The 62,602-nt window shown below is 52.9% G+C and overlaps 3 protein-coding genes across 4 annotated transcripts in view; 1 reads left to right on the forward strand and 2 right to left on the reverse strand.

The window, feature by feature from the left end:
* Positions 1-19,985: 19,985 nt before the first annotated feature.
* On the forward strand, positions 19,986-26,007 carry DNAJC5 (DnaJ heat shock protein family (Hsp40) member C5; the record flags this gene model as incomplete). The annotated part of the gene is made up of 4 exons (XM_084271377.1): positions 19,986-20,092; positions 23,107-23,320; positions 25,002-25,173; positions 25,669-26,007. The coding sequence occupies 4 exons, from the start codon at positions 19,986-19,988 to the stop codon at positions 25,770-25,772; spliced, it is 597 nt and encodes a 198-aa protein (XP_084127503.1). The 3' UTR covers positions 25,773-26,007.
* Positions 26,008-35,845: 9,838 nt separating this feature from the next.
* LOC311197697 (corticoliberin-like) lies at positions 35,846-36,238 on the reverse strand (the record flags this gene model as incomplete). The annotated part of the gene is made up of 1 exon (XM_084271490.1): positions 35,846-36,238. One exon carries the CDS (start codon positions 36,236-36,238, stop codon positions 35,846-35,848), a length of 393 nt encoding a protein of 130 aa, XP_084127616.1.
* Positions 36,239-49,585: 13,347 nt separating this feature from the next.
* Positions 49,586-62,602, reverse strand: part of UCKL1 (uridine-cytidine kinase 1 like 1) — a 19,331-nt gene continuing 6,314 nt past the window's right edge. The window contains exons 6-15 of one of the 2 annotated variants that reach the window (XM_084271648.1): positions 61,527-61,716; positions 60,984-61,045; positions 59,272-59,288; positions 52,966-53,064; positions 52,518-52,611; positions 52,128-52,190; positions 51,632-51,754; positions 51,178-51,285; positions 50,676-50,832; positions 49,586-49,967 (exon numbers count right to left, since the gene is read on the reverse strand). In XM_084271648.1, the coding sequence (XP_084127774.1) occupies positions 49,891-49,967; positions 50,676-50,832; positions 51,178-51,285; positions 51,632-51,754; positions 52,128-52,190; positions 52,518-52,611; positions 52,966-53,064; positions 59,272-59,288; positions 60,984-61,045; positions 61,527-61,716 (990 nt within the window). In that variant the 3' untranslated portion in view covers positions 49,586-49,890. Of the gene's footprint in view, positions 49,968-50,675; positions 50,833-51,177; positions 51,286-51,631; positions 51,755-52,127; positions 52,191-52,517; positions 52,612-52,965; positions 53,065-55,440; positions 55,461-59,271; positions 59,289-60,983; positions 61,046-61,526; positions 61,717-62,602 lie in introns of both variants that reach the window. The other variant, XM_084271647.1, reaches the window with a different exon arrangement.

Here is a 62,602-nt window from a genome sequence, read left to right on the forward strand (position 1 = left end):
TCTCCTTGGGTGCAGACTCCGTGCAAGGTCAGTGCTGAGGAACCCTGCATGTAGCCCGTGTCTTGGAGGAGCTCTGGAGCATCAGTGCCAAAGCTGGGCTGGGGACAGGGCTTTGGCAGCAGCTGGGGGAAGCTGGAGCGAGGTGAGGATGTGTGATTATCAGCAATGACTCCCTTGGCAAACAGGACTCCTCACCCTTCGTTTCTTTAAATCGTGACTCAGGCAGGAGATGGGAAAGGCCCTCAGAGCCAAGCGGGAGGGACAGCTGGGGCGAGCTGGGCTGTCTGGGCAGCGTTCCCACACCGGGGTCACTCCGTGTGGGACACGCTGGATGGGGGAAGCGGAGTGAAACCCTGCCAGTGGGAAACAGCAGCATCACCCAGGGAGTGGCCAGGAAGCTTGAGCAACTGGGGAAAACACTGAGACTCTTTGAGTTTAAACAAACCAAACCCTGTTTCCTTCCAATGGCAAGTACTTGACTGTTCATTACAAGGAGGCGGCTCGGCACCGTGCTCGGGGGGCAGCCGGGGTGGGGACGGGCAGGTGGCAGGCCGGGCCCAAGGTGTGGGTGGTGATGGTTGGGGCACAAACCTCACAGACCGGAGGGTCAACGTGCCACCAGCACTGGGGCTGAGCACCTCGGGTGCCGCCTGGGAAAGGGGCAAACGACTGGGGAGGTTTGGGTTGGATATCAGAAGAGGTTCTGTGCTGAGAGTGGGGTCAGGCGCTGGCACAGGCTGCCCAGGGAAGGGGTCCCAGCCCTGAGCTGGGCTGAGGTCACAGAGCGTCTGGGTGATGGATTCAGTGCCAGCTCTGACTGGGCTGGGCCTGTGTGGGGCCGGGAGGGGAACTCCATGATCCTGACGGGTCCTTTCCAACTCTGGAGAGTCTGGGATTCTGGGGAGTCCCGCGCTTGCAGCCGGGAGGAGCTGTCCTGGCCCCTGTCCCTGCCCCTGTCCTTGCCCCGCCTCACACTCAGCTCCCGCCATAGCGGCCGAGCACGGGCACACAGGCGCTGCTCTCACAGCTCCCTGGTGGTCTAGTGGTTAGGATTCGGCGCTCTCACCGCCGCGGCCCGGGTTCGATTCCCGGTCAGGGAAGTTTCGTTTTACCTCATGCTCTGCCCACTCTTTTCCCCGCCCCTTCCCCGTCCCCCCGCCGCGCACCCGCGCACACTGCGGGCTCGTGCCCGCGCCCGGGGTGGGGGCTGCGCGCTGCGTGCCGGCCGTGCGCAGGCGCGGTGCGCGCTGCGCCGGCCCCTCCTCCGCCCGCCGTCGGCGTCGCCGGGTCCCGCTCGGTGTCTGGCGGCGGCGCTTGAGGTGGAGCCGCTGCCACCGGGGGAGCCGCTCCAGGCCGGGAAGGAGCCGCCCGCACCGTGGGGGCCGCCCCCCCCCCACCGCCCGGGGCTGCCCGGCCCCCGCGTCAGCCCGCGGGGCTGCAGGTGAGCGCGGCGGCGGGGAAGGGCCTCTCCGGGCCCGGCCCGCGGGCGGAGGCCAAGATGGAGCTGGTGCGGCCGGGGGAGGGGTGGGGGGGGATGGTGAGGGAACGGGGGTGCGGGGGCGGCGGGAGGGAGGGGGATGGGGGCAGAGGGAGAGGGGCGAGGCGTGCCCCGGGGGAGGCGGGATGCTCTGCCTGCGTCTGCCCGCTGCCCTCCTGCCCCCGGGGGGCTGTGGGCGGCTCAGGGCGGGCCCTGCCTGGCCGGGGGGTGCCCTGCCCGGTGTGGGGGGCTCTGCCTGGCTGGGGATGGGGGCCGTGTCCGCCCTCCCCGGGAACCTCCTGCCCTGGGGTGGGGGGGGTTGGAAATCCCTGCTGGCCTCCTTCCCCTAACCCCCTCCCTCCCTTAGGCGCCTTCCTGCGGGGCGGGTCAGGGGCCTGGGAACCGGTGGGGGGGGTGGGGGGAATGAGGGAAAAGCCCCAGACAAAAGGCCTGGGAAAGGTGAATTCTCAATGAAAGTCATTTGCCTGGTGGGTGAGCCGTGATTCACCATGGCTGGCTTCTCATGGCTGGCTCCTGGCTGGAGGGAGCTGGGTGATTTCTGCTTCCCCTTTTCCTTACGCTCTTCTGCTCGATTTATAAAAAAAAAAAAAATAAAAAGAGAGAGAAAAGAAAGCCCAGGAACTGCTCAGCTGGTGATGTGCCTGACGGATGACGTGTGAGCACGGGGAAGGAAACCCGGCTGCTCTAATGAACAACTTGCCAAGGCAGCATAATCCTGGTTTATTTGTGCAGCGTCTCCTGGTTCCTGAATTAAGAATTCCAGTCAGGTAAATCCAGTGGTACAGAATGCAAGGGGATGGAGCAGAGGCAGCGAATTCCCTGATAACACCTCCTGCCCTCACGCTTTATCAGTACCTGGCTGTTGCACCATAGCGACAGCAGCACCGTTGGCTTTATTACCTGAGTGTATTGCACCAACGGAGGCATCTCTGCCTTGGAGAGCAAGGTGAAAGCTGTCTGTGTGACACAGAGAGGAAAGCCAAACCTTTCTACCTTCCTTTTTTAGGTTTGTCTTTACCAGGGGGGTTAATTTTCCCCTGCTGTAGAGCTGTGTGTGCCTTACTTCTCTCTCTTGTGTGGTAAAGCTTAAAATAAATTAAAAATGGCATGAATTTGGTACGTCACCTTCCAGCCTTGTGAAATAATAGAATTCTCCTGAGTGATGTCTGTGTCCCCGTGCTGGTTTTATCTGAAGGAAAGGCTGTGCCTGTGGTTAGATGCCCTATTAGTTTGCTGCTGTGGAAGCAAAAACTTGCAGGCCACGCTCACCCAGTGGCTGACTGGGGGTGTTTCACCCGGGGCACTGGGTGAATTCAGCTGCCAGGAGCCTGGCTGCAAGGGGCTCCTTTTGAGGTGCGTTAGGATCCTACCTGCCTGAAGCCTTGAACAGCAGCAGTAACCTCTGGAGTTTATTCTCCTGACAGCGGTTTCAGGAGAGGTGTTTATCAGGTCCTAAGGTGCCTCTTGGTTTCGGGCTGCTTTAGGATCAGTGTTGACATTTCTGCTTGCTTTGGGTAGAAAATGGGAGAGTCCTAATCTGATTAAAGAGGTCCTGAGAAATAGATGCCAAATTCACTTGTGTTAATGAATTAGCTTGAGCGATTCGAGTACACTGTGAGCTGGGGAGGGGAAGCAAAAGCTGGAGTCAAAGAGAAATTTGCTTTAATGTAGGATGAGAAGTAGTTTGTTTTTGTTGAGCAGCTTCCTGGGGTTTTCTCACGGTGCTCTAAGGGTTTTGGATAAATTTGTCATGATGCTGGCCATGCAGCATCTGCTTTGTGGATAACCCTGAGCTCAGAGGGGAGATTTTCAGTCAAACAGCTATTTATAAGCATAAATAAACGCTGCTTCCCCTCCCTCCTTCGTTTCATCTCGGTGATTGTCCACAGCATTAAAATTAAAGGGGAGATGCTGCCACGTGGTCGTTTTCTCCCTAATTTTTTCATGTATTGTGTTGATAAACTGCAGGCTGAAGGTTCAAAGTGCTGGTGGAACCAAAGTAGAGATTTCCCAGCTTTGCAGGGGAGCTGTGTGCTATATTTAACCATCTTTTATCAGGGAGTCTTGAGAAAAGTAACGGCTTCCCAGCATGTTTTGTCTCCTAGCGTAGACCTGGTATCTGTGTTGATTATTCCCATGAAATATAAACACTTTCTGGTCCGTCCTCAATGCCACACAGTCCTCCCCCCTGGTCAGCTCCATGTCCCCTGTTGTGCAGCTGGGTTTGTTGCTGATGTGGCACAGCCTGGCCCCAGTTGTGAGGTTCCCTGGGATGGTTGGAGCCTGCCAGAGACTCGTTTGGCAGCGGATCCTCAGAGCAGGGGTTGGAATTCAGCTGTGATGCAGACAGGCTTTACTCATCGTGCCATGTGAAGCATCCATTGGGTCAGCAGTGTTCCCTGGATCTTTGTAATTGGGAATAAATTGGGTGGTACTGGAATACGACTTTGGGACCGACCAGGATGGATGCTGATCTTGAGGCTTAAGGCCTGATTTGCAGGCCATGCTCCTAGGGGACTTGTCAGCAGTGATAATCTTAATTCTCATATTTCTTCTCTTTGCAAACACCAGCAAGGGCTTTTTTTCCACAGAATCACAGGGTTTGGAAGGGACCTCCAGAGATCATCGAGTCCAAGCCCCTGCCAAAGCAGCTCCCTAGGACAGGTCACCTGTGTTTAAGCCTTTTGGTAGTGAAAACTAATGGAAGCCCAACTGGATTGCTTAAGAAATTGTGTTGTAGGTTAAATATAAGAAGTTATGACTCTTTGATTTTTATGATTTCAGTTGTCAGAGTATCCTCTCTGGGGAAGTGGCCACAGTTTGAGAAGGGGAGGTAGTTCTGCAAATCCTCTCTGCTGCAGTTGGAAGTAAAGTCACACAACTGGCTTGTGGGAATCACCATATTTCCCTCCTTTGCTCAGACATCTCCCACTTGCCACAAGTCTGAGGATGAGAGGTTTTCAGGGAGCAGGTGGGTGCAGTGTGGTGAGGCACTTGCTTTCCCTGAGGTGGACCCCAGCTTGTAAGCAGATGGCACGGAGGGCTGGGGTGGCCAGTCCCCACACTCTAGGAAGTAGCCGTGTGGCTACCTGTGCCATGAGACAGGTGGGTCATGGCCAAACACAGAGGGATGTAGAATGTGGTTCTCAGCACCAAAGCAAAGTGTTGTGCTATTACTTTTTAAAACGAAAAAGTTTCTTTCCCAGTGCTCCCATAATTGAAGTAATTTGAATTAAGCAAGATTGTCCTGCCATTATTTACCCCTTTAAAAAGCTGATTCCCCTCCTGTTTCTCTGCTCCCTTCAGGGACTGGGAGGCTGCAACGAGGTCCCCCCACAGCCTTCTCTTCTCCAGGCTGAACCAGCCCAGCTCCCTCAGCCTTTCTCCATAGGGGAGCTGCTCCAGCCCTCTGAGCATCTTCATGGCTCCTCTGACCCCTCTCCAGCAGTTCTACATCTTCCTCTTGAACGCTGACTTACACCATCCTGCGCTTTGTTCGTTACATGGGACCCTACAACCCGTGTTTGGTTTCCTCCCTGTCTTCCTGAAGTTGCATAAGGTGGCAGTGCTGGAACACTGGTGGGTTTTACAGGGCAGTCTCTAGAGAAAGGGAATACACAGAACTTGTGTGTCAGTGCTGTTCTGCAGTGTGGATGGGAAAAGCCCAGCCTTTACAGGTGTCATTAGGGTTGCACAGTTAGAACTTGCACTGTTTTTCTGTTTGCTTTTTCCCTTTAAGTTGTAAGTTTTTGGCTGGATTTTGAATGAGAAATCTCCTTTTCCCTTCCATCTGTCATTAGGTATTTTGGTGTCTTCAGGGGATTTGCTGGTACCACTGTGGGAATGTCTCAGGGATTTTGTATCTGCTCAGAAATAGTTTGTCATGTTGTGTCACAGTTCCAGCCTGGGTGGGTATCGTGGGCTTCTGCCTACACTGGGTCAGTCCTTAAAGCATTTTCCTTAGGAATCAGCCTCTTGTGGCAGGAAGACTTGTGGACACAAAAAGAGAACTGGGTTTAAAGCTCCTCATAGAGAGGAGTGGGGCTGGGGAGCCTAACTCCAGCCATTTCTGGGGGCAGTTAACCAGCAATGATGTCAGCAGTAATCAAGATACCCTGTTCAGGAGGTTCATTCTGTTAAGACAAGGTTGTACCAACTGAGATACACCCATGAAATGATGAGTAAGGCATTAAAGATGATGAGAAACCTCTTAATTTTTCTCCTCTGCAGTCGTGATGTCAACATGAAAGTTGGCACTTCTGCTTCTGGTGTTTAAAAGTACGGGAAGGAGGATCAGCAGACAAAATAGGATGTGTTAAGGTCTTGTTTGGATGCTGGAGCCTGGCAGTGTGTCTCTGGGAGGCACGTGATGCTGCGATTCCAGGGAGTAGAAGGGCAATGCAGTTAATGAGTGTTCGTGTGCTTTTGCAGAGGGCATTACGGGAGCCTTGTGAAGTCATCTGCTGCCTGCACAGGGAATTGAAGCAGTGCTTTCCTTCTTTTCTTACAAGTTCTGCTCTAGCTCAGGGCCATCAGGGACTGCAGTTACTCCCATATAGCTCCAGGTTGGCTGATACCCAGTATCTTGCTGAATGCTTTGGGTAACAGAGGCAACACTCAACATGACTTCATTTTTATTACTGGTCCAGAAATGGGATGGAAGTTTGGATGAAAAACCTTGGATGATGAGAACCCAGTGACATTGTGCTACGATGTCTGTTGCAATTCCTTACCCTGGTTTCCTGCATCTTATCTTAACCCCACGTTTCCTCCAGTGACTTGTTCTGCTGACGCCCAGTTAGTCCCTTTTGCCTGTGAAAGATTATCTTTCGGTGATGACTCTCGCTCTTCCTTCCTTGCTGGTTTGAGGCTGTTTGAATATGTAGATCTCTAAGTTTTTTTTAAAAATAACCCTAAATGAGGTGAGGTGGTATTTTTCAACTAATTATGTTCCTTTTAAGGATCTTTGGGAAGATGTACCCTTGGTTTGGGGAATGTATATGAGGATAACACTGGTTTAACATCGCATTGCGTGCGCAGGCAGACTGAAGACATCCCTCATGCTCTGGTGTTAGTGGGGGAATAAAAGAGGGAGGAACAAAAGCATCACAGTCACAAAACCTGTAGAGTTTTCTGGCTTTGTTCTCAGGTATTACTTTAGGAGGGAAAAGAAGACTAAATGTGATAATTCTATACTTGAGACTGAAACTAAAAGGGCTGTGCTTTGAGAAGGGCACTGATTACATGATGCATCAGTGTAATTTGTGCTCTATGTCCTCTTTAGTGCAATTCCAGCCTGAAAACCTGGTTTATAAAATCTGTATTTGTTTAGGTGTTCATTTGTTATCCCAATTACCATGTTAGAAAACTCAGGTATAATTAAAGTCAAGGAAAAAACAGGTTCTAAAGTGCCAGGTTTGCAACCTAACCCTGCAGTCTGAAATTCAAGCTGGGTGTTTTCTTGTTAATCACTAGGGAATTAGTGGGGAAATAGTAGGACAAGTACCATTCTCAGTTGGTTTATTATTTCTAAATTACGGGCTGGCTTTTTTTAAGCAGCCCTGAAATACTGTTGCCAGACTGAGTGGTGGAACTGAGGATGTGCTTCAGCACACAGTTTGCAGATTGAATATGTGCAGGGTGAGACAACAGTGGAAATAAACAGCAGTGTGGCTTCTGTAGGAGTAGTATAGGATACATCTTTTTGTTGGTGAAGCCATGCTGTATAGTTAGAAATACCAAAGATTTTATTTCCCTTAAGAAAATGTTTTAAATTAAAACAGGTTTTAACCCAAACTTGTGATTTGTTTGGATATTTCCAGCCAAGTGATGTTTACCTTCTGCTTGGGTTTGTATTTCCCCCCACACACACACACAGTGTTCAGAGGGTTTTTATCTTACAGCCTGTACCCTGTTTGGGATCAGGGGACCTCTTGTTCCTGGTGATGTTTTGTTGTGTCTTTGGGTTTTTTTTCATTTGGGGTTTTTGGGGTGGCTGTGAGGTGTTTTTGAGGCTTGGCTGGATAGTGCAGCTGGGTGGCAGGCAGTACTTGGGTCAGGATTGCAGCTTGCTCCCAGCTCCTCGTGCTGGGGTGGCAAAGAACGTGCAATTCCAAGCATGTTATTGGGGTGACTTTAAATGTTGTTCATGAGGTGGATTGCTCCATCCTGCCACGTTTTCCTCAGCTGCAGGACTGTGGGAGCGACTTCACATTGTCTTTGTGACGAGTGACTAATGGGGATGGGGCCCACAGTACAGGAAAGATGTGGGGCTGTTGGAGAGGGGTCAGAGGAGCCACAGAGATGCTCAGAGGGCTGGAGCAGCTGCCCTACGGAGAGAGGCTGAGGGAGCTGGGCTGGTTCAGCCTGGAGAAGAGAAGGCTGTGGGGGGAACTCACTGCAGCCTTCCAGTCCCTGAAGGGAGCAGAGGAACAGGAGGGAATCAGCTTGTTGAAGGGCAGAGACTGGCAGGACAAGGGGGAATGGATTAAAGCTGAAGGAAGGAAGGGTTAAATTGGATATTAGGGGGAAGTTCTTTGCAGAGAGAGTGGTGAGGGGCTGGAACAGGCTGCCCAGAGAGGGGGTGGGTGCCCCATCCCTGAGGGTGTCCAAGGCCAGGTTGGATGGGGCCCTGGGCAACCCAGCCCAGTCTGGGATTCTATGGTGTCAATTGATGCTTTTATGCTAGGGTCCTGTCACCAAAGGTGCTGTACCTCTGCTGACCTGGATTCCTGAGCTCTTGTCGTGTCTTGGAGTGCCTTAACCTTCAGCTCTGCCTGCAGATTGCCAGAGCTGCCTCAAAGTTATGTCAGCCTGTACCTCTTGAAGGGAACGGGTCGTTGTTAAAGCACACCTTTGTTGGTGTGTGGATGTCCTTGCTGGGCACAGCGGTTAATCACCAGTAGAGATCTCATCCTTGGGTGCTCTGCTGGCTTTTCTGACTGGAGCTTGTGGTGTTGGGTGCAGTTTGGAAAGGGGGAGTGGTGGTTTGGGTTTAATCTCTCTTTAACACTTGTCAGAGTATTTGTCTTACCTGTAAAGAAAACACATCTGTTGTGCTGGGCTTGCCTTTGTTTCTCTATCATCTAATAAAGAAGCCTTTGAATGGATGTTAGAAGAGATGAGTTTTGGGGTTTTCACATGAGGAAATTCAAATATTCTCAGGCAACTTTCTGTGAGGAAGTGAAATAACGAATCCCTGAAGTCTCCTCCCACAATCCACAAAAACTGGGGAAATGCAGTTGAGCAATTAGGAGGAGGAAGGACTTTCAGGCTTCGTTTTTAAACTTTGCAAAAGAAAAACCAACATTCTTTGGAACTGAAATCTTCACAACTTAACTGAGCAGATGCTGCTGAAATAATTATGTATCTAAACCTAAATTACTAAAACTGAAGTCACTACTTAACTAAAACCTAATTGCCCTGTGAAATGGAAAGCAGGACTCTGATGTGACAGAGGAAATCACTGGGATTCCTGGGGTGGTATGAAGGCAGCTACGTGACTGGGGTGGCTGCTTCTGGTCACTTGGCTCTAGTAAATTCTGCTCTTCTGCTTGTTTTGGTTTCTTTATTCGTGGCTCTAAGTGGAAGATTGGTGTGTTTGGTGGGGGAAGAGATAACTATTAAGGAGAACTGATGGCAGCAATTAATAACCTGAAAACAGAGGTAGAGCACCAGACCTGCTCATTTTAGGTCACATAAATTGCCTTCTGCTGTTGGTACAACCTGGTGGCCAGTTTTTGCTTTTTTCCCCATTAAAATAAACTATTCATGTCAGAGTCATTAACAAAGGCTGTTTGAAACCTGCCAAGAGTGTTTATTTGTCAACAGAGCAATTTCAGTAATAAATTACTTGTGGAATAACTTTAGTCCATGTTGTGCAAACTGTAAAGCCATGTTGGTACATTATTTAATTGGTGAAGGGGGAAAACCCCTTATTCACCTTCTCATCTGCCTCCACAGTTGCTAGCAAAAGAAGATGGGAACTTTCTGCTTTCTGGCTTTTCTAGCTGTCCTCTGTAACCTCACTCTGTTCCTTCTTTTGGAGGAGGCAGAAACTGCCTGTGCTGTGAAAAGGTGCCTCTCAGACTGGGGTTATCTCCTCCACTTGTTGATAAAGTTGGTTTTCCTTTCCTGTGTGTCTGTTGTGCAGCTGCTGTTTCATGCCAGAGAGATCCTAGCCCAGCCTGCCCAGAGCTGGCAGTGTCTGGAGCAGGCTGCCCAGAGGTCAGTGATCGTGTTTTAGCAATTGATCCAGTTGCTGACCATTTTGTCACTGCTTTTTCTTTAATTACTGTTTAAAAGTAAGATAGCCTTTGCTTGCCTCACCTAGAGGGATGACATGGTAGTATACATCCCATTTTTAAGTGGGGTAAACCTTTCTGTGCCAAGACTTCTCCTGTGTTTCACAGGTTTAATGCTTTGATGACTACATTGCTGGAGTCATCAGCAGGATGGGTTTTGGTTTTGATGCCATTTATTCAGCTCACCAAGCACAAATGGAGCTGAATGTCTGTGTAGAAGCTGTTGGGGAAGTTTAAGATAATTTGCCAGAAGAAATAAGTGGCATCAGTATCTCCACTCAAAGTAGTGAATGTTCTGGTTGAGGATAGAAAATGTGAATCTAATAGTTCAGGGGGGTTCTCCCCCTCCAATACGTAAGATCTTCTTTAGGAGGTTTGAATCTTCCTCTTGTATAGAGTGCAAGGTCACAAGTATTTTATAACAGGTTGGGCAATCAGACTTAAATGACTAAATTTTAATCTGCTAAGCTCATTAGAGAACCAGTGCTTCTGTCACTAGAGAAGTTTGTCACAAGTTTCAGGGTAACATCTCTCTCAGTTGATAATGACGGATGTGGCATCAATTTAGACTTAAGTCTAGAGGAGAAGCTGTGTTTTCCCAGGGTTCATTTATTTAAAAGCTCTGTGTGTAGAGGGTTTTGTTTTGTTTTTCTTTTTTTTAACTGATATTTAAGAGAATTCCATGAAGATTTTAGTGTCACAGGCTTGCTGTATCTTCTGTTCCAAAGGCAAATGACTTTGGCCATAGTAAGATGGTAGGGTTTTTGTGGGACAAAGATGTATGCATTTGAAACTAATTCTCTGGACACAGGGTTAGCTCTGCATCAGGATTTACATGTCAAAACAATGTTTTTATGGACTGGAGAGTTATCAACAGGACCTTCAGTGAAAGGCTGCGAACTGAGTAGCAAAATTGAGCTAAAAGCTGTGATATAAAAATATAAGCAACACCAAAGCCCTCACTCTTGGGTCCCTTAATGAAATAGTAGATGTTAGTGCTTCAATTAATAGCTTAAAAATTGCTGTTTCAAGACAGCTAGAGGAGTGTTTGGGAAGAGTACTTCAGAATAGCACTTCTGAGTGCACTTTAGCCAGTTGGCTTTGCCTTCAGCCTTTTCACATCACTTTCCACTGCTCACTCATTCTGCAAGTGGTGTGAGGAAGTGAGGATGAGACAAGAAAGACGTGGGAGGTTTTGTTGATTATTTACTTCTTTTAATTTCGTTTGCCTTAATTGCAGCATCAGTTCTTTAAATACTTGATGATATAGCTCACATCCATGAAGGAGATGGGTTATGAAGGAAGGTGTCCTAAGAGTACTTTGTTAAGAACCTACAGAACGGGGTGATGATGTTTCTGTTAATAGATCTGTTCAATACATCTCTGCATCTGTTGGTCCTCCTGCATCTGTCAGAGGAGGTTGGGGCAGACAGAGGGAACAGATATGTTTGCTGTCAAAAAGAATAGGTCTGAGAACGTGCCTCAGCTTTCCATGGAAAAGGTAGTTGGTATCTCTTGATTAGAGAAGCACTATTTATGGTCACAGTACATGGAAAAAAATGAATATTAGATGAATTGGATTCAAATTTGCAGGAGGACTGAGGCTAGAAGAGCTGGGAGTGAGGTGATTGAAAGAACAGGCAAACTTCCTAAACCTGCTCTTCATTTGTGTTACAAAGCTTACCAGGGATGCTGTGTTGCTCAGTTTACTTTGCATTTGTGTAGCACTGATTGCTTTTGTTATCTTCAGTGTTCTTTAACCTTGCTTAGATCTGAATTCTCTGCCCCTTAAACAATTGCTTATTCCCCCCTCCCTTTTTTTTAAAAGAATCTCGATTTTAAACACTTCTTTTCCAGCATCTCTCCTTTCATTTGCTCTCCTTTTGTTTTGCATGTTGTGTATCATGTAATAAGGAGGGGGGATATTGACAAGTAATTACAAGCAGGGTATTATGTAGAGCTCTGGGTCAGTAGATCTGGCCTGCTGAATAATGAGATTGGGTGGGTAGATCAAACCACTCCTGAGTCACTAAATTAGAAGTGCTGCTTGCAACAGAGACCGAGTGAGCCAAAGCCCAGAGAGGTGCTGGAACAGGCTGCCCAGAGAGGGGGTGGGTGCCCCGTCCCTGGGGGTGTTCAGGTCCAGGTTGGCTGGGGCCCTGGGCAACCTTGTGTAGCTCCAGGCCTGGAGGTTGGTGTCCCTGCCTGTGGCAGGGGGTTGGAGCTCTGTGATCCTTGGGGTCCCTTCCTCAAGTTGGAGCACAGGGAGTTCCACCCCAATAAGGGGAAAAACTTCTTCCCAGTGAGGGTGAGGAAGCCCTGGGACAGGCTGCCCAGGGTGTGTGGAGTCTCCTTTTCTGGAGAGATTCCAGCCCCGTCTGGACACTGACCTGTGTGCCCTGTCCTAGGGACCCTGCGTTGGCAGGGGGTTGGACTCATTGAGCTCTGGAGGTCCCTTCCAATCCCTACAATTCTGTGTTTCTGTGTGTGTGTTTCTGTTGTTGATGAAACTATTGGCACAGCTGAGACACTGAAGAAAACCTTCCTGCTTGCATCCATGTAAAGATAAAAACATGCCCCTTTTCTGAGGTGTGTATGTGGCTACTTGTTTTGGGTGCTAGAAAAAACTAAGAGTTTTCTGGTGGAGTTTTGGCAAGACCTGGGATGGAATCTTGTATTTGAACTACTTAAAGCTTCTATCTACACATTGGTGTGTTTTCATTTACTTCATTTTATGCTAAACACAGACTTGAGCAGGATAGCTGCTTTTGTCAAAGGCAAACAAGTATAATCCAGTCTCTAAAGTACATTGGACTTTGCATCTGCTGTTTCATTTACAGGTTTCCAGCTGTGTACGTCTGTAAACTGAGCACACTGTAGCTGGTTTTCAGTTTGTCATCATTTCTGAAGCTTAGGTTGCTGCCTGAAACAGAATCAGTGGAATATTTAAAGATGGTCTTCATCGAGCTATGAAGGCAGAGCTTATTTAGGGAAATAAATAGACAAATTACTGTGTGTCTCCTAGCTAGAGATTGAAGGAAAAGATTTACAGTGACCAGAGGCAAAACTGGTGGATTTGTCTGTCTGACTAAGCCTGTTCTACACTCCTGGGCTGTTATTCTGGTTGGGAACCCCGTTAGCCACCCACAGCTTTCCAGAGTTCACTCTGAAAATGTTCCTCTTGTTGATTACTTTGTAGTGAAGGAAGAGGTGGGCAGGGAACCCAGTGCTTGTGGAGGTACACAAATAAGGCCACCTGCATCTGAGAGGTGGTCCCTTTAATATTGCACACACTCTGAGTGGGAAAGTTTAAATTCTGCCTGGAGCTTGTGCACTCCTTGCCTTCCATTTTCCCAGGTAAAGTCCTTGTTGGTATCTTATCAAATGAACTGAACGGATCCACTGACATTAAGCTGATTATTTACTTGGTTTTTCATATGCTGCTGAGATCAAGAAGCTTCTTAAACATTGCATAAAGCAAATTCTGTGGTCAGTAATGTCTACAGCTTACCAGTTGTGCTCCCATCACCTGTTTGCCACTCCAAAACCTTGATGTTGGTGGAAGGCATCCTTTTTAATTGAACAGGGAGGTTATTTCTCAAGCACCTTCAGAGCTTGTACTTTGGAAACTGTTGAAAAGGTTTTAGATGGTGATTAAGCCATGACTTGGCAGGTAAAACCTGCTCTGAAGTCCCACTTGCATGAAGTTTATTGTTCAGTAATGTGACACATAAGTGACTCTGTGATTAATGACTTGAATTAGATGCATCCTGTACCTGCTTAATTGGGAAGATATTTTAATCCCTTGCAGTGTTTTTTCCCCTTAAGTTTTTCCGTAGCATCATCCAGCATTTCCTGGGCTCTTCTTGTCCATTCACTTTCTTCTTTTCCCATGGTCTGTGCTCTGCAGCAACCTGCCTGACTTTGCTGGGCCCCTGAAGGAAGGGGTTTGTGTTGCTGGCTCACCTCAGGTTCTGTTACACTCAAGTGAGATTTGTTTCTTCTTTCAGTAATCTGCTTCAAGAGGAGGGAATGTGAATAGGATCAAGCTGTGGGTGTCTGGATGGCGGTTTGTCCTAGCAGAATGTGCTGATGGTGCAGTTCAAGCACATGGACCGATTTTGATGCCAGGTAGAGCAGCAGTAGAAACAGACCAGTGACATTCAGCTGCTCCACACGCTTCCCACCTCCATCTCGGTGCCAGTGCTGTGAATAACCTGTGCAGGGAGCTGCTGCACAGACTATACTGGATTTCTCTTGACATTTTTTTTAAATGTTATGTTTGTCCTGAGGTCCTGTGGGATCTGACCACCCCTAAACCTCTGAGTCTTCCTCTGCCATGGGTCGTTGTGCCTGGCAGGGTGGCAGAGCAGGCAGTGTGCCCGCATCTCGTGTGCCGGGGCTGGCAGTCTGCTGCGTTAGCTAAGCTGCTTTAGCAGGCTCTAACAGCATCACAGATTATCAAGGCTTGAAAAACATACTTCTCTTGGTCTAAATGCAGATATTTCACAAATGCCTAGGTTGAAAAAGTCCCAAGTCTTAAACAGATAACGGTTATTGGAGTTTCTGTGCGACTGGTGTCTTTATTTTAGATAAGTGTGGTGTTTTTCATGTGTTTAAAGGTTTGGGAAAAGAGGCTGAAGCTACAGATAGAAGCATAGAGCCTTTGACTCTACCCTTGAAAATATTTGTAACTGACTTTGGCAGCTGATCAGTTCTAAAGACAGGCATTGACATTGTGGAGATTTACTGTAGGATAAATTGGTTTGGACAGTAAAAGCACTTGTGTTTTATTCTGGACTTTCCCATCAAGGTGGTGTCTGAGTGAAAGTGTAATGAAAATACTTCAGTGCAGGCTGTAAAATGTGTTCTGTGATGCCAGCTGGCTGTGCTGGAGGAAGGTGTGTGCCTGTGCATCGCATCCGGATGCCTCTGTGCTCCTGGGGGATCAGCACCTACCTGCTTCCAGTGAAAGTTCTATTTAAAGGTAGCAGGTCACACTCTAGTATTTCACTTCTATCTTACCTTTAGCATATTAATGAAGGTGGTTATAATAAAGTGATGGGATGATAACTTTGCCATTAGCCCTCAACATGCAAGTTGGTGAACAATTGATTTGCTTTTGTCTTTAGGAGATTGAGTTTGAGTGGTGTGTGGAGGCTGGTACCACTTCCCAGAGAATATTCAAACTAGATACCAGGTAAGTACTTTATTTTATTGATTTCTTGTAGTTTAAAAAAACCCCAGCAACCCTCACTTAAATGCAAAATAATGCTGAGGAAAAAAAGTTCAGTTTCTCACAGAAATCTTGTAATAGCTCATGAAGCCAAGGTTATAACACCTCATCCTTTTCTTGATAACACAATCCTCTGTGTGTTCCTCTCCTCCCCTTTAAGTATGAGGATTTTTTTTTTCACCCTGGAAAGATACCAGATTGTGAGAGTGATTCTGAATGGATTGGAGCCAGATGGACAGGATGCTGAGGCCAGTGGTGCTATTTGTTTTTTGTGATAAATCAATATTTACTGAAGTGTTTTCTGGCTTGTTTATTTTATTTAGCCTTTCACTAGTAAATACTGGGTGAGCTAGAATAATTTAGTTTAAGATTAACACCTGTAGCTAGTCTCCTGCACTGGAAATCCCTGAAAAGTTAGTAAACTTAAATTTAACCAACATTATATTTTACCACTGAGTAACCAGAAATGATTTATAGACTACAAACGTTCCCTAAAATACTCTAGTGCTTCCTGGAGAAGCTGTGTAATAAAACATCAAGCAGACATAACTTCTGTAAGAGCTGGTAAAACTTCATTTTTAGGCTGTGCTCGTTAGTCATCTGCCAATATGCTCTTGAACTGCAGTTGCAGAGGCTTGGCAGCCTTACAGAGAGTTTGCATTAAAGACACTTGAGGGGCTGGTGTCTCGATGGTGTTGGGCTGTGCTAGGACAGCAGCCTGCCTCCTCTCCTCCAGCCCAGCACAGTAGTTTTGTCAGTGAGGCTCTGGGAGTGAGTTGAGTGGCATATGGGGCTGAACCATCACACTTAGGCTTATGACTATCAGATGTTAAGGAGACTGAAATTCTGGTGAAGGTTATACCCCAGTGTATTGGGGTATTATTTTTAAGGTTAACATTTGGTTTCCTCTGCTGCTTCTGATTGTTACGAGTGGGGCTGAAGAGCCACGACTCCTCCAGAAGGCAGCCTTTCCTCCAGTGAAGACACCCAGTGAGTGGCTCTGCTTTTGTCTTGCTTACATGGGAAAATACTCAGAATAAATTGGATAGCTGGTCTTTCAAGCAACTTGGTACTTGACAGTTTCCATAGATTTGTTAATGAATAAATGCTTAATGGTTCAGCCTTGAAGTGAAATGAGAAGTGCTGCTGTGAGGCTCCTCTGGGTGCTAACAACACTGAGATCTCATTGATACTCTCCATTGAAGGAGCCCTACAAGGCAGCTCTTTCTAGCAGGGATGTGACTGCTGCTTTTCAGTGCTGCTACAAGCATCTGTTCCCTGTGTGAGCAGTGGCATAACCTCCATCCTTGTCCTGCCATGCAGCTAAGCACGTTTTCTTGGAAAACTCGATCCCACCTCGTTACTCCCTTCCAGTTAAATCTTTGCAGCAGCTTGTGGCAGGGCCAGATGAAGTTTTAGTCCTCCCTCCCTGCTTCTGGCTGCCTGCTCTGTTGTCACCTTTCTGTGGTGCTCAGTATTTAATTCCCTAGGCTGGCAGAGAGCTATTCACTTTTCCTGGCTGTAAGAATAGTTTGCCATTTAAATGAGTTACATGCAATTTATAAGAGGGTCAGCAGACCTGGCAGAAACTAAAGTATCACCAGTCTCATAAACCTTGATAGGATTCTTTTGGGAAGCTCAGAAGAACATTAGTCTTTCTAAGGTTCAGTTTACTGTCTGTATATTTGAAGTTAAAGGCTCCTGTAGAACCTGTCAGGTTTAATCCAAGTCTTTTCTGCAAGGTGATACCAATTCTGTTGACCTGGTTGTGCTGAAAGCAGTGATGTTTTCTGACTGATGTGGGATATTCTGGGACACAGATGGTTAAAAACTCTACTGTTTAATCCAGGGGATTACCTTTCTTTGGAGCCTTCTGAGAGAAACCTCTTCAGGGCATCCTCCTGGGTTAGAATCCTCAGCAGATGGCTTGTTGCTGCTGAATACAACACTTTTTTATAAAAACAGAGCAGCTTTCAGTACTGTGAATTACAGCCACTTGTAAAAACAGTAGGATAGACAGTGCAAGTTACTTCAGTTTCTGAAATACTCTGAAACTGAAGTAACTTGCACTTTTATTGCCTGTTTCATATTTGAAAAGCCAAAGGTTGCATTCCTAGTAATAATACTTTTCTGTTCACTTAAATAACAAGCTTTCCAGGGGAATTCCCATTACCACCTTGTCCTCTGCTCTTCTGACAATGCCCACATATCCCATAATTTTCACTTATTTGGAAAAATAAATGCCAACACCCAATTATGCCCAACTGCAGGTACCTGCACTGTTCCAGTTGGGGTGATTAAGGATTGCAGCACTCTGGAACTTCATTCCTATGCCTGTCTTTATTCTTGACAGGCAGCTTGCAGACAGACAGACTGACAGACAGACATTGCCTGGATCAGGTTGAATTCAGGTTTATTCAACAAACTGGCCCTGATATATGTGGAGATTTTGTTAAGGAGAACACAGACCTGTGATCCACAGCATCTGAGCATCAGAGGCATGTTGGATTGATAGGAAAGGAAGTTTGTGATGCCTCAATAAAGCCACATACCTTTAAATGCCCCCAGAGACAGAGTTTGAAGCAGCACCTTTGGAAGAGCTAAATTAGAATGTAAAAGCTTAACTAGATCACTTGGGGGTTCCTCCCTCTGACTTTAGGTGAGTCCCACAGATCCCTGGCAGTGACAGTGACAGGGCTGGATGCTGCCCAGGGCTGAGTGACGTGTCCCCGGGAGGCTGCGAGGGATCACAGAACACAACCTGGTCTGGGCTGGGAGGGACCCCAAGGGTCACAGAGCTCCAACCCCCTGCCACAGGCAGGGACACCAACCTCCAGGCCTGGAGCTACACAAGGTTGCCCAGGACCCAATCCAACCTGGCCTTGAACACCCCCAGGGATGGGGCATCCACCCCCTCTCTGGACAGCCCCTTCCAGCCCCTCACCACTCTCTCTGGAAAGATCTTCCCCCTAATATCTAATTTAACCCTTCCTTCCTTTAGCTTAATCCACCCCCCTTGTCCTGCCATTCTCTGCCCTTTAACAAGCTGATTCCCCTCCTGTGTCTCTGCTTCCTGCTTACAGGAAGCAGTGCTGGTGGTGGGAGAGCAGCAGGAGCTGCCTGGGGAGCAGTGGTGGGAGCAGCCCCTGTGATTAGCTAGATTACCAGATAGACGTCAGGATCATCAGTCTTTGACCTCAGCACTGGGTGGAGGGGGCTGGGAGCCTGTGGCCAGGCTGACCTGTAGCTGCAGATGGGAACAGGCTGTCACAGAGTGCTCTGCCTGCTGCAGTTCTTCTCCAAAATACGTGTTTTGGTTTGTTGTTTGGGTTTTTTCTTCCTTCCACTCAATCAGATTGTGCCCAAATAACTTAGCTGTATTGTGTCTCACAGCACTCAGTGATTTCCTCTCAAACAGAAACCTTGTGGTAGCTGCACAATATATCTGAAAATAAACAGTTTTTCTCTTCCCACACGTTCACCTTCCAGATCTGGGGTGTATTTTGAATCCTTACACAAAGCATTAGGGTTTAGACTTTTTAATTATTCTTTAACATAATGTGTAGCTTCCTTATCAGGTAGCCTTTAATAAAACTTCCCCAAGCTGCCGAAGAGGGAAGGTAGATAGATGAGAGTTTGTTAGTTTAGCTGCTGGTGTATTCCAGTCAAAGAAAGTGGTTGTAGTGCCCAGTCTCCAGCTTGTAGAGTTGGACAGTTTAACAGCCACCTCTGAGATGATCAAGGAGGTTGTACTGTCTCTAGCCACATCCTTGCCACTTAGTCACACAAGCATGACCATACCCACATGTTGCTTTTTTGTGAAGAATATCAACACTGTGAGGTCATACCAAGAACCAGCCAGGGCAAGATGTGGTCTCTGAGAGTGTTTCTTTCAGGTAGGCTTTTAAAAGTTGCAGTTATTAATTTTGTTAGATAAGATAAAGGGTTAAACTAGAAAAGTCTGGTGCTTTAAATATCTTTTTCAGGGACTACATAATCTGGTGTAGGCTAGCTGTAATGACATAATCCCAAAATAGCCAATAGTCCTGTCAATGCTCATCCTTGCTGCAGTTCTGCAGCTAAGGAATGGCAAATGTTAATCTCCTCAGGATGGTAGAGGACGTCACCATACCTGTCTGTGGCAAGGCACAAGGGGAGACCTCAAAATTCACATTGGAATTTGGAGCAGGAGGTTAATTCATGTTCAAGTAACATGATTTTCACTAGGATGCTCTTAAAAAGTTTGATCCATGGCTTTAAATTATGAAGTGGGGGGAGAATCTCCTCTCTCAGTAGGCAGGCATTCCCACCTTGATAGTGGGATGCCTGTGCCTGGTCAAACTGGGTTTTTTCTAAACAATTCTGCTCAACCTGGTGCTGGTGTTAAGATGGGGGGCTGGGCTTTTGGGGAGCACTTGGAGGTTTAGGTTTGGTTCTTTTAACATAACAGTGTTCAAAAAAACTGGCTGATGCAAGTGTGGGGCAAAAGGGCAGCCTCAGGGTAACAGCAACCTGTGTGTTGTCAAGTGGATTTTATAGGTATTATCACAAAGAAATTATCTTAACACTGAGAAAGAAGATAGTAGCTTTCTGTGTACATACTATATGTAGTACTTACCTATAGCTGCACACTGTACCTCAGCTGGTGATACTGGGCTTTGGGAAAGGAGAGTTGGGTGTATATATGTAAAGCAGTGATTTTAGGGTGCCTGGTGCTGGGCTGAAAGTGTACCAATTGTCACTGATAATCCACTGAGGTTTGTCATTTCCTTGTATATTAAGAGCCTTTTGTTTTCAAAGCACATCTAAACCTTATAAAAGATGAACCTGCATGTGGAAGCTCTTGTTTACAAGGCTGATGGTAGTAATGAGGTCTGTGTTTTTCTTTTAAGTGTTTTTTTAATCTCCCTTTTGGCAGGGACCAGTTCTCTCTCTGGGATAGTTCGAGATGGCAGACCAGAGGCAACGCTCCCTCTCTACCTCTGGAGAATCGTTGTACCATGTGCTGGGCTTGGACAAGAATGCCACTTCAGATGATATCAAAAAGTCATACAGGTAAAGGCACAAGCTGGATGTGTGTTGCCCAACACCACAAGTAGCTTTGATTAAGTGTTCCAACAGGTGGCATGTTTATATATAGGGTCCAGTGGGTTTGTGTAAACCTTTTGTAAGAGATCCAGGTGAAAACATGGTTGGTTCTTGCTAAAATTGGTGTGAAAACATGCCTAGGCTGTGCATACATGTGCTGTTAATTGTTTACATCTCTTCTCTTGGAAGTTAAATCCTCAGTATCATTCTGTAAGCCTTTCTCTGAAGTTGCACAGAGTGTGAAGACAGTGTGATCAGAGTTTAATTCTTCATGTTACGTAGCCTTGGGTCTGGCTTGGAGACCAGGGATGTGCAGTGTTGCCCTTCTGTTCATCATTTCCACTTCTGGCAGAGTGAGGTAGGGGTGAAAGCTGCAAATAAAGATGGAAACTGAGTATCAACAATGGGTTTTTTTCTAAAAAATAAATTAAAAAAAAATCCATGTCAGATTTCTATGTGGAGTTACTATTTTTACAAGAGGATTTTTTACTTTATTTTGTTTCTTGGAGTTAGACACATGAAACAGCTTCACATTAACCAAAGAAAACCGACCAAAGGAGAGTCCTGTCACACTTTCCCTTTCCCCATTTCCCCAAAATCCGCTTAAATGCAACTGCACTTTCACCTCCAGATCGATCTGTGGGCTTGTTTTAGACCACTTGACAAGTGGCAATATATTTCACATTACACTAGGGGTCAGTAGTAACCTTTATATGAGGATCCTTCATTCAAAGTTGTTTCTTTTTGTCTTTAACACATACCCAATGTTTTCCCTTTCAAAGTTATATTTGTAGTATTGATGGCAGCTATGAGGTGAAATGTCTGAATAAACTGGGTCCACAGACTCTCCAAAATTTGCTGAGTCTTCCTAAGACCCTTGGGGGGAGTTGGAATTGATCATCTTCAAGTCTTTGCAACTGGAAAATAATTTTACCTTCTTGGGAGGAACACCCTGACTAAGTTTCTAGGGGGGAAGTGTCACTGCTTCTTACCTACGTGAATCTTCATCAAACCTTGTTTCCTCTGCAGCCCTTTTCCAAAAGGAGGACTGATACCCCCTGTTTTCAGTGTATAGGCTGAACATGGGGAGATACTTGCAACTCATTCAGCTGTGGCACAGACCTTTGTGTTTATCTCAGTGTTTTCTTACTGCAGAGTTGTCTTGGAAATGTCTGCAGGCTGCTTCTGTGTTTCTCAAATACAGAATCATGGAACCAGCTGGGCTGGAAGAGCCCCTTCAGAGCATGGAGTCCCACCACAGCCTCACCCTGCCCAGCCCACCTCCAGACCATGTCCCCAAGCGCTTCATCCACACGCCTTCTAAACCCCTCCAGGGATGGGGACTCCACCACCCCCCTGGGCAGCCTGTCCCAGTGCCTGACAGCCCTTCCAGTACAGAAACTCTTCCTGATCTCCAACCTGCATCTCCCCTGGGGCAATTTCAAGCCATTCCCTTTCCTCCTGTCACTGGTCACCCCAGAGAAGAGACCGACCCCGACACCTCTGCAGCCGCCTCGCAGGGAGCTGTAGAGAGCGATGAGGTCTCCCCTCAGCCTCCTTCTCTCAAGACTACAAAGCCCCAGTTCCCTCAGCTGCTCCTCACAGGACTCGTGCTCCAGACCCTTCCCCAGCTCCCTCTCTCTCCTCTGGACGTGCTCCAGCATCTCAACGTCCTTCCTGTAGTGAGGGGCCCAGAGCTGGACACAGCACTGGAGGTGCAGCCTCACCAGAGCTGAGCACAACGGAACTGTCCTGCCCTGCTGCTGCTCACACTGTCCTGACACAGCCCAGGATGCCCTTGGCCTCTGCTGCTGCTCACACTGTCCTGACACAGCCCAGGATGCCCTTGGCCTCTTGGCCACCCGGGCACGCTGCCGGCTCGTGTCCAGCCGCTGTCAGCCAACACCCCCAGGTCCTTCTCCCCCAGGCAGCTCTCCAGCTCTGCCCCCAGCCTGCAGCACTCTCTGGGCTTATTGTGACCAACGTGCAGGACCCAGTACTTGGCCTTGCTGAACCCCATAAAGTTGGCTTCTGCCCATGGATCCAGCCTGTCCAGGTCCCTCTGCAGAGCCTTCCTGCTCTCCAGCAGATCAATACTCCCACACAGTTCTGTGTCGTCTGCAAATGGGGTTTTGTGGTGACTTTCTGTAGGAGGATAAACACCTTTTTTGGTGGGGAGGAAATGTCACCATAGAATTCTGTATAATTTTTCTACGTGGAAGCACTCTGGTTGTGTTTGTAAGGAGGTATTTGACCATTTATTTCTACTAATCTCTATAAATAGCCTGAGCTGTGTCAGAATGAGCAAACTTATCAGTGTTCAATCTGATTTTCTGTGCCATCTATGGGTCTGTAACTGCTGTCATTTAGTTGTAAGAGATCTAGCACGATTAGGGGGAGGTACGTTGTGATTTCCTGATGTCTTGAAACTCTTTCTATTCTAGCAAGCCTTGAACTGAAAAGTACTTTGTTCCTGTACAGGAATTGGTGAATTAACCACAAGTGATTGTCTGGTCTATTTTTGTGTTCAGACCCTGCAGTTTAGCTGTGGCAGCTTGCTTTTATTTAGGCTTTGGTACTCTTAGACTTGTGGTGTGTCTTTTTTTCTGCTAGCTTAGTGTTTGCTTTAGCAGAAATAAAATTCACTGGTGGAAATTGCTGGAGCTGAGGGGTAGAAAAAAAAGAGGACTACTTTTTCTTCAGTGTCTATTTTTCTCCACTGAAATTTTTTGAGGGCCAAATCCAACAGTCTGAAGTCAGTCCTGTGAACTAAGCTGGACACCTCTGCAGCCTTTTGTTATCATCTAAGGAAGAATCATCAGGGAAGTTGAATCAGAGATGAAGGAAACCATCTGAAACTTGAAAGTCTCTCTTGAGTGACAGGCTGTGCAATGAAAGAAACCAAAACCAAACAGGAACCCAAATCCTGTTTTTTAATCTATAACAATCTCTCTCTCTTATTTTTTTCTTTTTTTCTGCAGGAAACTTGCATTGAAATATCATCCTGATAAAAACCCTGATAATCCAGAGGCAGCAGAAAAATTTAAAGAGATCAATAATGCACATGCCATATTAACTGATGCCACAAAGAGAAACATTTATGACAAGTATGGCTCTCTGGGTCTGTACGTGGCAGAGCAGTTTGGGGAAGAAAATGTGAACACATACTTTGTGCTATCCAGCTGGTGGGCAAAGGTAAATAAAAGGGCAAAGGGAGCTTATTCCAGATTGGTATTTACAACTCTTAGAGCTCCATTTGATAATTGTGTTTGGGGTGGGTCTTTTTGCTTTTGGGAATTGCTGGGTTTCTGGTGGCTGGGAACTCACCTTCTCTCTGTGTTGCAGTCTCTGGTTTGGAAGTATTTTTCTGTTAATCTTTCAGTGATACAAGCCTACTGAGCAAGACACAGGTTACTAAGAGAAGCCCAGAGCCTTGTAGTGGGTTTAAAAACGATGAGGGTTTGGGGGGTGTTCTCCTTGGTAACACCTGCTAAATGATTTTGCAAAAATGACTCCTGACCATAAACCTGAGTTCACACAGGACATCCTGATGAGCAGTATGCTTGCAGACTTACCCAGGGGCTGCCCCAAACACGTCACTTGTCTCATTTGAGAGACTCCAGGTTATTTGGTCACTTGCCCATCCTTGTTCTTGTGCAGCAGAGTGTCCCCACTATACCAAGATCACACAGCGAGCTTAGGTGTCCTCACAGATGGATGCAGAAAGCTGTCTGAACATTGTGTGCATGCAGCAGATGGAACAACTACTGTATAGATGCCTTCTAGGAGTCCTCTGCCACCATCAAGGAGTTACTGCATTTTACTGAACTTATTTTTAATTGAAGCATAAGATGCTTCTGTCTTGTTAAGTAACACGTTGTAAAATCACCTCACTTACCCAAAAGCACCAAAACTTGCATGCTGCATGTCATACCTTCCTCATACTGAGCTGGGCTGGGGTTTTGTGTTTCACAGTTCACATGACAGCAGTCTGCTTGCTCAGAAAATAGTAAGTGAGGACGCTATGAAACCGTAACTGCACCAACTGACTCAGTGACATGATGCTGCTCACAGTGCTTTGTGGCTAAAAACCTTTTCCTAGTTTCACTGGTTCCTTTGTCTCCCCGTTGCCAGCATTGCCTCCATCTCCTGTTCCCCCTGCAGTGAGGGAATAGCAGCATCACTGTGCTGGTTTCCTATCTTTACATTATTTTTTGTTCCCAAACAATGGCCCAGCAACCGATCTGAATGTTTTAACTCTGCCCGTTGCTGCTGTGATCCAGAACCTGGCAGAGCTGGCTAGCTTTGAGCTGTGAGTTGCTTCACGTGTTGGTAGCATCTAACCTCAGCTCCCCCAGCTTCATGCAGTGTGGGGAGCTTTGCAGCCATGCCTACAGCCTTGGGCAGGTCCAAGTTCCTGCTGTAAGGACATCGCGACCTGTGCGTCAACTGGCTAATGTAAGTCTTTTCCAGGGTTATTTATGCAGGCTACAGTCTGTCCTGATCTATTGTACATCTAGATTTTAATACAGATAGACTTCTTCCACCTGTATCTTCTATGGGATGTAGCAGAACAGTCTGCTTAAACCTAAATTACAGGAATTCTTTGAGTAAACCCTGTTCACCTCAGTGTGACACATTGAGAGCCATGGCCAGTTTTGCACCTATTTTTTAATCTTAGTGATGATGTATGAAACGATAGCTGGTAAGTTCTGTCTCTGCACTGTGATGATGTATGAAACCATAGCTGGTAGGTTCTGTCTCTGCACTGCTGGATTTTTGGCCTCTGGTTTCCATCTCTGAGTCTCACAAGCTCAGTGGTCACGGCACAGTAGGCTCAGGTTATGAATATTTCTTCATCTTTTGTCCTCCCCAGGCCTTGTTTGTGTTCTGTGGGCTCATCACAGGCTGCTACTGCTGTTGCTGTCTGTGCTGCTGCTGTAATTGTTGCTGTGGGAAGTGTAAACCTAAACCTCCCGAAGGCGAAGAGCAGGAATACTACGTCTCGCCAGAGGACTTGGAGGCACAGTTGCAGTCAGATGAAAGGGGTAGGTAAAAAACCACCATGAGATTTCTAGAATGGTCTCCAGTCTCTGACTGAGTGCTGGTTGAGGAGCAGAGCCTGCTTCCCTGAGATCAGCAGGGGTCTCTGAGTGATGGTCAGGGAATAATGTGAACGCTGGAGATAAACCTGCTGAAAACTCCCTGGATGGTCTTCGCTGTGCCCCTGTGATTCTGTGATCATTCAAGAAGTTGCAGAGCTGTGTGGATGCTCTGATCCTGTTTTTAGTGGGCATGGCTGCGTGGGTGTGAGGGTCAGCTGCTCTTAGAGGAAGAAGGCAATGTAATACATGTTCCACGTGTAGACTGGGGTCAGATGATGGTGTGTGCAGACCGACAACCAGTAAACGACCAGCGTGCTCTTTGGGGAGTGTCAAACTGTGTTATCAGAGTGTTGCAGGGAGATGTAAGTTCTGTCTGCCAAAGCATAAGGTGCTGGGTTTTGCCCTTGGGTGTGCTAAACCTTTTGTCTCCCTTTCCAGAGGCCTCAGACGCACCTATTGTGATACAGCCAGCATCTGCCACAGAGACGACCCAGCTGACAGCTGACTCTCACCCCAGCTACCACACCGACGGATTTAATTAAGTTAAGGAAACGCTATCATTAGGATGGATTAAAACCAACCCAACCCAAACCATGGCCAACACTAGAATCATGAACATTAGAAGTAGAGAACGGGGAGGGGGAATAACTCTGCCACAGTAAGAGGGCAGCTTTCCAACCTGCCAGAGATATTTTGTAATCCCTTCAGCCTTTTGTCACCTTTCAGTGTCGTATCTGGACGATACGTGAAGTGCTGTAGCATGCAGTATTTAAAGCAGTTTAGCTACGGTCTTATTTGTTTCTTATTTTCTTTTTTTCTTGGTTTTTTTTCTTCCTTTTCTTGTTTTTTTTTTTTTTTTATAGCATGTATGGAGTTATGTTAAATGTCTGTGGTGTAACGTATTGAGTTGTCACAATGTAAGTGTGATGGAGACATTCTGCATTTTAAGCAGTGGTACTGGCCTAAAAATGAGGTTTGAAAAGTTTCACAGAAGCCACCGTTCTTCTGCACAGCTGAGCTGTGGAGGGACCTTTAAAAGTTCACCCTTTTCATTGGAGTGCACCAAACCAGTTCCTTTATTCCTCCTTCTATTCCTGCGTTGGGATCTGAGCAAGTTTACAAAGCCAAGAACCAAAAGAAATGCCAGTCCCACAGAGCTGGAAGCCTCTCTGATGCTGGTTTTCAGCTTAAAGAAATCCATCTTGGAAAATAAAAAGGGAGAGGTTCCAGTCTTTGAATGGTGAATCGATGAACAGCTCTTTGCCTGTGAGGTGACGGTGTAACTGCAAACTGTAGTTTGCCACAAAACCGACTGTGACCAGGGCTTATTTGGTGGTGGTGGTGGTGGTATTTTAACATCAAGCACAAGTCTGGTTTGGTTTGAGTTCAGTTGTTTTCCTGAAATGCTGGAGACCAGATAGTGCAGCTTTTTTTGAATGCGTGAGAATCTTAAAGTGAAACCAGTCGGTGGGTTTTCACTGAGCACATGAGTGAAATGCAGCTGGGCAACAGCATAAATGTGTTAAAAAAAGATGGGTTTTTACCAATCTGTTCTAAAACCCTTTGGGATTCTGATAGACAAATGGGGTATGTAAGTGTCAAATGTTTTTAAAGCTTTTATAACACGCTAGCCCTTTTAATTTTCTCATGAATACCTTTGTGGGATACTTTAATGGATTTTTTTAAGAACAAAACACCTTTCTTTTGTGTTTATATTGTATAATTTGCACATTGTCTTGCAGTTAGGTCTGTTTACACCTGTATTTTTCTTTTCCTCAGAACAATTATGGGGAAACCATGGAAAGGTTTCTTGTGCTCTTTTGAAACCAAGTCGTGTTTGAGCGTTGCTCTGGAACCTGGGATTTGTTGAGATCTAACTGCTTAGAAAGCATTTTTTGGGGGCAGCAGCTGAATTGCTGGTGTATTTTGTTGTGGGTAACCTTGCTTAAGATGTTACAGAGTCAGGGTCTAGAGCAGCTCCCAGAGAACACTTGGCACTTTTTAACAGTTCATTGCAGCCTGTTTCATTTCGATACGTGTGGGTTTATATCACGATGCCTCTACTGTCCTGTGTGTGTCCCCCAATCCCCTGTGTTCATTTATCACCTCTTTCTGTTGGGGCTGTTTGCAGCCTTCCACACTGTCTTTTCCTTGAAGGTCTGTCCTGCTGCTCTTGCACAAACTCCAGGTATTAACGTTCCAGCGGGGTAAAGCGCTGTCGGTCTGTAAGGAGGAAGGCTCTCCTGCCAGAGAACACTTCTGAATGTATTTTCACACTGTTTTTGCATGAGCTGGAAACGATGGAGCACATAAAATCAGATGTGAAACCGTGGTGAACATCCTGAGTAGAAGAGAATGCCGAGTGAGGGGTGGTTGCACGCTCGGGCTTTCCTGTAGCTGTTGGTACAAGCACGTCTGCCTGCATGTGAGCTTGTGGCAAATAAGCATGCTTTTGATAGCACATCAGGTCCTGAAGATTCAGAAAGGAATGTTGTTTTGACTTAACTGGCTAGATTTCAGTAGCACACTCATCAGGGCCTTCACTCCTTCGTTGATAAGTCCTTTTAGACCTGAACCTTGGTGTTTTTACTGGAAGATGCTTTCAACTTTTCCAGTCGGGAACACTCGCTCGGGTGGCCTTGAGGACAGTCGTGTATCATTTGGTTTCAGGTCCTTACTTAATTACTCAAGTCTTTCTTTCACCCCTTGGAACAATTTTAAGGCTTAACAAAAACAATGTCACACTGGCTGCCCTCACAGGTCTTTCCTGAAGCCTGGTGATGGTGAATTGCACACTGCAGTACGCTGAACACCTGCGGGCTTTATCCCCTGAAAACTCGCTGGTTGAAACTGCCCTTATCTGTTACAGATTATAGATTATATTCTTGGCTTTAAGAGAAAATAAAGTGTTAGGGGTGGGGTTCTGGCTTTGTAAATGAGTGTAGCTGGTCAGAGTGATTTGGCTGAGTGAGGGTGAGGCTGTTCCCTGCGTACCAGAGCTTGTCCTGCTCCCTGTCCCCCTGTTCACCCGGGTCGTTTCGGTTGTTGCTCCACTGTGGAACAGCAGTGACCCCCCGATGCTGGGGGCTGCTTGTCAGTGTGAATTTGGAATAATACTCTTTATTTCTTAACCCCTCTGGGCTATTCCCACTGAACCAGAAAGGCTGGTGGGTGGTTGTGGCTCCAGGGAGGTGTATAATGCTCCTGGGGTCGGAACCGAAACGTGGGGCAGCAGGTGAGGGTTAGAGGCGATTCCGTTACCGGGGGGAAAAGGCAACATCCAGGGTGAATATGTTGGCTTGGTGCTTTGCTTAGCAAGGCACAGGTTGGAGAGAGACTGCTTTCCTCTCAGATGGGTCTGTGGGTGTTGTGTGGATAGTAAATTAGTCTGTGTGCTGTTACGTGCCAGAATGATGTGTTAGATGCTGCGAGGGAAACTCCCCTGAGAGCCCGGTTACAGGGAATGATGGAAAGCCACGTTTTTAGCTGCCTAGTCACGGGCTTTGAATCTTGGTTTAGGCTTGCCTGTGTTGCTCTACAACCTCTGAATTCAGGATTATCATGTTTTAATTTAGTTCTTCTTGAACTGCAGAAGAAAGCTACTTAAACACTGCTGCTTTGAACCAAACCGTGTATCATCGGAAGCTGCGCCGGTTAATGCCTGCTCCTGGTGGTGTGCAGGGGCATCCCGGGCTCCAGCACCAGTTGCACTTAATCATGGCCAAGTCAAATCCTAGTGAATGCAAAGTTATACTGGAAATAATGGTTAGAAGTCTGGTGCAGGTCGGTTCTGAGCTGGGGCGGATGGGCTGCGGTGTCCCTGACGCGGCGTTGCGGGCGGAGTGTTTCCCTCCAGAGCCCAGCCCGAGCGCTGTCGGTCTCAGCTCAGCGTGTCGCCAGAGTTCAAACTTGAGCTTTGATTTTTACTTTGTTGTTGTTGTTTCTTAAGAGTTGTATCATTGTTTTTTATGAGTTGCCTGAGGCCTCAGTGTCAGGACATCGGCCGTCTCCATCTAGCTCATCGAACCTCCTCGGCACCAGTTGTCAGAGCACTTGTAACTCCTCCTGATGAGGAGCACTACTGGGGACAACCTGATCTGGAGACCTTCTGCTGGCTGGTGTTAAGGACCACTGACTATTCCCGAGTTGTTGTGTTGTGGGGAGAGCCATCCATAGCTTAGGGTGAGTAGGGAAAGCTCCTGCATCCCTCCCGCCCGCGGTAGAGCTGCCAGAGAAGGAGGTGGTGCTGGACCAGTGGTGCTGGACCGGTGGTGCCCCATCCTCCCTGGGGATGGAGAAGTCCCCAGCGCACTGTAGTACAACCAGTTGTACGCTTCACTTGAAGTGAACCAAGGGGCATGGTGCCCCTTAAATGCCAGTTTCATTTTGTTAGTGATGTTTGTAGGAACTTCTTAGCTATTTATCTGTACATAAACCCACGTAACCCTCCGTGGCGTCCCATCAGGTGTAGATTTCTGCTGTTTTAGAGCCATGTTACCTTTTTCAGTCTTATTTTTAGATTTGTAATGTTTTTAAACTGCTTTAGATATTAGTGCTCATAGTGTTCTTAAAACAACGTGATGCTCTTGGAGGTTTGGGTGAGCACAGCCTGAAACAGAAACACCTGCTGTGGGGGACAGTGGAGAAATACCAAGTCCTGCAGCAGTCAGGGCAGCACAGTGTTCCAAACCCTTCCTGTCACCCTATAAACACTACAGGGGTAATCAGGGTGGGGGCCTGCCTGGAAAGATGTTCCTGTCCCATCCCTAACGCAGTTGTGTGGTGCAGAGGGATGCCAGCACCTTCTTCTGGGGGGGTTGTATCAGAATGTGCTCCCTGAGCGCTTTTTTTTAGGTGCCCTTTGGAATTCTTGATGTTTCCAGGTAATTTAGGGGATGTGTTTGTGCTGCAGGCTTGTCCTACCCCATGCAAGTGGATATTGGTGGCATGTTTAACAGGAGATTCTTGGTCAGGGGGACTTCTGCAGCCCCCACCTCGTGTGAGCAATGCTGGACTCTGTTTAAATATGCATTAATCTTAGAGCACTGAAGTGACACCCCCCCCAGTGCCAGTGTGTCTAGTGTGAGGCTGGTATAAACACGCTTAATCATCTGATGCCGCTTCTCTGTATGATAGTGGAGGTCACCTAGTTTGTAGTGTCTCATTCCACCCAACAACTGCTTAAAATACCTTGAGAGAAACAAAACTGAGAGCTAACGAGGTGGCAGAAGATGTGTCAGTGTTAAAAGTCTTGCAAGACCCCTGGTCTGCTCCCCGTCCTGCGTTGGGAGGCTTCACGTGCTGCCTGGGACTTGGCAGGACTGCAGCTGCCCTTCCCTCCCTGGAGGATGCTCTCTCCACAAGAAGCAGCCGTGTGTGGGGGAAGCTGCCTGCCGATTGCACAAGCCAGATGCCATGAATCTGGAAGACAAACCTTTGCTTGGAAATCAAATGCCAACGTTCCACATGCACAGTTGATTTTGTTGCTAAAAAAAAAAGGCTAGATGCTGGGAATTTCTGGTGGTGTTATATATATATATGTATATGTATAGAGGAAGCTCTTATATAAAATGGCCATTCATCCTCCAGTGCTGTTGTCTTCTCTGCTCCCTTTCCCCCACAGCCAGCCACGTGCGTGCACCTTGCAGTCTGTGAGCGGTTCCTTGTCACACCTGCCCCTAAATTTAACCAACTACTTGAATTCTGGGAGCTGCCCCTTTGTCTGCAGAGCTCTGCCTGCTCCAGCTTCCCTTCAGAGGAGGGGAGGGAAGGGAAGCCCAGCGTCCCCAGGCGTTGTCTCTTGGACTGGGGGTGGTACACGGGGTGTTGTTAAACGCAGTGGATGTGCTTCTCACTGGGGGTGTGGCAGGACACCTTGATTTTGGGGTCTTCCCTTCCACCAGGTCGTGCTCCCCAGAGCAGGACTCGGTGAGCTCACAGAGCAAGGTCCAAACCCACGCTGTAGGCTTCGGGTTGCAACATCATGTGTGTGTACCTATGTATATATGCACATATGTATATATTTATACAACAGGTGTGCACCTAGTACTCGCTGCTGTTTTTTCTTTGGTGGTAAAAACGTGAAATTTGGCTCAAAGTACTTCTGTGACCTCTCAGCCAGACAAGCAGAAGGGGTGATGAGGTTTGTGTGTCCGGAGTTGCACTTTCTCCTTTCAGCTGCAGGAAAAAAAAAAACCCCAAAGGAGATCTGTGGGGTGAAATGAGGGGTGAAGGAAGCTGGGGGAGGATCCTGGTGTGTAAATAAATGGGTGGTACAAATGGGAGAGCTGTGCTGTTGGAAAAGGAAAAGCAATCTTCTGCTCCCAAGGTTCTCCCCCCTTGCTCAGGTGAGCTTTACCCATGGACAGCGTGGTGTGTGCACACAGCCTGGGCCAGGCTCTCGCCTCGCAGGTCGGGTTTGTGGGGACGTGGGGTTAGTGCCAGTCACAGAACTGAAGGGAGGTGATGGCCAGTGTGGTTGTGACCAGCACAGACCTGAGTGCCACCAGCTCACTCCTGGTCCTGCCAGGCAGAGCCCACTCCCGGCTCTCCACAGCCTTTCCATTCCAGGGGCTGCTGCCCGGCACACCGAGCTGCACGGCAGAAGAGGGGGGGGGGAATATTGGGGGGGTTCCTTTATCACTTACACATTTGAAGTTCTGTTTGTGTCTGTCATGGATGAGCTCTGAGGTGTGCCAAGTCCCCAACACTCCATGTTTCCTCTCCTGGATGCGTGCTGCCTGAGCCCATCGCTCCCATTCCTTCGTTCCCCCATCCCCACCTTCACCCATGTTTCTGGGGCCGGGTGTGGATGGTTTGGTTTGTGTTCCCACAGGCATCCAAGGAGGTTTATGTTCATTTTGCATGTGAGCAAGGCCCTGAACTAAGTAATTCATCATGGGGTTTGGTTGTATCAGCCTCTATGAAGCCTGAGGGAGCTCAGGACACCAGGAGAGAAGGTGTTCTGTGCTTGCGCTGTCCTGCAACTCGGGCAGGGTGGGGGGAGCCCATCTTTTAAAAAACAAAGGATTAAAAAAAAAACCCCAAAGCCCCACAATCTAAATATAAATGCATCTGGAAAGCAATTATAATATAGACATATATATATTTTGTTATGTTACTAAAGGACCATACTTTGACCTGTCTGTAAGTAGATGTGGCTGTCTGAACTCTGTGGATTGTAACACTCGATACTACTGAGCTCCTGTACATACACACAGTTAGGGCAGAAGGAGTTATTTTCTGTTTTAGCATGGTAATTTGTGTATTGTATGTCTGAATATAAACTAAAATAAAGATTGCTAAGTTATCTGAAACCACTGTTGTAAAATAAATGTTTTCAATGCAGCAACGTGCGTCGGCTTCTTCTTTCCTCACCTGTGGAACTCCTCGCAGGAGGAAGGGGCTGCCCAGCCTGAGGGACCTGGAGCAGCTGGGACATGGTGGTGCCTTTGGGTGGGATGTGGGGGTTGTTTGGGGGGTTGTTTTTTGCCTGCTGAAAGCTTTATTTGCAGCAATATTTAAGATTATTTGGTTAACTGTGTGGCCAAAGCTCCTGTAAACCAGTTTGGAAACGTGTGGAGCCAGGAGTTGGACTTGATGATCCTTATGGGTCCTTTCCAACCCAGGAGACTCGGTGTTGGGGCGGTGGGGAGGCCTCCTGCCCCCCCCCCCCAGCAGCTCCTGGGCTCTGCCCATGAGATGGGAGCCTCTGCCCCCTCTGGCACCCACCATCTCCATCATCTTTTGAGCATGAAAAGCCAAACCCCTTCGTATGATGCCAGATGGCAGCAGGTATTGGGGTGTAAATTCGAGTTATGGGTGTCAGGCAGTGTGGGAGGTGATTGCAGGGTGCTGGGGAAGGGGCCAGCAGCTCCTGCCTCCGTGGGGGTCTCTGTCTGCACTAGAAATGCCCCTTTCTGAAGGTGCTGACATCATCAGACTGGGCTTTGCTGCTGGTGAAGAGACAGAAGCCAAAGTGAGCACAAGATGTGTCAAACCTGAGACCTTTCACAGCCAGGAAGGGGATCGGGCAGCAGAAACCTGAGTCCCGCACCTGACAGCGAGGGGGCACCAGCGGCTTCTCCTGCCCCTTCGGCTTCCCCGGGATCGGCCCTTTTCCAGAGGTTAACTCCACATCTGCTGGAAGCCCCATGGAAAGAGGTAAGCACGAAATCAGGCTGCTTCAACTCCTTGTGTGCTCCCTGGAAGGAGTCACCTGCTCCCAGCCCTGCTCCGCTCCCCGTGGGATGCTTCCCTGGGCGGGGTTGGTCCCATGGGCAGCCAGAGATGGGAATTGTCCCAGCTGAGTAGGGACCATTTGGGCTGGGTTTTGCTGGGAATTCTCCCAGGGTCAGGCACACTCTGGCTGCACTGCCCCAGGGTGCAGAGGGATGGTGGGTCTGGCTGTTGAGACAAGGCAGCGTTCTACTGAGACTTCTGCTTGGGGTGTTCTGGTGACTGTTTCCCCCTCAGCACAAACTTCACTCCTCCATGTGTCCTTTTGGGGGTTGTATCAGGGGCTGCTTGTGTGTATCAATCTAATTTTCACCCCAGCCCAGCTCCATCTTGCCCCAGTGATGCAGCACAGCCCCACGCCGGCAGCACAGGCAACGTGTTTGGGGGAGAGGGGGTTGGGGCAGTGTGGGGGCTGTGGCCCAGTGCAGGACAGTGTGAGGAGGAAGAGGACCAGGACCCCTCGGTGGGGTGTGTGGGGGGCTGTGATGCTCTTGCTGCTGATGCTCTTGCTGCTTGCCCAGGCTTGAGTCTTCCTTGGGAGCCACCGAGCTCAGGCTCCGTTAAACCCTGTCCCACGCTGCTGGTGGTGACACTGACCTGCTGGGTGGCTGGGAAGTGGCTGTCAGAGCTGTTTGCAGTGGTGCTGGAGGAGGAAAAGCCTGATGGGGGCCTGGGGAGCAGCTCCCAGCCTGGGGCTCAGAGCAAACCCTGTTTCTAAGAGCTGTGTCTGCCCCAGGGAAGCTCCTTGGCTGCTCCTTGCTTGGGACCCACCAAGCCCCTGTCCCTGGTGCAGTGTCCCAGAGAGGAACGTCCCCTTCAGCCCCCGAGTAGCTGCTCGATGCCTGGTGGCACCTGGGGGCACAGTGGTGCTGGGGACCCCAGGGAGGCAGCCCCAGCCCCAGCCTCTGGCAAGGCTTGGGGTGGGTGGCAGTGCCAGGGCTGCTGTGGGCTCCCATTGCACTGGGGATCACGGGGGTGGGGAAGGGGGTTGTGCATCCTGCTTGGATGCTGGCATCCTTCCCTTCAGTGAGGCAGCAAGGGGGGAGGTGGGACGCCCCCCCCCCCTTGCAGGAGAATGGACCCACACACTCAGCTGTCCACTGCTTGTGCCCCAGGCCACCCCCTGAGTGCTCCTCTTGCCTTAGGCTGCTGCCATCACCCTGGAGCAGCAGAAATCCTCCTCCTCTTCCTTCCCCTGGGTCTGGGGGCCTCAGCTCAGCTGCTCCCAGACTCCCCCCCCACCCCAGCTTTCCAAAGGGGGTTAAAAGTGCTTCTGAGCCGCTCCAGCCACCTCAGCCTGTGTGTAGTTGCCTCTGGTTTAACACACTGTTCCTCCCTTTCCATGTGGTAATTACAGCTTTTATGGATTCCTTACCTTCCCTGAAGGGAGAAAAATGAACTTTTAGGGAAAAACCCACCCAGCCCACAGAGCGATCGTGGTGCAAGGAGCAGCCCAAGCAGCAGCTTTGTCCACCAGCTCCAGAGCAGATTGAACTTGGTTTGAGAGCCCCAGGGCTGCTCTCCAGGACCAGAGCTACTGCTAGGACAGCCCTGGAAGGAGGATGAGGAGGATGAAGGACCTTCAGGTCCCTGTGGGATGCTGGTGTGATGGTGCTGGGCTCGTGGGTGATGCTGAGCTGTGGTGGGGCATCATCACACAGGTCACAGCCCAACTGACTAGAAGCCCTCGTGCAGGACTGACCACAAACTCCACTGCAGCAGGAGCTGCCCCATCCCCGTGCCCAGTTGTTTGTGCAGCCCCACTTCTCATTGTGCAGCTGGATGGTTTCACACACACGTGTGTGTGTGTGTCCCTGTGCACACGTGTGTCCCACTCTGCGGGGGCTTCGGTCCTCGGGCAGGAGAGGTGCAAACCTCACCACTCAGAGCGGTTTAGGCTGGTGCTGCTCACCCAGGGATGCATTTGGGATGGCTCTGCAGTTCTAGGGGACACCTTTTTTTTGGGTCTGTGGGTGGTGGTGGGGACAGAGCAGCTCTGAGAGGGGAAAGGATGTTCAGTACCCCCAGTTAGTGCACTGTCGGTGTGTCAAAGCATTCCCAAAGCATTCCCAGACCCTGTGTGTGTGGAGGGGATGGATCAGAGGGCTCAGGGTTGAGGCAGGGGGCAGAGGAAAGGGGGCTGGGGGGGGACACGTTAAGCACAAGAGCACAGCAGTGGGGCAGGTGCGAGGGCAACTTTAATGCACAACAGCGAGAGCAACACGCGGGACGCAGCGACAGGGACCCCCCACCGGGCAAGGAGGGGGGGGGCACAGCTCCAGCCCTGCCCGGGCAGCATTCCCCCCCCCCACCCTTCGCTCTGCCATGGCTGCTCGCTAAGGGGTTGGTCTCCTTCCTCATCCCCCACAGCCCATCCTCATTTCCCTATACTTTGGAGCAAGAGCTTGTTGCTGAGCGCCTTCTGGGCCAGTCTCTCCTCCCGGGACATCTCCAGGAACTCCCGCAGGAGGTGGAAGGTGAGATCCAGGGAGTTGGGTTTCCCGTCTCGCCTCTTGCCGGTTTGCAGCCCCCGGGGGCTCCGGGGGACCGGGCTGGGCTCTGCCCCACGGGGCTGGCACAGTCTTTGAGGCAGGGGACCGGCGTCGGGGGCCGGGGGTCGCGGGGCTCCCGGCCAGGACTCCCAGGTGGGTTGGGGGGCCAGGGTCAGCCTTCGGGATGCGCCCCGGGGCCACTGCAGGGGCGAGCAGGTCTCCGAGGGCAGGAAGAGCAGGACGAGGACGGAGGCAGCTGAAATCATCCTGACCCGCATCGCAGCCGCTCCGGGGCCAGATGCCTGCAAGAACCCCCCACCCCCACCCCGGACCCCCACATCCCCCCCCCCGCTGCGGTCAGGGGGGCACTCCAAGGACTTCACACGGTGGGGGACTCCTGCCCCAGGGATGAGACCCTCCCTGGGGACAGAGCCCCCCGGGAACAGGATCCCTAGGGATGGAACCCCCCCACCCCCGCAGATGGGACCCCCCTTCCCTTGTCCCGGGGACGGGACACCCCTCCCACCCCCCCAACCCGGGGGATGGGGCAGCCCTGCTCCCGGCATGGGGCACCTTTACCGCTGGGACCCCCCGGGGTCTGGGACTCCCCCCTCCCCAGGGTGTGTGACCCTCCTCCTCCTAGCACAGGACCCCACCGGGGATGGGACCCTCCTTGCCCTGGGGCATGGGATACCCCCCACCCCGCGCACGGGACCCCCAGGACCGGACACCACCCCGGGTTTGGGACCCTCCCTCCCCGAGCCAGGACCTCCCGTGGCGTGGGTGTGTTGGGGGTGGGGTGGGGGTGTGTTGGGAGGGGGGAGGGGGTGGGAGTGTGTCTTCTGCCCCGGTTCCCCGGCCCCGCTCACCGCTCGCCGCTCCGCCCGGCAGGACGCACCGCGCCGCCCGCCCGCCACCGCGCTATATAGGGGCGGCGGCGCCCACGTGACCGCGCTATAGCCGGGCGGCGCAGCGGGGGCTCCCCCCCGCCCCCCCCAACCCCCCCCCCCAAACCTGCGGGCCGGGGCGGTGGGAACTGTCCGCGGTGCTGAACGGCCGCGGCTGAGGGGCGGGAGCCGGGGAGGGGGCGCGGGGGAGCGGGGTGGGTGTGTGGGGGAGAGTTTGGGGGTAACGGGGGTGCGAGTCTGGGGGGGGCACTTGGGGGGCGCGGGGGTGCGAGTTTGGGGGTAGGCGGGGGGAGAGGGACTTGAGAGGCTGGGGGTATGCGGGGCTGTGGGGATGTATGGGGGGGTGTGGGCAGGGGGGGGTGTGAGGGGGCATGAGGGGTTTGGGGGGGGGGTGTGCGCCAGGGAGGGCAGCTGCGGGGGTGAGAGCGAGCCGGGGGGGTGAGGGGGGGTCTGTGTGCGTGAAGGACCCTCCACGTGCGATGGGGGTGAGTGGGGCGCAGCAGCATCACTCGGCTGAGCCCCCCACTCCTGCTCCCACACCGGGACCGGCTTTCCAGGCGCTCAGACCCCAACCCACGCTGGTTCCCCCAGGAGCCCCCGAGGAGCATCGTGTCCCGCCAGGGCTGAGCCCACCCGGGGGTCCCGCCGGGGCGCTCAGGGGTGTTTGCCGGGTCGGCCCCCAGCTCCGCAGAGCTCTGCTGCCCGGGGAAAGTTTCCCCAGCAGCGCCGGCGGCTCCTGGGGAAGTCGCCGGGCGATGGCAGCCCTGGCACCTCCCGAGTGATTCATCTCCTGGGGTCACGCAGGAAAACTTCACTTCAGAAGTGCAAATGTGCTTCCGGAGCCCCATTTCCCCGCGGGCAGAGGCCAGAAGGCACATTCCATCCCTGGCCGGATCGGGTGCACCCCTCCAGACCCGACCCGGGATCCATCCGTGGGGTTCATCTGCCTTTTTCCTCCCTCTCGCCCTCCCTGTTGGAGTTTCCATTGCTCAGCACTCAGAGCTCATCAGTCCATCTCACTACAGTGCTGCTGCCTCTGAAATTACAATTCCCTCATGAGGAATACACATTTCAGGGGGAGGGGGAACCCCAAAACACCCCACATGAGGTGGAATTGGAATCCCCTTCCCCACCCCCCAGCTCCTCCAGGTCAGGAGCCACCCACAATGCGAGGGCTCCTCTGCTTTCTGGAGGGTCTTCTGGGAAGGGGTATGGGGATTTGTGGGAGCTGGGGGCTCCCCCCGTGCCCCTCCAACTGCAAAATAACTCCTGGCAGAAGCAAAGTGGCCGTGGGGTGGGAGGGAGGGAAGGAGGGAGGGGGGAGCATCCGCCTGCCGCTCGCTTTGTGCCTGGTGCATTGTGTAAGGTCCTTTTCTCCACTGAATCATCACGAACCGCTGCCGTCTCCAGCGCTCCACCTGCGCCTGCCCTGCCCTCGGCCCCCCAAAGCCTGACCCCCACTGTGCCAGTGCCCAGCCTGTCCCCGCTGCGCTGGCAGGAGCCCTTGGCTGGGGCTGCTGCTGCCCTGCCTGCAGCTCCCAGGGCTGCCCCCCCGCCAGACCTGGGGATGCTGAGGGTGAACGTGACCCCCAGATCCCAGGAGGAGAAGGCAGCGGCTCCACCGGGACTGGAGTCCTGGGCAGGGACTCCTGGCACAGTCTGGTGTCAGAGACAGAACTTGGTGGGTGCTGGTGCTCTCCTGCTTGCCCTTCAATGCCCCCCCTGCCCCAGCCTGCCTGGCCTCTCCCTGCTGTGGGGCAGCGTTGGTGCCACACAGCCAAGTGAATCGGGGGTGTATTTTTGCATAGGCCAAGCAGAGGGACAGGCGACCCCAGGCGATGCCTTGGGGCTCCAGGAGCTGAGCGAGCCAGGCACCCCCAGCCAGGGACCCCTCACTGCAGCCCCTCTCTAGGGGATGGGTGTCCCAGCAGAAACAATTCCGGATGCTGCCCTGCCCGCGGGGCTGGGGTCTCCCTGCAAAACTCCTTTGGCCCCATCTCCTGGGGCTCAGGAGGAGCCAGTGGCTCCAGGCAGGGCTGCTGCTCGGGCACTGACACCCTCACAGCCCGGAGCAGACACAGCTCTGCTCATCCCTCACCCCCCGGCCAGCGCTGGGGCTGGTAACGCTTCAGACCCATTTGCTTGAGGATTAGTCATTTAACTGTAGGCAAGACAGTGACTCCGGTGAGTGTATCTTGTGCTTGGGTTTTATTCAGGAAGCTCAACTTGGGAAATTTAACAGAAAATATGACTTTATTCCCCCCCCCCCTTCATAAATTACTGACACGTTCAGCGCTGAAGGGCCCCGTGTGCTGCCTGGGGATTCATTATCGTCACTTTCAGGGATGTCACTGTCTCTTCCTCTAGTCAGGAGTGTGAGGAGCGACGTGTTAATGATGCTTTCAGGGATGCCAACTTCACCCCTCGGCTGCGCTCACTGGCTCGCAGAGGTAGGGATCCGGCGGCCTCGCAGCTGGTGGGAGCCAGAGAGGCTCCTAATTAGGCGCTTTTAGCGCTCGGAGCCTCCTGTCTCGTGACCAGCGAGTCGCACGCAGCACCCGCTGCTTTGCCGCCTGTGAAAGCTTCGGCACCAACGTGTGGCCCAGCTTCCAGCAGCTTCTCCTGAGGAACGGGTGGGATTTGTGGACCGTGGTCCCCCCCCTTCGCTCCTTAGGGGCTGGAGCCCACCCCAGCCCTTCCCCACTGCCGCGAAGACCCGCGCCAGCGGCCACGCGTGTGGCGCCGAAGGGCTGCAGCGAACTGCGGGGCCCCTCTGCTGCCCTGCGTTGGGTGTGGGGGGGATTGTGGTGCTGGTGGGGGCTGGCGCTGCCCGTCCCGCTCTGGAGAAGGCACCTCATGGGCTGACGAACCTGAGATTGACCCTTATGTTTCACCATTCTCAGGTTAGACAGTCCTCGAGGTGCCTCCCGCTTGGGCAGCCGCCGAGCCCCGTGCCCCACGCCCTGTGCCCTGTGCCCTGTGCCCTGTGCCCCATGCCCCATGCCCCACACCCCGTGCCCCACACCCTGTGCTTGGAAGACCCCAGAGGATTTCCAGGGAGAAGGTGCTGGTGGGAGGCTGCGTTCCCCTGGGGCTGCCTTGATACACAGGGCTGAGGCCGCTGTGGGACAGGGGGAAGGGGGTGTCTGGCAGGGCTGACACGCTGCCTGCGCTGGGCCAGCACCTCAGCCTCCATGCTTTCCCCTTCCTTCTTGTTCCCACTGTCACACGAGGCCAGGGTGGCTCCTGGCAGCACCCAAGGCTGTTCCTGGGCTCAGCACCCCCACAGCGGGGGCTGAGGGGCAGGATGAGGGCTGTGTCCCCAGGCTGGGGACGTGCCCGGGGGTCCCACAGCCAGCGGTGGGTGTTTGGTCTGTGTGCCTGGGTAGCACAGGGACCCTGGTCTGATGGTGCAGATGCCGCCCTGTCGCCCCCCCCCAGCCACCTGGCCCCGCTCAGGGTCTCCTGATGGAAACTCCTGCCCAAGCCAAGCTGCTGCAGTGCACGGGCATCTCCTGCTGACTTGGAACTGGCGGGGGCCCTGTGGGTTTCACAGCAGCAGAGTGAGGGCAGGAGGCAGCCTCGTGCCACGCAAACAGGGCTCATCCCTCTCCAGCCACCCAGGCAGATGGCAGGAGGTGCCCAGGGCCACGGGGTGTGTGAGCAGCATCAGCCCAGCACCCAGAGAGCCTGTCTGCCATCCAGGCTTAAACACAGGCCTGGCAAGGCTGTGAGCAGAGACATCACGGCCACCAGACCACGACAGGGGCTGTGACCCCACAGCAGCGGGGCTCTGCCTGCCCCATGCCGCTCCCCAGCAGCCCAGGCTGTGTGTGGTCCCACAATCAGCCTTGCCCTGTCCCTGGGTGGGAGGATGGTTCCCACATGGATGGTTCCCATCCCTCATCCAGATCCTGGCCCTGCTTCTCTGCTGCCTTGAATTTTTTGTTCCTTTTTAGAAGAAAGGAGATGGATGCCCAGGGTGCTGCAGCCTCTTGGGAAGCACAGGGTGGAAGGGTGCACCCTGTGCCCAACAGCCACTGGCTGCGTCGCCACACGTGTAATGAGCTGCGGACAGTCTCGGAGAGGCAGCACGTGTTGCAGCCTGGCTCCCCTGGAGCAGAGGGCTGCGTCTGGCTGTGTGGGGCAGGACACCGGGCTCCATGCTCCTGGAGGGGCTGAGTCACCCTGTGCTGCTGCTAATGGGGGCACTGGGGCTCGGGGCTGCAGTGACGCAGGGTGGGAGCGTGCAGAGAGAACCATGCTGGGGGCCAAAGGGCACCAAAGGACCCTCAGGAGGGGTCTGGGTTTGGGTGGGCTGTGGGGTTAACTCTGCCTTAACCCCCTTTGACAGTGGCCCTTTCTGGAAACACCCCTGACAGAGCCTCTGCTCGCACCCCAGGAAATCCTCCGGCACCTCGATACCCTCAGACTCTCATCACGCCTGATGCCTTAACGACTCCTGGGGCCCTCAGCATCCCAGGCAGGGGAGAGCAGACCCCCATCCCTGCAGGGGCGAGCAGATCCCCATCCCCACCACAGCAGCCGCTCCCAGCTCGCAGATGGCAGCGGCCGTGAGCGGCAGAGCCCCTTTCTGCGGGGGCTGCCCTGGATTTTGGAATTCGGGAACATGAAAACCTTCTGCCCGTCTCCGCAGGTAACCAGGGAGGGGGAGGTGAGGGGAGGGGGAGGTTTCCTGATTCGGCTTCCTAACGCCATGGGATGCTGAGAATCGCTTCTCTGGGGAAAGCGATCCCTGGCTGCTGTTTCGGGCAGCCTCACGGCAGTGATTTGGTGCACGTGTGGTATGGTACAGTGAGTGTTAAAAGCCCATCAGTTAAAACAAGTGAACTAACTACGGCATCCAAGGGAAGGGGTTGCCAAATTTGGCACCGAGGAGCTCTGCTCAAGAGGCGAGCTGGCCTAGGAGAGCTGTGGGGAAGAGGCACGGAGGGATCCCAGCTCCGTCGTCAGGCCCTGTCTCCATTTCTGGCTTCGGTCGGGGCCTCACACGCTCACACACGTGTGGTACCGACTGAGCCAGAGGCACCCCCAGGTACCTGCACCCCCTCTACCCGCAGCCCAGACAACTTATTCAATGGGGTGGCTCTGGATTTGCCCAGGAGCGAAGGAAAAATGGTCTTTGAGGCAGGAGGGGATTGCGGAGCCACAGCCCAGCTTGAGCGGCTCCAGCGCCTCTATTGGGAACCTCTGATTGGCTTTGGGGGTCTTTCAAGCTTTGCATGATGGGCTTGCAATGACCAGGAATTAAAAATAAGAAGATAAAAAGCCAACTAGAATTAGTATCTGTGAGCAAAGCTGAGTTTGAGTCCGTTTGGGATGGGGCGATGAAGTAGCAGCAGACTCCTTCTGACCTGCACACCCCCCCCACCCATTGCAAGAAGGAACTGAGATGAAACACAGGAGGGATTTCCAAGAATAACTCAAAATCGATTCTGCAGAAGGGAGAAGCAAAAATAAAAGGAGGTGCAGGGCAGCGCCCGCCTTACCTGCCAGCCCGCCTTGTCCCCCGGGGGAAGGCGAGGGAACAGCTCCCCTACGCCCAGCCCCTGGGCCCATCTCGCTGGTTCTTCTCCACCCTGCCACCCCCACGCTGGCTTTTATGGCCTTTCTTGTCACTGGGTTGAGTTGAGCCCGGGGCTACAGCGAATTGCCACACTTTCTGCTGGCTTCCTGTTTGTTCAGCGCTCGAGTGTCTGTGGTAAAATTTCCATTACACGCTGGACAGGCAGGGCGGCAGAGAGAGCTGAGGCAAACACCAGAGGAAAGGCAGAAGAGAGAAAATAAGCCACCCCATCTCTGTGTTTCAGTGGCTCTCTCAAGTCATTTGAAACTGAGAAAGTGCCTGGCTGCTGTTAGATAGAGAGGAGGTGAGGAGGGATGCCCTGGTTGCGGGAGGTGCAGAGCATCCTCCGCTGCCTGGGTGCTGCCTGGGTATGAAGCTGCCCTGGGTTCTTGTTGCTGATGGGGTGGAGGGGTCCTGGTCCTCAGTTCAATAAGTAGAAGACCCTCATTTCCACCCCACTCATCAAAAAAAAAAGTGTGTTTGCTAAATGCTGCCTCTCTGGACGGAGCCAGAGTGTGGGCAAAGCTCCGTCCTGCCCTGTCCGAGGGCTGCGGCACGTGGTGGTGTTCCCCCTCCTCCCAAAGCCGCTCCAGCTCAGCCAGCACACCCTCCATCAAGGCCAAACCCGGCGTGGAGAGCAGCTCCCATGGCTGGCAGCTCTGAGGGGCAGAGCGGGAGGGGAGTGATTTGAGCTTTGGCTAATTCTTGGTGTGCCCGGGGGGGTCATTTTGGCTGTAGAAAAGTAAAGACAAGGTGGAAAACCAGCTGCTGTGGCTACAAGGATACTACCAAAGGATCCTGGTGCATCTGAAGCAGCATCCCTTGGTCTGGAGGGACACAGCATGCCCCTGAGGTGTGTGTGCTGGAGGACACGCGGCCACGGGGCCAGCTCTGCGCCTCGCTGCCTCTGCAAAGGGCGATTTCCATCGGCTGTTGGGGAGTCTCTGACAGCTCCTGGTCTGGCAGCAGCCCCCCCATGTTTCTCCCCCAGCTCCACAGTGCCCTGGGTTGTCCCTGTCTTACCCCAGTGCTGTGTTGGGTCCTGCTGCAGAGGGTGTAAAACACCCCTTGGGCTGCTTCCCGAGCTGAAATGGGGCTGAAGGGGTGAGCGATGGGAGGGAGGCAGCCCAGCAGCTCCGGGACCTGTGTTTGGTTTGCTGCCTTGGATGGGGTATCGCTTCCTTAGCCCCCCCTTACCCCCTTCCAGAAGCCCCTGCATGATGGCTGAGGGCTCGTGGAGCTGCAGCAGCACCCCCTTTCCAGAAGCCTCTGCATGATGGCTGAGGGCTTGTGGAGCTGCAGCAGCACCCCCCTTCCAGAAGCCTCTGCATGATGGCTGAGGGCTCATGAGCTCTTCCTGAGCTCTGAGCATAAAACGCGGTGTTATCCCAGGGGCAAAGCTGCAACACTGGGAGCTCTCAGTGGCCTTGGTGGGTGTGCATCCTTGTGATGGGAACACACAGCCTCCCTGGCTGCCCCAGGCAGCACGTGTGTCCCTCCACACTGGCAAAGGCGGCGAGGAGCGCGGGAAACACCGCAGTGCCGGCGCTGGTGGTTGGCACCGGCCATTTGAAGGGTGTATTCAGCCAACTGAGTCACGTCCCTCAAGCTGGGAGGAGGTGGGGGTGCCGGGGCAGCACCGAGGTGCAGCAGGCTCAGGGTCTCCACTGGGATCTCCTGTGGTCCCCGGGGGACAGACACGCGCAGGGGGGCTGTGAGCCCGTCTCCTTCCCTGCACGTTCACCTCTTGGGGCTTTAGTTTTCCTCCCCATCTGTATCAGATGAGGGAATTACTCCAGCCTGGGCTGCTCGGGGACTAAGCAGTACCTGTAACGAACTCCTTAGCGTGGTGGCTCCATGAGCTGCTTTTCTCTTACCGTGGCTGTTGTTTGCACACAAAAGGAAGGGAGGGGGCCCTTCCACCCTCCCTTGGTTTTTTTCTCCCAGCTTATTAAAAACAGGGAAGGAATATTTGGGATCCACAGCCCCTCCTCTGCTCTGACTGCATGCGTTGGATCACCGTGCTTTTCCCCAGGGCACTGCCTGAACCCAGCAGAGGTGGGATGCACAGCAGAGACCTGGCATGAGCCAACCCGGTGGTACCCATCAGGAGCCCCACATCTGAACCCCCACCCATGGGTGCTCCAGGTGAAACCCACCCTTCCCCAGCCCAGCCTGTGGAGGTAAAATGATGGTCAGTTAAATAACATGACTCTCAGTAGCTATCTGCCTTCCCAGCTATGGTGTGCTGGCAAGCCATGGCGTTTGCACCTGAGACTCTGCAACTTCTCATTAACACTGCACGATTTCCCTTTAATTAGTATTAAAAAAACTGTGGCAGCCAGGAAGGGAGAGGAAGCAGCACAGTTTGCTGGGTGCTGGGAAGTGAAGCAGCACCTGAAACCCTCCTGAAGCCCTCGCTGCTGCTTTTTGGGGACGTTTCAAGGCGCGGTGCAGTTATACTGGCTACTGAACCCTAGAAACCACGAGGGAGAAGGTGTAGAGAAGAAATCCAGTTGTACTCATCGCTAACAGCCACCAAAAGTGTGCGTGCAGAAGGGTAACCACCCTTAACCAAACTCCTGCACCCCCAGCCCGCTGTGACCAGAGCCCCCAAGACATGCGACACGTGGAGCTTGGCGCTTGGCGCGGATCCGGCCATGGTGGCTTGGCCACGGCAGAGATTCGGCACTGAGCATCTCGGTCACCACACCAGGGCTGGCAGTGAGAGCTGAGGCAACAGCACTGCTGAGGCATCTGTACCCCTGGGGCTTGAGAAACTACTGGAACAGGGAGAAAAACCCCCCAAGTAAACCGCACCGTAAAATCCCCCGTGCTGGAAGCTTCAGCCGCGGATGCTGCAGTGGACCCAGGTTTCTTCTGAGCTTTGGATCATTTTATTGAACTCTTCCCCATCCCTTTCTCTTCTCCTGGTGGTTGTTCAGCCTACGGGCCGACGGGGGCCAAAGGAACCTTCAGCGGCGCTTTGTGGACCTTGAACAAGCTTTTAAATACCTTCTGCTTTCATAAATCTCTCTGTGGTGAGTGAGCTTGACCAAGGGCTGCTCTCAGCAAGAGACGGCACGGATCTGGCTTAAGGTGTTGGTGACACAGTTTCCAGTGGCACCAGGTAAAGCGTGCGCAGCGCGTCGGAGGTATCGGCTGCGCGGCGGCGCGAACGCTCCTCGTACAACAGCTTAAACCCCCCCATTTTCCACTGCTGGTTTGATACCGGCTTCTGAAAAACCACCCCTGGTAGCAGAGCTGTGTTTGTCATGTGAGCCCCTCCGGCGGCTGTGTTTGCAACACCCGTCCTCATCTCTTACACACAGAAACCAAGGGGGGTTCATCATTTGTTGTGCTTTGAGTTGCAACTGGCCATGGTTGTAGCCTGAGCAGCTGTGGGATGGAGCTGCCAGGTCTAATGAGCTGCAGCATGCTGCTCTGCCCAGACCCCGGGAGGTAGCAGTGAGGTTTCTGCTCGTGCTCGGCAGTGCAGCCCACTCCTGCAATGATTTGCCAAGTTCTCAGATGAGTGGTGGGGGCGAGCGCGCAGGTTTCAGCCCACAGGTTCTGCCTCTGTCTGTACAAATAGGAAACAAGCGGGTAGTAAGCTCGAAAGGAAAATGAATCGTTCGTTCTGACCTTGTTGATCACCGGGGTCGCTTTCCAGCCCCACCAAGCCCACAAAAGGGGCAGCCACCAGCACTGGAGATACCTCAGGCAGTTACCTTGGGCGGTAGAAATGAGCTATTTCACCTGTTTCAAAGCAAACCAAATTGTTCTGCTGCAGAAAGAGAAAATACAACCTGAAAGTTCTCCTGTCAGGTCCTCCTGCCTCGAGATGAATGTGTTTTCTCTTTGATGGTCAAGCAGATATTGTTCTCTTTTTTTTTTCTCTGGGGTGTGTGCATGTGGGTTTTTTTGTAACTGCTCCAATCTATTTTTAGAGATGAGGGAATGGTGCTCGAGTCGCTGCTGCTGGTCAGATCAGCTGTGGTTTGGGTCACTTCAGATGCTGGGCAGGAAGTCAAACAAAGCCTGGTCCTGGGGCTGCACTGGGGATATAGGTGCTGCTGAGACCTGTGGTGGTTGGGTGGGATCCCAGCTGTGGGGGGGGGGGTGAGGGGCTGCTGCCGCGCCTTTGAGCACAGATAGTGATAAATCAAATGCTTTGGGAGAGTTTTTTGGTTACTTTAATGGGAGAGCTGGGAGTTAAGTGTGCCATTGCCTGGATCTGATGAGAAAAAAGGATTGGGTTTGGGGATTTTACCCCCTCTTCCCCCAATTTCTCCAGCATCCACATGTTTTGTGAGGACGCTGTGAGGAGAGCAGCTGTGGCTGCCCCAGGAGTGGCTGTCCTGAAAAGTGTCCCTGCTCCTGGTCAACAGAGGCAGCAAGCTGGAGCTGGACCACCTCTCCGGGTCGTGGTGTGGGGAGGGCCGTGCTCAGCCATGGCAGCCTGGCACCGCTGTACTACTCAACAAACCACCACATTTGCTCTTTTTCTCCCCCATGTTTAAAAAGCAAGTGGGGTGACTCCCAAGAGGCTTTCTGGGCTGGCGAGGAGAGCGGCGCTGCCGAGCGCGGCAGCAGCGGCACGAGCAGCACCAGTGGCCCTGCTGTGATGCAGCCTCCCGGCCAGGGCTGCCTAAGAAAGCCTTAGATCGGTATCGTGGCAATAAAAGAGTGGCTTGCTGTTCTTGCTTTCACCACCCCGGCCAACACGCTGGTGCTGGGGAGCACGCAGGCCTCCTGACCCGACCGGGAGGACAGAGAGGCAGAGGCGGGGAGGGGAGCCGCCCGCCTCCCACACAGTGTTTCCGACTGTGGGGTGTTTGCTGCCAACACTTTGTTGCAAGCGAAAGAAACTCAATCTTGTAGCTCTGTTAATGGCAGGGTGGGAGAGAGGGGCTTGGTGGGCCCTGCCGACCACGGCCATGGCATGCTACGGGGATCCAAGATGGCGCCGCGGCCCAGGCAGGAGGGCAATGGCGGCCATGATGCGCCTGCCTGGGGTTGGCGCCCGCAGCCACAGCATTTGTCACTAAATTTGCTGTTGCCACCTCAAACAGGGCACAGGGAAGGAAGGGAGGGAGTTTTCAAGGCCACCCTGGGCGGGGGGGGGAGTGCTGGCGTGGGTGCAAGGCTGATTTGCCGACGTAAATATGGCTGTGTGGTGGCAAAAGTGCTGAGGAAAAAGGCAGATGTTCTGAGGAAAATGATGGATGTATTGGGTTAGAAGCAAGATGCAAAGATCTCTGGGAACTTCCTCCATGCTGGGAGAACCTTCGGGCTGTCCCAGAGGCCTTTGGGCTGTGTGGTCCTTGTGGCCATGCCCATGGGACAGGGTGTGGGTCACTTGGACCTTGCTGCAGGAGCAAGGGGGAGCCATGCCCCACTCTGCTGTGCCGTCATGGATGTGTGTGGGTGGTATTCAGCAACCTGGAAGTGTTGCAAAACAAGACATGGTGATCTGAGGTTCTGGTGATGCTTCTTCCTCCCCACTCCCTTCACACCCCAATTTTTGTCTTCCCATGCTGTGGATGAGTACTCTACAGCTGATGTCAGAGACTTATTCGAGCCATGAGATGGACTATGGGGTGCAGGATACACTCTGATGCTCTAGGTGGTGTGTCACAGCCCCATCACACCCAGTGACTCCCCATCCACAAGCCTTCCCAGGCCATGTTCTATGTTCTTCCCATGGAGGGTTGTTACCAGGCTACAGAGAGGCTGCATTCATGATACCAAGGAGTTTAGATGTGTGGATTGGGATGAAAGATGATTGAGGGTGGGAGGTGTGGGAAGACTAAGAGGGAGAAGTATTTTGGGGTCTCTACCCATGTGGTCAAAACTTGCTCAAGACCCACACATGGTCTCATCTCCCTCAAGCCAACCACCAGCACTGCCCCAACACTGCTGGAACTTCATCCCCAAAGGATGATGGCAGCATTCATTCATTTGTGGGGTTGAGCATGGTCTAGAAAGAAGTGACTGGGCTCCTCCAGCACAAGGTGGCTGCAGCCCCAGGGAAGGACTCCGGGTGCAGACACGCTCCTCCATGGGCCTGGTGATGCTGCTGGCCCTTGTCCCACCACCGCTCACCTAGTGCCCCAGCCAAAAACCCCTGTGTCTGTCTATCCTCCTGTGTTTGTGCTTATGAGTTCTCCTTCCACCTACGCAAGGAGCTATTTTTAGCAGACACTAATCAAGTGTCAGTGCTGGCTCTGAGCGCAGCTTTCAAGCCGAGGGCTGATGCTTTCGCCGAGCACTCGCACGAACTCGGACGTGTTTTCTTTTAAATTTAGTTGAGAATTTATACAAGATGCTGCAGAGCTGTGGCAGTTATTTCAGGCTCCTCACACCTGAGCCCACACTGAGCTAGCACCAGGCGACTCTCCGTTTTGGCAGGGGCCTGGCAGAGCATCCACCTCCCAGCCCCGCTCCCCTTGCTGCCGCAGTGCCTGCCTGCCTCACCTCACCCCTCAGGAGCCAGATCCCAGCCAGGGATGCCCAGCCCAGGGGTGGGTTTGCTTCTCTTGGCCCATTTATCTCCAGCACAAGGATTGGTACTTTGAATCATGCAGGAAAGGAAAATGCTCTGGTGTTCAGCCACAGCAGTCACAAACAACTCTGACTAAATCCACGTCGTGGGGCTGGCCGGCTCCCCTTCCGCTGAGGTTACTCTGGCCTGCTAACGGCTTCCTGGAGGCCGTTACAAGTCCTGCTCCTCACCGTGTCTTCAGCAGCTCTGATTCAGCGAGGGCAAGCTGGCATTTGGGCAAGCCACGTTTCACTTCAGCTGCTGAGCTGCAGGAGAGCATCAGTGCTCCTTAAGATTTAGTGGGACAGGAGCAGAGCTAGACTTTTCCCTCAGTAGCATCCAACAGAGTGAGCACATCCCATAGTGCAGGTTCTCCCTGGGGCACAGGAGCTCCAGGTTTCACCAAAAAGAGAAGCAGCTGCCCATAGCACGTGGAGCTGTAAGGATGCTGCTGGGTCAGGCTGCTCCTCAACAGCAGGGTCTGAACATCCCACTGCTGCTCATGGCATCACCCTGAGGCAGCATCCCTAAAGAGCTGCAGATCCTCCTGGGCAGCCCTGGGCTGTGACAAAGGACAGCTCCATTCAAGAAAACCAGAGAAAAAATTTATTCTTTTTCTTTACAAAATATCTCCATAAGTTATATAGGCAAATATTTAAATTAAAATAAATTAACTCCGCTCTACGCTGGGACACGCGGCTGTCCACAAGGTCAAACTAGGATTTGTGTTTTCTTTGAAAAAATATGCCCTAGATCTCCAATGTAAGGTTTGAAAAAAATATCTATGCGTGGTGAGGAGGGAGGGGAGGGAAGGGAGGAGAAACCTGCAATGGACAAGGGGGTTAAGGTGCTGAAGCTGCCTGGCGCCAGTGGCATCTCCACGTCCAGCTAAGTGCTAAGAGCATCTTCATCGTCGCTCCAGTCAGGAGGAGCGTCCGTCCCGAAGTACCGATCGCCAAAGTTCCCTGTGGGGATGGGGAAGAGAGGGGGGAAGAGAGAGGTGCAGTCACAGTGCAGCTCTGCAGAGAGCCCTGGGACCCTGCCTCCAGCCCCCTCCCTTGGACCCCTGCCTCCAGCCCCCTCCCCAGGACCCCTGCCTCCAGCCCCCTCCCCAGGACCCCTGCCTCCAGCCCCCTCCCCGGGACCCCTGCCTCCAGCCCCCTCCCCGGGACCCCTGCCTCCAGCCCCAGCAGGCAAGGAAAACAAAAGCAGGTTTATCCAGCAGCTTGAACAGCACCAAAAGTCATGTAGCAGCAAAACTGGAGCAGTCTGGAGGCTGTTTTAGCACCTGGTGGCAGGGGTGTTTCCTGGCACAGTAGAGGTGAAGACAGAAGAACACAGTGAGCTTGTTTTGGATGAGCTCATTTTGGGTGAGCTTAGGGAATGAGGTGGGCACAGGTCTGCTCCAGCTGTCCCAGCCCAGCTTCACCTGGGGCTGGAGGAGGCTCATGGCACGTGGAATGGCTCCTGCCACTGAGGTTATGGCTTCTCAATAGCTCTCCAAACGTGCACATTGACCCCAACACCTGCATGGCAGCAGGACCCAAGGAGAGGCAGTGGGGAACCAGGTGAAATAAGGGCAGACCTAAGCTGCTGCTGACAACCAGGGCTTCACCTCCTCTGGTGAGTGGGCTAATGAAAATCCCCCAGGTCATTCCAACTCAGATACTCACCAATTCCAGGGATTATCCGGAAAAGGTCATTCACCTTCTTGTCCACAGCCGTGGTGATGATCTTCACCCGGGGGAAGGCATAGGCGACTGAGTGGACACCCATCTCTGCCATAAGCAGGGAGAGGAGGAAGATCTTGTCTTCTGGGACATCATGATCCTACGGGAAAGGCAGAGAGACAGCTCGGGGTGAGGGTATCTACAGGAGGTTATGGGCCATTTCTCCAGGGAGTGGCACTTGGGCCTTCCTGGAGCCACTTTCTGTCCTCCCCCTCTGTGTCCAGCGCAGGACCAAGAAACCAACTCAACACAGGTTGTTACCACACAAGGAGGTGGTGACTGTCAGCACCTGGTTACACAGTCACCCCAGCTTGTGCCAGCTCCCACGAGACCCCCCTTCACAAGGAAGAGGGGCTCAGCACACAGCATGGCTGTGGCTGGCATTTTGCACGTTACTCAGGGCTGAGCCACCCTCTGTCTGCAGCTTGCCCGACGTCCTGCGTACCAGCAGCACCCTCACTGCCATCATGGCTGCTGCGCCCGTGGAGACCGTGCAGTCCATCAGGATGACGTGGTCCTCGCTGATGTCCTTTGGCAGCCGCAGGTAGTGGAGCTGGGCAGGGTGGGGAGGAAGAGAGAGATCAGCTTGGAGGCTGAAGGCAAATGGAGCAGCCCCGAGCCCTTTTATCCAAGGGGTCAAGGATCTTTCATGCCTCTCAGTTTCTAGGACCCCAGCTGTCAGCTTGGAGCCGGGTGCCAGTGCAGACACTTGGACAGCAAGCCAGGCCCTGTGCACAAGCATGCTGGCACAGCCCACTTCAGAAGCTTTCAAAGCACTTGCTCTCCAAGCACTCACCCCCCTGCCAAGAGCAACTCTTGGATTGCTGAAGAGCTCTCAGGAAATACCCGAATCACCCCCTGCATGCAGGCTGGCACCAGGAGCTGTCCTCGGGCCTTACCTCCGGCTCGCCCGTGTTGCAGTTGGTCTGGATGAGGATGGTCCCGATGCGGACGTCCTTGCAGACCGCGCGCAGCGCCGGCTCCATGGTCTCGCCCGCCCGCAGGATGGACACCCCGGTGATCTGCAGCACACAGCGGGGGTGAAGGGGAGGGCACGGTGCAGGAGGTGCGTGCCACCCCACTATGGCCTTGGGCCTCAACAACTGGGGACTCTGAAGGGCAACCTCAGAGGACATCCCTTCCGAGAGGGAGGTGCTGCTCCCAGTTCTGGCCACCTCTCTCAGCGGGAGGAGCGTGGTGATGTTGCTGATGGCACCCCTGGCTGCCCGTCCCAAGGATACAGGATATCATACTCATGACAGCAGGCACCAAACCCAGGCCTGAGGAAAGCCCCAAGGAGCTGGGAGCCAGGGTGCCCTCCCCCTGCATCCACAGGGCTTTCAATGCCACCCCCAGGGCAGGGCTCAACAGTAAGTACCTTCTGCTTCCACTTACTTGCTTCCCGCTGTACGTCCTCCCTTCATAGTCCTGTCCCTGAGGGGTCTGGACCGTGCAACTCTACAAAAACCACATGAGAAGCATTACCAGGGGCTCTGAGGTGGCTCTGGGAGGAGCCCTAGTACCCAAGAGCCAGCCAACTGCAGCATGGTCTGGCCCCTTGGAAGCAGAGGCTGGACAATGAATTGTCACCCAGGGCCATGCCACCACTCCACAGCCTTAGGGAGCCACATCCCCTTTCTGACCTAGCAGGAAAGGGCTGATACATGGGTAAAGCTGGAGGAGCCGCACCAGGACTGTCCCGGATCCCTGGCAGTTAATGGGATTGCAATCAGAGAGGAAACACAGTGCCTGCTGCCCGCCCTCCCACTTACACCCTGAACCCACCTGGAACGGGAGCAAGGAGAGCGCGTGCTCAATCAGCAACCGCATCAGCCTCTTCGAGTAGAAAATGAACTCATCCCTGCTGGTCTCCTTGTTTCTAGAGGGAAGGGAGAGGCAGTGTAAGCCACAGACCAACATGTGCCCGGGGAGATGCTGACAGAGGTCAGAGGCTGCACACAGGAGGGCAGCCCCTGCCCCACCTGGCTGTCAGCATCTTGCTTGCATGGGGTCCACCGGCTGAGCCTGGAATTGCAGTGGCAGTTTTAAGGTAAAAGGCAGAAAAAAATGTTGGCAAGACCATGGAGCATTCACAGCACAACTCCTGTACACAGAGTCCTGTCGCAAGGACAGGGCACAAGTGGGGTCTGGGGATCCAAAGCAAGCTGAGCCCACCCCAGCTGGAAGCTGAGCCCCATCCCACCCCAGGGAGCCGCGGCAGCGGGGGCTTTACCTGATGATGGTGTGCATGCCCCTCACCTGAGGGGTGCTCTTCAGCACACTGAGCGTCTGAGGAAGGGGGTGGCACTGGTGGGCAGAGGCCAGGGCGGCCCTGAAAACCAAACACATGGTCAGAAGGTGCCCAGGCAAGGCTGCCTGAAGGCTGGTGCACAGCACACGGCCGGAGCCATCCTCCCAGATGTCATCTCACACTGCAAGCGCACACCAAGGCCATCCGGCCGAGCCGAACGAGCAGCCAGCCCTGTCTGGGCCTCTGTGACAGCAAAGGGACCTGCTCCCAAAATGGGGCAGGCAGCTGGGGGTGGTGGAGCCACCCAAGCAGCCCAAGCACCTGCCCTTCCCGCTGGGCAGCTGCCCCATGGTTGGCCCATCTCTGTTTCCACTGGCTGGGAAGAAAGTGGAAAATAAAATCACAACCATCTCCCGCTTGGGAGTCTGATCTGGGGGTGAACCCTGAGCTCAAGGGGTGAGGAAGAGCCACCGTGGGTGTCTCTGTCCTACCAAACGACTGCCAGATGTCACCAAGAACAGGGCAGGTCAATGGGATGGGGATGGCTGTGGCACCCGGCGCGGGCTGCGGAGCCAGGCTGCAACCAGAGCGGTTCAGAGCGCGCCCGGCCCATTCGAGGATGGTCTGATCGGCACCGAATTGGGAACAGCTTCAAGACGTTATGGCTGGACAGGACTGGCTCTGTGTGACTCATCTCCACATAGCTAATAGGATTGGGAGCTATTCTTGGATCAAGGGAACACCATTCATGAGGAAGCGCACAATGGAGCCCCATTAGTCACCTCTCTCTTTAAGAGCGGCAGTAATGAGATGAAGGTCACATCTATTTGGCTTCCACAAGGCTGGGCAGGATGGTCAAGTGACTTTGTCTGGGAGGAGGGCTGGGGTCTGAAAGCCACACATCAGATCACACACGTGCCAGCGCCTGCGTCCCGGTCAGAGAGATGTTGGGGAGGAGGAGAGGAGAGCAAACAAACGAAAGCACCGAGTGATTAAGACTTCAAATCAAGCAGAAACCGGGATTAATTGCGCACACACACACACACACACACAGAGGCACACAAGCAGAGAAGACAGAGAAGATGGCTGGGTAGGAATGGAGGAGGGCAGGGCTAGATGACTTGAGGCCTCCATCCACGTAGCCATCTCCTCCTGGTCTTGGCCAACCAACACCAAATGAGACATTCCCAAGGCCTGTGGGTACTTAAGGGCTCCTTCTTGCTTTTGCCAGCGCCGGTCCCGTGTGGCAGCGAAGAGCCCCTGTGCAGGGGCTGCTCCTGAGAGCAGAGACAGCTTGTGGCTGTGCAGAGGGTGTGGGATGGGCTGTGCTCCCATCACTGCCCCAGCCCAGCGCTCCTGCTGCCCGCAGACTCCATCGCCTGTTTGGGACAAGCAGCCCTCAAGGCCCTGGACCTGCGGTCAGTGAAGCAAGCTCACTCTGTTAGTCACCACAACTCTGGTTAGCTGCCTTCAGAGATGCTCCCATGCCAGGGCTATATGCTGCCAGCAGCACCCAGCAGCTCTGCCCCCACAGCCCCCCTTCTTTCCTCCTGACAGACCTGACCCAGGGGCAGATCCTGGGGGGCACAGTCACCATCCAGCCCTGCCTAAACTCCTCCTGGCCCCAGGGATGCAGACCACACAGCAGGTGAGGACCTGAGCCCTGCCTTTGCTTGATGCTGGTGATGGCACAGGGGCTGCCTGCTTCTGGAGGGGAGGGCAGAGATTACCCCCCAGCACAGAGCCACACACCAGCTCATGGCCCCAGATGGGTTTGCCAGGGAGACAAACCACTCTCCCCCAAACCAGAGGCACTGTAGGGATCATCGCCTACAGAGCTGTCTCCCACCCACCACAGCCCACCCAGGCGCATATGCCTGAGCTCCCCATGGGCACTTCTACCCCCTCACCACTGCCAGGTCCATGTCACAGCATCCCACAGCACCAGTGGGACGGGCAGCCCCTCTTCTCCTGCCCTGGTCTCTGCGTTGGTGCGGGTGAGATGTGGTGTGACCCAGCTCCTGCTCCCTGCTGCAGGCATCCAGCTCGCCTCCTGTCCCCGAGAGCAGCCCCACGTGCCTGGAAACACCTCCCCTGCACCCCGAGCTGTCACCAGCCCCTGGGGAAACGCTGTCAGTGTTTTGTCACCAAGCTTTCTGCACCTTCCTGTGACACCCGCACAGGCGCTGCTGCTCAGAGCAGGGAGGTCTGGATGCAATCCTGCGCAGGGCCCTGTCCCCAACAGCCCCAAGAAGCCACACCACACACTCCTGGGGGGACTGGGTTAGAATAAAGATGGTCTCTCCAGTCCCCCACTCCCACCCCAGTTTGCCCAGCACCTCCCCAGCAAAGCAGGGCCCTGTGAGCTGTCTGCCCGGGGTTAGTAACGCGGCTCACACTGCGCAGCCCCCGCGCCCCGTCACAACCACACTCTGCTGTTAGCCTGTGTCTCCTCACATATCCCAGCGCAGCTTCCTCTGGTCACCAGGCAGGAGGGATGTTCAGGGGAGACAAGACAGGAAACGTGAGAGTTTAAGGGGAGAGGGACAAACACGACATGAAACAAAGGAAAAAGCACTGTCATTAGCCGAAGGAAAGGGGTAGGGGGGAAGCCTAATTGATCCTATGGCTCTTGGACCTGCCCAGTGCCTGGACCACTGTGGTACAGACCCCAGTGCTCCTCCCTTGGTGACCAAGCCATGTCACAGCACCGGCTCCACACCTGGCCCCATGGGGGCAAAGCTCCACCTGGCTCTCAGAGTCAGAGCAGGGACACTGTCACACCTCTGTCCCAACACCAGCCCCAGCTCTTGGAGCCCGTCGGGAAGCGCCCAGCCCTTGCCTGGGTCTCTGCTGCAATCCCAGAGCAAGCGCAGGCACCCAAGGCTGAGCTTACAGAACCTTCATCCGACCTACACAGCACCCCACAAACCACCCAGGGGATACCCAGGGTGCCCATCTCCCAGCACATCTCCAGATCCTGGAGAGGGGATCTGCTTGAGCCTGGAAAACGGGGAGAAACCAGGCTCTGAACTGAGCATCACCACCAATGGGAAGACCTTCCTTCCCCTGAGGTGACCCAGACCTGCCCAGGGATCACCATCCCCTGGAGAGGGGCTGCAGAGGGAACAGCTCAGCCCCTCTGGCAGCCACCCTGCTCCAGCCACGTCACCTGCAGTGAAACCCCCTGCCCAGCCCTGCCAGGAGGGATGGAGGGAGAGGGTCTCTGCTGCCACAAGCCGTGGGCAGCCTGCCTGTGTGAGTGATGCTTCCTGTCCCTCCCCCTGCCAGGCAGGACCGCGACGGAAAAATTCAGACAGGCAACCAAAAGCACGTCAAGAAAACATCTCACTTTGGAAACTTATTTTTTCCCCCCAGAACAAAAGCTTGAAGGGAAAAGATAAAAAAAAAAAAAGATAAAAAATCAAAAAGAAAGAGAAGAAGAAAGAAAGAGAGAGAGAGAGAGAAAAAGGGGTGACCATCTCTCAGGAAGGCTTCAGGGAACATCCTCAGCTCTTTGTTGAGCATGCTATCAAGCAGGAAGCAGACAAGAGACATCCAGCTACAAAGGAGCTAATGCAGTCAAGGCATTTCAAACACGTACAGCGGCTGGCTTGCAGGGCTGACATTTCAAACAAGGGCTATTAAACTGCGCCACGGGGTGATATTTAAAGGCACAATTGGCAAAGGGCATGCCAAGCTGATCCAGACCTCGGGGGTGGGGAGTATTGATTGGTGAGGGGAAGGGGCTGAGAAGAGCACCTGCTCCTGAGCACGCGCCTGGAAAACAGGTTGGGCTGAGGCACTGTGCCTTGGTGGGCATGGGTCACCCATCCATGGGTCACAGGTTCACAAGGTTGGAACAGACCTTTAAAGATCAAGTCCAACCATATCCCTGAGCACCTCATCTCCCCTCTGTTAAACACCCCCAGGGGGGTGACTCAACCCCCTCCCTGGGCAGCCTGTGCCACAGCCCCACAACTCTGCCAGGGAAGAACTTTTCCCTCCCATCTGCTCTGACCCTGCCCTGGGGCAGCTTGAGCCCATTGCCCCTTGTCCCATCTCCTGTCCCCTGGCTGAAGAGACCATCGCCCACCTCTCTGCACCCTCCTGGCAGGGCAGTGGAGGTGGGGAGAAGGTCTCCCCTCAGCTTCCTCTTCTCCAGGCTGAACACTCCCAGCTCCCTCAGCCACTCCTCAGAGGATTTGTCCTCCAGGGTCACCCATCCAGGTCCTGCTGCTGGGCTTGGGGAGGAGCACTCAGCTGGCAGGGGTGGGAAGGGAGTGCTTGTGCACAGCTGTATCACCAGCACATGCACAGTTAAACGTGCAGGAAGCTGGAGAGGACACCAAGGTCTGACCTGCGCTCTGAGGGGATACAGAGGAAGGAGAGGATGCTCCTCAGCAGCCAGCAGTTACAGGAGGAAAATGAGGTTTGCAGGGCATGGCACTGCTGCCTTTAAACTCCTCAGAACACACTCCTGCGACCAGCTGAGACTGGGGAGAGATGCTCTTGTCCCGTCCCAGCTACCCTCTGCCTCAGGAGGGCCAGCCCAGGGCCAGCCTGGAGCACAAGGACCAGAGAAGGACCTCGGGCTGGGGCCAGATCTAAGCATCCAGGTTGCACTCTACCAGCTACAAAGGCCTTTCTGCATCCCCAAAGGTGGTGACATCAGAACAACCACCGTGACATTTAGACGAAGCCATTCAAGACAAGAGGAAAGGGAATTGTTTTAAGATGAAAAGTCCCCTATCTGCCACCTGCATCTCACTTGACGTGCATCTCTCCATCCACCTCACTCCTCTTGTGAGCACAGAGCCACAGAGGAGCTGGTGGGAAACCACAGCAGCAGTAAAAGCACCAGGACTCCAGGAGGGTAAACAGGCTTTTTTTTTTTTTGTGGGAATTTTTTCCCAGACTTCCTGGCAAAGGTATAAATTAAGCCTTAAATGAACATAAAAATGCCTGTGGTTACTGTGGGGTTATTTCTGGAGGTCAGAGTTACCTTTCCAAACATGCTGCCACTGCAGTTTCTTGCCATCTTACTAAAGACTCGACTTCTAAGGTGCACACAAAGATCACCTGCACTGAGTGCCACTGGGCTCAAAGAGGAGATGCCCTGGAGAGGGAGGACATTTTCCATCTGTATATTTACAGCTATCTGTATATACCCCCCCTGCCACAGGCACATATACACCAGCACACACAGACACAGCAGTCTACCCGTCAAACGTTATCCCTGCAGCTTTTGAAAGCAACAGGCTCCTGTCCAGGCTAAAGAGCATCTTCCCACCTGGACCTCCAGATGCACAGGGAAGATTATGCCCGGCGCTGCGATGTCTGTGTGGAAATGTCAAGCCCCACAGTGTTAAACAAGCAAACAGAAAGAAACCAGCCAGTTGCCCAGGCTGGGCTAAATGAATGGCTGAAGCAGCAATAAGCAAAGCTGAGTCTTTTTCCCTCCCTCCCCCCTCCCTCTCTGTTCATCTTAGGTATTTTAAAAGCTTTTTGTATGTCAAATGTAAATTTTAGGGTTACTTGAGTTAAGTGTCTCCATACAATGATGGAGATCTAAATGGAAACACATGGGTAGTAATGCATCCCCTCTGCTTCCTACAAAAATACCTGGAAACTAGCTGGCTGCTTAATGGAAACCAGAGAGCTGAAGCCCCATCTGGGTCCACTGGGCTCTGAAGAGGGTAAGTAAATCACCATATACTTTATGGCATCCACCTGCAGACACTGAGGAATTAGAAATCCTGCTGGATTAGGGCCTAAGTATCTCCTCAGCCCCCAGGAGCTGCTGTGTCACCTTTAGGTAGTGCAGGACAGAGAGTGGCTCTGGCCAGGCTGCTGAGAGCCACTGCAGGCAGGGAGGGATGCAGGACTCCCACTGCCCTCCAGCCACTTTGGTTAATCCAATTAATTGATACTTAATGATGTTTAACTATCAGGGATGGAGAGGGGCTCCAAACAACCTTTCATCTTGGAGGATGAAGGGAAAGGAATCCCAGGATGCAAAGCAGAGATCGGGGTGGGGGTCCCCAGCTAACAAACCTGGCCCTGCCATCGGGGCTCAAGCTGGCTGAGCACACCCCTGGGGAACAGCCCTGTCCCTGCTGGTCCCAAAGCCAAGGAGAAAGTTGGCCCCTCCTCAGCTCCCAGCGTGAGGAGGCTGTGCATTCCACCAGCTGTGGGGCTGGCCTGCAGGTCAGGGTTAGGCCAAGCAGTACCTGGCATTGGAAATGCCTCGGGCTGCACAGACAGGACAGAGTTAGGGGCTCTTACCTGACACTGAGTTCACGCTGCGGCAGCAACACAAAGACACAATGCAACCGGTATTAAGCATTGTCAACACCAGGGTCGTTTCAAGATAAAAGAAAAGGAAAAATAGGAATATTTTCCTGCATTCACATGTAGCCTTTTCCCCCTTCTTCCCCTCCCCAGGTAAATAAAAGCCCCTGTGCTGGTCCCAGCCAGGCCATAGCCACCCTCCCCAAGCAGCCAGCACACAGGAGCGGAGTCAACCCAGGCTGCTTCCCACACTACTCCCCTTAAAAGATAAAACTGGGGGCTTGAGGGGTAGAGCATGGGACTCCTAACCCTGGGGCCACGGGCTTGAGCCATGAGCTGAGCACCAAGAAAAGAGGGCTGTTGTCCCAGAGCCATGCCAAACCACCCCTCTCTGACCAGCCCCTTTTATGGGGAGTGATGCCAGGTGGTGTGGAAACAGCCCGAGGTAACTCAGCTCACCTGTGCTGGCTGCCTGGGGAGGTGAACTCTGGCCTGGCCAGAACCAGGACACCCTCCCAAACCAACCCCTTGCCTGGCTCAGCAGCACCCTAGGGAGGAGCTGCCACATCTGCTCGCTGCAGCGACCAGCCGTGAGCTTTCCTGGACAGATCCCAGGGGCTGGGAGAAACAGCCATCTCCCCACCCCTGGCCTGCGCCCACAGCCACGTGCCCTCCTCAGCCCGGCGCTGACAGCGCCAGAGCTCCGAGCCTTGCTCCCATCACCTCAGGTTTAGAAACCAACCTCCAGACCTGCCAGGGTTTAGTCCTGTAAATCTGGGCAGTCAGAAGGTCCTGACAGCCACCTGCAGCCCTGCGGAGAGCGGGGTGCTCCGGGAGGGGGGGACCTGAGAGTGGTCCCTCCTGGGTGCATGTGGGAGGCAGGATGCCATCGCCTGCCAGCTCACACCCAGGGGCCCAGCAGCTCCTGCCATCTGGGAGCTCAGGAAGACCTGCAGGAATCAAGCCCTTTCCTCTGAAGTGCATCCATCTCCAGGTCACGCTCCTTCCACCTCCCAGGACATCGCTCCCAGCATCTCCACAAACTTAAACCATCACAGCTACGATTGTGGGGTGGGAGGAGGCTGCTCAGGGAGCAGCGACACCCAGCAGGGTCCCAGGCTCGAACCATGGGGCAGGACTGCCCAGGAGACACAGAAGATGACTCATTAACCCCGATGGTGGGGAAGCGGTGGAGCATCTGCTTGGATCAAGGTTTAGGCTTGATCGTTTAGGCTTTAAACGTGACAAGACCTTTGGGTTTGGAAGCCCAGGGGCTGCACCCAGCATAGAACTGGAGAAGTGGGGTCTTGACTGGAAAGACTGCAGCAGTGTCTGTGAGGGGTGAACAGGAGAAGCCAGAGCCAGAGAGCTGAAGTATCACAGGGTTCAGGCGATGCTCGCCCTGGGAGGGCTGCAGGCAGGGACGGCACGTCAGTTGGATACCTGGAGGGTGCCTGGTTTGTCCCCAGATGCTCTCCCCAGGAGGGAAGGAAGCTGCTGCTGGGCCACAGCTTGCAGAGGAGCCTTGTGCTAACCAGAGCATGGGGACAAGGCAGCCTCCTGGAGCAGGGCTGGGGGCACTTCAGGGGCCGACCCACGGCTCACACACGGAGCAGGGAGGGAAGGCAGGCCGGTCCCTCCTTAGTGCAGTGGCAGAGGCACGGCTGACTCCACCATGAACACCTGGGCTGCCAGGCAGCTCTTACCTCTTCCAGCTGGCTGTGGACGTGCTGTACGATCAGGTCAATAGCCACTGTGTTTCCACTCCCTGGAGTGAACCAAAAGCAAAAGAGAGAGGCAGCCTGGTCAGGACCACAGCACTAGCAGTGCCTGAAACACATTCCTTCCCCAAGCTCCCTACTAAGTTCAAAAACGCACCGTCCCCCTGCCTCCCCTTCCCTGGCAAAGCATCACCTGGCAGGAGATATTCCTGCTATTGCTTAACTCTTCTTCAGTAATCTGATACTGGGTATCTAGAAGTCACCTCTGGCTTTTAAATCAGGACTGGGTAGGGCAGGAACATGTTTGAGGGAGAAGGGAGAAGTGCAGGCTTTCCCCTAGGAACCAGCTTTGGGCTCAGGTTTGGAGATGCTTGGCCAGAGGGACCTTTGCACTGGCATGGGACAGCCACTCTTGCGTCCCCACCAGCTGGAGGGCGGTGGGACTGGCCAGCAGAGCTGAGGGCAGAGGGACGGGGTCTCTCAGGCCTCACTCAGGACTGAGCCTCAGGGGCAGCCCTGGGCAGGTACCTCGGGGCACGACGATGTCGGCCAGGCGCATGGTGGGCTGGATGTACTGGTCGAAGGCGGGCTTGACGAACTTATTGTACTGCTTGATGACACCCTCGATGTCCCGGCCGCGCTCGCTGATGTCCCTGCGCAGGCGACGCACCAGGCGGATGTCCGAGTCCGTGTCCACGAAGATCTTCAGGTCCAGGAGCTGAAAGGAGGGGGAACAAACCCCACTGGGAAAGGTGTGCACCCCGAACTGACCTCTTCCACCAGCCACAGCCTGAAGGCTGAGCCCTGCGCACCCCGCAGCGCCGGCTTAACGGAGCTCGGCTCAGCTCCAGCCCGGGGAGCTTTGCCTCTGAACCCCAACACCTTGCCACCACCTGAACCCCTTAGCCCCACACCCCCCCGAGCCCTGTGCCACTCCAAACCCTGTCTCCACTTCCAAGCAGCCCCAGCACCTTGGCTGGATGTTATTTAAGAGCAAGGACAAGGTGAGAGAAGCTATCGCCCTCCACCCAGCCCGAGAGGCATCACCCAGGAGCGCTGCCTCAGGTAGTGCTGGGGCACCAAGCACCGTGGTCCAGCTCACTGCACTGCCCTGAGCCGGGAGCGGCAAAAACCGGGATGCTCCAGGGAAACTCCAGGGGGATTTACCCGGCTGTCCGCTGGAGGTCATCCTTGCTCCAGGAAAGTGCAACCCAAACCCTCACTTGGCAGGGAAGGAAACTTTATAGACCCATCTTGGCTAAGTCTGTGCTGGGCTCGCTCCCCCCTGTAGCGTTTCTCACGTCTCCAGACAATTCCCAGCAAACCTGGAGGTGCTGGATGAGCCCACCCTAGGAGCACCGGGCTTTGCACCGCACAAGTACAGTGAACTTTGCTTCTGGTTGTGCAAGCTGGGGCGTGGAGATGGGCTATTTCTAGCTATTGCTGCCAGGGACCAGGTCACCCCTTGGCTCCTGGGAGCCAATGGTGGAGATCAAGGTCTCTGCTGAAAAGCCTGACCTCTGCCAGGAACCTCTTCCTCTCTGCTGCAAGAGTCAAGGCCCATTCCTCCTGCACAGGGAGGTGCTGCAGCAGCTGGTGTAGCC

This window comes from Gallinula chloropus (genome assembly GCF_964237585.1).
Source record: "Gallinula chloropus genome assembly, chromosome: 16".
In the NCBI taxonomy this organism is placed as follows: Eukaryota; Metazoa; Chordata; class Aves; order Gruiformes; family Rallidae; genus Gallinula; species Gallinula chloropus.